Raw genomic sequence first — 72,089 nt, forward strand, 5'->3', positions numbered from 1 at the left:
ATTGCATTTAGCTATAACCGTATCTCTATACTAGGGGCGGTAGATTAAGTAAATATGCCGACCATGAAATAAGCCGAAACCAACAATTAAGAGGCATGCTGAAAATTAAAAAAAAATGCAAACAGGATATGAAAGTTTTTGGCACAAATAAAATGCCTTCCAACGAAGTTGTAAAAGAACTGGAAGAGGATATTTTTACACTTTTAGTAGAGATGAAGTTCGGTTTAGCAAAGGACAAGTTGAACGAGTTGCGCGAGGAAGACTGAATGGAAGAAATGTGCAGATCTATGAAATGCAAAATGCGGATTCATGGCGAACTGTAGTGGAGTGGGGAAAATAAGGAGAAATTATATTGCAAAGCTCGAAAATAGTGCCGAAAAAACTAAAATATGGAACCTTTTTTAAAAAACTTAGACAACTATATATCTTTAAACTGAGGGACATAATTCATAAGGTTGGCACCCATTGCTGCAAATTACGAAAGGGGATTCCTAATTTGTACCAATTGCAGGCATTTAGGAAATTAAGTATAATATGTTTATTTTCGTAAGAATTTCCATTCTTTAAATCAGAAAGCTAGAACATTCTACAACTTGCGAGAACAGCGTTGTTCAAATAATTTTGTAACTTCCTGTTTAGGCTATAAGAAGTAAAATTTCAGGAGTGATGCACTTTAGGCAACTCTCCCGTATGTTTCAAATGGGTCAATTAATATCTCGATGCCTAATGAATACCCACCTTTTAACCATCTTCCCAAACTGACATGAAAACCTTGGGTATGAATCTGTTCTCTCAGATTTTCACTACGTCAGAACATGCGACAACTAAATTTTAAAATTTATTGTGCTGCTGAAGTTGCTTGGAGAAACAAATAACGCCATATATATATATATATATATATATATATATATATATATATATATATATATATAGTCGTATTTCTGTACGGAAGCAATATCGATGTGAGTGAAAGATATAGCGCAAAACATTTTAGTCTGTCATTTTAGTCTGTCCTGTTTCAGAGTCGTCTTAGGAGAGCAACAGGAACTGTCATTTGGACTCAGGTGATTCATGTGAAAAAGTATCCGACGTGAGTTTGGCCGCACGACGGGAATTAAGAGACTTTAACGCGAAATGGTCTTCGATCTAGACGCATGGGACATTACATTTCGGAAATCGTTAGGGAATTCAATATTCCGAGATACACAGAGTCAGGAGCGTTCCAAAATTCAGACATTGCCTCTCACCACGGACAACGCAGTGGTCGACGGCCTTCACTTATCGACCGAAAGCAGCGACTTTCGCTTAGAGTTGTCAGTGCTAAAAGACAAGCAGCATTGCATGAAATAACCACAGAAATCAATGTGGGACGATCGCCGAACGTATCTGTTAAGTGAGTGTGGCGAAATTTGGCGGTACTGTGTAAGAAGTGATGATAGAGTTAGAGTGTAGTGCATACTCCACTAAGCCAGAGACTCAGGTTTTCAACAAGGTACTGTGTAAGCTGGTGGTGGCTCCATGATTGCAAAAGCTGTGTTTACGAAGGGGTACCCGCAAGAAAAACCAGAATTATTTTGAAAAGCTATATATTTTTAAATTATTTACAAACAAACATTATTCCCTTCAAAATACTCTCAATTACAACTAATACATGTAACCCACCGGTGCTTCCACTGTTTGAAACAATTTTTGTAATCATCTTTACAAATGGCTGACAGTTCCTCCCACGTTTTTTTCTTGACTTCTTCAATGTTGTCAAATCGGTGTCCATTTAAAAATAGGAAAAAGTCGCACGGAGCCAGGTTGGGTAGGTAAGATGCGTGGGGCAGCGAAACCATGCAATTTTTAGCCAAAAACTGTCCAACAGAGATGGCTGTGTGTGCAGATGTGTTGTCGTGATGGAAGAACCACTCTACCTCTACTATTTTGGCAAATCGAGTCTTGTTTGAAGAACACTGTTGCACAATCTTCTTAAAACAGCATTTTCTCTTTACACTAGGAACAGAAGGAAGATTAATGCAAATGAGAAAGTTAATGTATGGTGTAAGATTAATGGAGATCTTGCAAATTATGTTGATGTACAAGGAGATGTTATTGTATATTATCATTCTTAATAAAGTTCCTTAATCCGAAAAAACGCTCTAATCAGCTCTCGAATTTTATCAATATTTTGTTCGATTCGGGAAGCTGAGGAAGTCCAGAACGAGATTTGTCATCAATCGACATTTCGCCATTCTTAAATCGAGAAAACCACTCGCACACCTGAGTTTTTCTCATAGTGTCATCTTGACAAGCTATTTTCAACGTTAAAACAGTTTCAGTAGCATTTTTACCGAGTACAAATCAAAATTTCAGAGCCGAACGCTGTTGACTTAAACTTGTCATCAAAACAACGAAACAAGAACAAAACTTCTGCCGGCCGAGTTGGCCGAGCGGTTCTAGGCGCTACAGTCTGGAACCGCGCGACTGCTACGGTCGCGGGTTCGAATCCGGCCTCGGGCATGGATGTGTGTGATGTCCTTAGGTTAGTTAGGTTTAAGTAGTTCTAAGTTCTAGGGGACTGATGACCTCAGAAGTTAAGTCCCATAGTGCTCAGAGCCATTTAAACCAAAACTTCTGCTAGCAAAAACAGTCACTACAGATGAACAGAACAAGCCAGGTCGACAACACAGGCAGCACTGACCCGGCAATGTGTTGCGCTATAAGGCCTAGCGGCAGAAAAGTGTACTACACAAGATCGGCCCATGGCAATGTTATTATGGTTTTTTTGGGTGCTCCTTCACACGTGGATTGGACTGGGTCTTCTGGTCCAACTGAACCGATCAGTGAATGGAAAAACTTATTTTCGGCTACTTGGAGACCATTTGCAGTCATTCACCGACCTCATTTTCCTAAACAACGATGGATCTTTTATTGATGACAATGCGCCATTGTAACTGGGCCATAATTGTTGCTGTTTGGTTTGAAGAAGATTCTGGACAATTCGAGTGAATGATTCCCCTAGATGAATCGCATCGAACATTTATGGGACATAATCGAGAGGTCAGTTCGCGTACAAAATCCGGCACCGGAAACACTTTGGCAGTTATGGACAGTTACAGAGGCTCAGTATTTGTACAGCTGACTTTCAACGACTTGTTAACTCCACGTCACTTCGAGTTGCTGCACTAAACCGGGAAAAAGGACGTTCCAAACTCTATCAGGAAGTGTCCCATGACTTTTGTCACCTCTGTGAAATAGTATCAAGCTGTAAATGATTATTCCGACAAGTTACCTATATTGCATTAGATATGTATTGAATTTTGGGTTTCTGCACTAAACACCACTCCTCTACAAGTCTCCTTTCATTTAGTTACAATTTCCTGGCGTTTTAACACAATAGCATCATCCGCAAACGGCCTCACGGAGATGCCAAGACCAATTTTGTTCCACTAAAATGCCCTATTTCTTTAGTATAGCATTTTCACGAGAGACATTCATCCGCTGTAAGCAATTCGCTCCATGGGTATTACATCTCGTGATATACAGGGTCTAATGTGTGTTGTTGTTGTTGTGGTCTTCAGTCCTGAGACTGGTTTGATGCAGCTCTCCATGCTACTCTATCCTGTGCAAGCTTTTTCATCTCCCAGTACCTACTGCAACCTACATCCTTCTGAATCTGCTTAGTGTATTCATCTCTTGGTCTCCCTCTACGATTTTTACCCTCCACGCTGCCCTCCAATACTAAATTGGTGATCCCTTGATGCCTCAGAACATGTCCTACCAACCGATCCCTTCTTCTGGTCAAGTTGTGCCACAAACTTCTCTTCTCCCCAATCCTATTCAATACTTCCTCATTAGTTATGTGATCTACCCATCTAATCTTCAGCATTCTTCTGTAGCACCACATTTCGAAAGCTTCTATTCTCTTCTTGTCCAAACTATTTATCGTCCATGTTTCACTTCCATACATGGCTACACTCCATACGAATACTTTCAGAAATGACTTCCTGACACTTAAATCTATACTGGATGTTAACAAATTTCTCTTCTTCAGAAACGCTTTCCTTGCCATTGCCAGCCTACATTTTATATCCTCTCTACTTCGACCATCATCAGTTATTTTGCTCCCCAAATAGCAAAACTCCTTTACTACTTTAAGTGCCTCATTTCCTAATCTAATTCCCTCAGCATCACCCGAATTAATTAGACTACATTCCATTATCCTTGTTTTGCTTTTGTTGATGTTCATCTTATATCCTCCTTTCAAGACACTGTCCATTCCATTCAACTGCTCTTCCAAGTCCTTTGCTGTCTCTGACAGAATTACAATGTCATCGGCGAACCTCAAAGTTTTTATTTCTTCTCCATGAATTTTAATACCTACTCCGAATTTTTCTTTTGTTTCCTTTACTGCTTGCTCAATATACAGATTGAACAACATCGGGGAGAGGCTACAACCCTGTCTTACTCCCTTCCCAACCACTGCTTCCCTTTCATGTCCCTCGACTCTTATAACTGCCATCTGGTTTCTGTACAAATTGTAAATAGCCTTTCGCTCCCTGTAGTTTACCCCTGCCACCTTCAGAATTTGAAAGAGAGTATTCCAGTCAACATTGTCAAAAGCTTTCTCTAAGTCTACAAATGCTAGAAACGTAGGTTTGCCTTTCCTTAATCTTTCTTCTAAGATAAGTCGTAAGGTCAGTATTGCCTCACGTGTTCCAGTGTTTCTACGGAATCCAAACTGATCTTCCCCGAGGTTGGCTTCTACTAGTTTTTCCATTCGTCTGTAAAGAATTCGTGTTAGTATTTTGCAGCTGTGACTTATTAAGCTGATAGTTCGGTAATTTTCACATCTGTCAACACCTGCTTTCTTTGGGATTGGAATTATTATATTCTTCTTGAAGTCTGAGGGTATTTCGCCTGTTTCATACATTTTGCTCACCAGATGGTAGAGTTTTGTCAGGACTGGCTCTCCCACGGCCGTCAGTAGTTCCAATGGAATATTGTCTACTCCGGGAGCCTTGTTTCGTCTCAGGTCTTTCAGTGCTCTGTCAAACTCTTCACGCAGTATCATATCTCCCATTTCATCTTCATCTACATCCTCTTCCATTTCCATAATATTGTCCTCAAGTACATCGCCCTTGTATAGACCCTCTATATACTCCTTCCACCTTTCTGCTTTCCCTTCTTTGCTTAGAACTGGGTTTCCATCTGAGCTCTTGATATTCATACAAGTCGTTCTCTTATCTCCAAAGGTCTCTTTAATTTTCCTGTAGGCGGTATCTATCTTACCCCTAGTGAGATAGGCCTCTACATCCTTACATTTGTCCTCTAGCCATCCCTGCTTAGCCATTTTGCACTTCCTGTCGATCTCATTTTTGAGACGTTTGTATTCCTTTTTGCCTGTTTCACTTACTGCATTTTTATATTTTCTCCTTTCATCAATTAAATTCAATATTTCTTCTGTTACCCAAGGATTTCTACTAGCCCTCGTCTTTTTACCTACTTGATCCTCTGCTGCCTTCACTACTTCATCCCTCAAAGCTACCCATTCTTCTTCTACTGTATTTATTTCCCCCATTCCTGTCAATTGCTCCCTTATGCTCTCCCTGAATCTCTGTACAACCTCTGGTTCTTTTAGTTTATCCAGGTCCCATCTCCTTAAATTCCCACCTTTTTGCAGTTTCTTCAGTTTTAATCTACAGGTCATAACCAATAGATTGTGGTCAGAGTCCACATCTGCCCCTGGAAATGTCTTACAATTTAAAACCTGGTTCCTAAATCTCTGTCTTACCATTATATAATCTATCTGATACCTTTTAGTATCTCCAGGGTTCTTCCATGTATACAACCTTCTTTCATGATTCTTAAACCAAGTGTTAGTTATGATTATGTTGTGCTCTGTGCAAAATTCTACCAGGCGGCTTCCTCTTTCATTTCTGTCCCCCAATCCATATTCACCTACTATGTTTCCTTCTCTCCCTTTTCCTACACTCGAATTCCAGTCACCCATGACTATTAAATTTTCGTCTCCCTTCACAATCTGAATAATTTCTTTTATTTCATCATACATTTCTTCAATTTCTTCGTCATCTGCAGAGCTAGTTGGCATATAAACTTGTACTACTGTAGTAGGCGTGGGCTTCGTATCTATCTTGGCCACAATAATGCGTTCACTATGCTGTTTGTAGTAGCTTACCCGCATTCCTATTTTCCTATTCATTATTAAACCTACTCCTGCATTACCCCTATTTGATTTTGTGTTTATAACCCTGTAGTCACCTGACCAGAAGTCTTGTTCCTCCTGCCACCGAACTTCACTAATTCCCACTATATCTAACTTCAACCTATCCATTTCCCTTTTTAAATTTTCTAACCTACCTGCCCGATTAAGGGATCTGACATTCCACGCTCCGATCCGTAGAACGCCAGTTTTCTTTCTCCTGATAACGACATCCTCTTGAGTAGTCCCCGCCCGGAGATCCGAATGGGGGACTATTTTACCTCCGGAATATTTTACCCAAGAGGACGCCATCATCATGTAATCATACAGTAAAGCTGCATGCCCTCGGGAAAAATTACGGCTGTAGTTTCCCCTTGCTTTCAGCCGTTCGCAGTACCAGCACAGCAAGGCCGTTTTGGTTATTGTTACAAGGCCAGATCAGTCAATCATCCAGACTGTTGCCCTTGCGACTACTGAAAAGGCTGCTGCACCTCTTCAGGAACCACACGTTTGTCTGGCCTCTCAACAGATACCCCTCCGTTGTGGTTGCACCTACGGTACGGCTATCTGTATCGCTGAGGCACGCAAGCCTCCCCACCAACGGCAAGGTCCATGGTTCATGGGGGGGAGGCTAATGTGTGTATGTGCGGATATTTGTATTGATGTCTGTGAACAGTGTAGTGGTCTACATTACATCGGTATTTGATTCATTTGCAGACTAGTAAGTATGACTATTAGGAGTAGTATGTTTTTAGGTTGGGTAGTAGCCAGGAGGACGTTTTGCACAGAGCATAACGTACTTATAGGTAATACATGGTTTAAGAGTCATAAAAGAAGGTTGTATACGTGGAAGAGGCCTGGGGACACTGGAAGGTTTCAGATTGATTATATAATGGTAAGACAGAGATTTAGGAACCAGGTTTTAAGTTTTAAGACGTTTCCAGGTTCAGATGTGGACTCTAACCACATTATATTGGTTATGAACTGTAGATTAAAACTGAAGAAACTGCAAAAAGGTGGGAATTTCAGGAGATGGGACCTGGATAAACTGAGAGAAACAGAAGTTAAAGAGAGTTTCACAGAGGGCATTAGCGGAGGATTGACAAGAACGGGGGAAAGAAATACAGTAGAAGAAAGATAGGTAGTTGTGAGAGATGAAATAGTGAAGGCAGGAGAGGTTCAAATAGGTAATAAGATGAGGGCTAGTAGAAATCCTTGGGTAACGGAAGAGATACTGAATTTAATTGATGAAAGGAGAAAATATAAAAATGCAGTAAATGAAGCAGGTGAAAGGGAATACAAACGTCTCAAAAATGAGATCGACAGGAAGTACAAAATGGCTGAGCAGGGATGGCTAGAGGACAAATGTAAGGATGTAGAGGCAAATATCACTAGGGGTAAGATAGATATTGCCTACAGGAAAGTTAAAGAGACCTTTGGAGAAAAGAGAACCACCTGCATGAATATGATGAGCTAAGATGGAAAACCAGTTCTAAGCAAAGAAGGGAAGGCAGAAAGGTGGAAGGAGTATATAGAGGGTCTATACAAGAGCGCTGTACCTGAGGGCAATATTATGAAAATGGAAGAGGATTTAGATGAAGATGAAATGGGAGATATGATACTGCGTGAAGAGTTTGGCGGAGCATTAAAAGATCTGAATCGAAACAAGGCCCCAGGAGTATAAAACATTCCATTAAAGCTACTGATAGCCTCAGTAGAGCCAGCCATGACAAAACTCTACCATCTGGTGAACAAGATGTATGAGACAGGCGAAATTGTCTCAGATTTCAAGAAGAGTGTAATAATTCCAAACCCAAAGAAAGCAGGTGTTGGCAGATGTGAAAATTACCGAACTATCAGTTTAATAAGTCACGGCTGAAAAATACTAACACGATTTCTTGACAGACGAATGGAAAAACAGGTAGAAGCCGATCTTGGGGAAGATCAGTTTGGATTCCATAGAAATATTGGAACACGTGAGGTAAAACTGACCCTACGACTTATCTTAGAAGATAGATTAAGGAAAGGCAAACCTACGTTTCAAGCATTTGTAGACTTAGAGAAATCGTTTGATAATGTTGACTGGAATACACTATTTCAAATTCTGAATGTGGCAGGGGTAAAATACAGGGAGCGAAAGGCTATTTACAATTTGTAGAGAAACCAGATGGCAGTTATGAGAGTCGATGGGCATGAAAGGTAAATGGAGTGAGACAGGGTTGTGGGCTACCCCCCGATGTTATTCAATTTATATATTCAGCAAGCAGTAAAGGCAATAAAAGAAAAATTTGGAGAAGGAGAAGAAATAAAAACTTTGAGGTTTGCCGATGGCATTGTAGTTCTGTCAGAGACAGGAAAGGACCTGGGAGAGCAGATGAGCGGAATGGTCAGTGTCTAGAAAGAAGGATATAAGATGAACATCAACAAAAGCAAACCAGGATAATGGAATGTAGTCTAATTAAAACAGCTGATGCTGAGGCAATTAGATTAGAGAATGAGGCACTTAAAGTAGTAGATGAGTTTTGCTATTTGGGGAGCAAAATAATTGATGACGGCCGGAGCAGAGAGGATATAAAATGTAAACTGCCAATGGCAAGGAAAGCGTTTCTGATGAAGGGAAATTGGTTAACATCGAGTATAAATTTAAGAGTCAGGAAGTTTTTTCTGAAAGTATGTGTATTAAGTGTAGCCATTGTGACGTCTCTTGGCAAGACATTTACAAAATCGTTAGAATATATAAAACATAATAACAATAAACATTTATCTCTATTATTATTATTTCATTGCCGTATGAATTGTTGTAGATTATGTATAAAAGAAAATAACAATTTTTCATTTTTATGACTGTGCAATATTTATGTATTTATATTTCACAAATAACGTCTGTGGTTGGCGAATGTATGTATCGAAGCATAATAATTAGAAGTAATTACAAAGATGCATATTAAATTGTCTATAAATAGTGACGGTTAAAACATTACCGTCTCGGTCTTCTTGTAGCTGTTAAAGTTGTAAGAGCCTGTGACGCTCGCTTGAATGCTTAGCTAGCCTTCGTTTGTCCTTTGATCGAGGAAGACGCCTTTCAAGGTTGATATTTGTAATAGGTGTATACTTTCAATTTGCGTTGATTTTTTGAATATAGAAATTGTTAAAATTATTACCTGTAATAATTTATTGCTAGCGTGCCCAAGATTTCGTTCCACATTCTTAGCCGTTTTCAGTATATTAGGAATTTTTCATGACGCAGAGCCGTGCAGCGATCGCGGGAACCGCTGCCGTGGGAAATTCTAATTAAACCGAATGAAAGCAGTTTTTCCGCAATATAAGGGGGAGGTAAGGGTACATTAAAATTATCTCTTTCAGTTCCCTGGAGACTTCAGAAGGAAATTGTGAATTTTATTATGTCATTTTCAGGTGGACATGAGCAGCTGCTATTAAGTTATCAGTTTCGTAAATAATTCATGAGTGATAAAATTTTACTTGTGTGTGATCAAAGACTGCTGTGCAAAACCTGTTCTGGCTAGTAACATGAAAATCAAATTTCATTTTTTTTATTTTTTAGTTTCATGTTCTCATGTTAGTCGTGGCAGTTAACTGTGTTCGTATATTTAAAAAAATCCATTGCAGCTTTTACGTTTAGTGACCATAAAATACTCTAACTTCCGTACAGGTAATAAGAGTAATTTTCAGTGCATTCAAGAGATAAAAGTAGCGAAGGACATTTTTTTTTATTCCATAATTAGTTACAGTAATGATACTATGTTCCATATCTAACAAGCCAGATCAGTGTTATATAAAAATAGTTTGCAAGTTAAAGATCGTACGTCTACAGCAGGAAATATTTCACTGTTGTGGGTATCCCCACATAACAGGTCAAAGTGCATAAAGTTAAAATATCTTCAACTGCAGAAACTAATTGTGAGAATCGTATTTTATCTGTCGTGCTCTCAACAATTAGCAATATAAAATTAACTAAAATATTATGCCATATAAACTGCATATAAAGTAATAAAGATGTCACTAGTGATGTGTGTGTAGTTTAAAGATAGTTGTTTGTGACAGGACAGAGTTTGAATGTAGATAGAATTTTTCATTGTGTAGTGTGTTGTGTACAAGTTCATGTATTTTGTGGCAACGAGTAAGACGATAGATACTGTACCCAACTTCGAACCCATAAATATGATCAAACTGCGTAGGCAACGCACAGGCAACATGGATACTGAGGAACATCAATTAACCAGTGCCGTAAATGTAGAAGCGAGTGCTTTAGACAGAACAAGCAACCTGTGAAACTGTGGGGGCGGGTATTCAGGAAGTGTTACCACCGTCCACCAGTGCCCAAGCAGATGTAGAAAGAGAAGTACAACCACCAGCAGAGCAGGAACCAGATATTGGTAATCTGCCTGGTGGAAATTCGATTCAGGCTATGTTAGAGCGCCTGCTAAATTATCAGGTGAAGTTAGTGCAACAGCAAGCTGAGCCGTACCGCCAGCAAGCTGAGCGGGACCGCCAGCAAGCAGCGTGACCAACAACTAGCACAGTCCTTAGAATCCGTGCAAAAGGAGATAGCAAATATGAAACAAACCTATGAGTCAATACCTAAAGCTGTACAGGACTTGACTGCGCAAGTAAATAATCTGCAGTTAGCGAATACTACTATTGTAGATGAAATGGGCATTTTAGCTAAGCGAATCGAAAAATTAGAACTACATTCTACACAGCTTGTCGAACACAAACTGAACGAACAAGCTACTAAAATTGAGGCTGAGTTTAATTCCTGGTTAGAATCGAAAGATAATGAAATCGAGAAAAGGCTTGATTCAAAGGTAAAAGCAGCTTTTGACGATAAGGACTCTGAATCTTTTAGCGCTGTAATAAACAGTCAGGTACAGAGTGATGTTCAGACTATCATACAAATACTAAGTGATGATATTCCGCATTGGCAGATGAACAGCCAAGCGGATATCAGACTTGGAAAAAGGTTTAGTCGATAATAGCAAATGTGCTGAAAATGAAAGTGTGTCGCCAGTAACCAATGTTTTTGGTAACGCACAGACATGCGCGACCCTATAATGAAGAGTCTTCTTGCGACAATGCGAATAGCCTCTGGCAGATGGAAGGTACGTGAGATCGGTCACTGGAATGCCTTCTCTGGCGTACATGGCTACGCCGCGTCCCAGGTGGTCACCAGGAGAAGGATAAGTGTTATATCCCGCGACGTCTGGAAGTGTGGCCAAGTGTACTTCCTGTAGTAGTGCGATATCGACGTCCGACGCCCATATCATCTCTCGCAGCAGTTGAAGTTTCACGGGTGAGCAAATGGTGTTAGTGTTGATCGTTGCTATTCGGTAGGTTTGGAGCCGTACCCCGCCGTGGAGGGGTACTCTACCGGCGGAGAACGATGAGGGGCGAGGCAACGGCGAGTCGTGCCGTACGCCACCTGACGGCGTTATCAGCGGCGTAACGATGCTTCCGTCTGGGGTAACTCTGTCCCCAGAGTGTGGTCCGGGTCCTCATCGACGTCCTCACTCCGCACCATTGAAGGCGCTGTCGTTGTGATGGTCGTACGTCTCACGTCGGTCGTAGGGGCGGAGGACGTCTCGGCGGCAGTCGCAGCGGTGGAGTCCATTGGTTCAGGAGCACCTGTGCGAGCCAGTGGAGTAGGCATCGACACAGCCGCAGTCGGCGTCATGTTGTCGTCATTCGTGTCGTCGTGTAGGTTCGCCGAGGCGTCGTCGGGTCGGACGGCCTCTGCAGCATCAGGGGGAGGTGATCCGTCTCGTTCCGAGACCGTATGGCGCCGCCTCTTGCGCCTCTTAGGTGAACGTTGTTTGCGGGTTCGTCCCTCCGTGTCGGAAGACGGAAGAGAGTCGCGTCGCTCGGAGAGGAAGGCCGTCGCGGGAACGTCAATATGGTCGGGCGGGTGGGGGTCGGAAGTCGTCGCTGTTGGTAGTGGCGCCGGAGTAGCGTCAGGCTTTGAGCGCGACGTGTCGGCCCCGGCGGTATCCGTAGCAGCTGGAAGGGTCACCGGTACGTGGGCCGACGGGCGGCGGCCGTTGGGAGGAGAAGAGAGCGCCGATGCGTAGGTGACCGGTAAAACCGTCGTCGGAGCCGGAGGTGTCACGGTAGCGGCTGGCAATTGGGTGATTCGTCGCTGAAGACACTCAGATCTGAGGTGGCCTTCTTTGCTGCACCCGGAACAGGTCTTGGATTGGCCGTCGTATATGACAATCGCGCGGCACCCGCTAATTTGCGGGTAAGATGGCACGTGGCGATGGAGATCGATGGTGATCTGCCGTACACCGTTAAGAACGGGGTACGTTTGGAATTGCGCCCAGCGTTCGGCAGTGTGGCCATGTACAGTGCCATATGGGCGGAAAGCCGCGATAACGTCTTCCGCCGGGAGCTCGAACGGGAGTTCGAAAACTCGTATGGTGCGCATTCCTAAGCCGGCATGGTCGACGGTGACCGCTCCGACATTGCCGTCGGCTTGGCAAAAGCGTAAGCCATGGTTGGTGTCACGAAGTATTCTTTCACATACCGCGTCATTGACGACTTTGACGTACACCGTACTGCTTAATATGGACAAATGGATGACCAAGATATCGGAAGCTGGGATCTTAGCAACGTCGCGTAGGAAGCGTTCCACTTCCAAGGCCTTTGGTCGTGCGTAGTCGTTTCAGAAGGTGAATCGTAATGTTGATTTTCTAAAACGGTTCGCCATGGTTCTAGTGCACGTAAGCGACACGTAAGTGACGGCCGCTGAAATGTAAACAACAGCGAGCGCGCGCACTCCGCAGGCGGAAACAGTAACACGTCCGCACTGCACGGCGGCGAAAGCCGGACTGCCCCTAGACTGATTAATCATCAATGTAAATATTACACGTCGAGGCGGGCTCTAGATAATAATTCTTAGGTATCGATGCCCTGTACTGTTTTTGTCAGTACTGTGCGAATACAGATTTAAGCTGCGAGCATTCCGTGATGAAAGTAAGAGACTATGTATGGTACAAGGATGTAGACAGTGTGTCATATTGAAGTTAGGAGGTTTGGCAGCGTAGCAGCTAGGAACCGCTGTTTACGAAGCGCTTGAGAAAGAGACACTGTTCATATAACCGGTACTCGGATGTGTTCAAAAATGGCTCTAAGCACTATGGGACTTAACATCTGAGGTCGTCAGTCCCCTAGACTTAGAACTACTTAAACCTAACTAACGTAAAGACATCACACACATCCATGCCCGAGGCATGAGTCGAACCTGCGACTGTAGCGGTCGCGCGGTTCCAGACTGTAGCACCTAGAACCGCTAAGCCACTCCGGCCGGCGTGTTACTTGTTGAACCGATAGCAATGGCACATACGTTCGAAGAATCGTGATACGGTTCACGTTCTCTAATGAGTGCGCAAGACGAAAGAATTCAAAATCGAACGTTTCTAGAGGGGTGAGATGCATTTTAATCACACGGAGCTCATTGGAAATCATTTATCAATCGGGAGCAGCACTGTTTATGTCTACATAGTCGGTAACACAGCAAGTGATCGAATTATAGAAGCTGATAAAGGAAGATACCAGTTTCGACACTCTGATGGTCATGTTAGCTACGTGTCAGTGGCTCATGCGGACGTGGGCTTCTGCTCAATTCGAATATTCGAGTAGCCCTTCAGTCACTGATAACTGAATCACTCCAGCCACAATTCAGAGTAGTTACTCATACAGCCGAATGTTGGACAAGTTTTAGCACAGCAATGTTCGACAGCCGCGAATCGCCCTTATAAACATTTACCCTCATATTTAAATGTAGACCATTTTAGAGCCATTTTCATATACAATGAGGTGACAAAAGTCATGGGATACCAGCTAATATGATGTCGGGCCTCCTTTTGCCCGGCGTAGTCCAGCAACTCGACTCGGTATGGACTCATCAAGCCGGTGGAAGGTCCCTGCAGAAATATCCAATCATTCTGCCTCTAAATCCGAATGTATTGCGAAAGTATTGCCGGTGCAGGATGTTTTGCACGAACTGAGCCTTCGGTTATGTCCCATAAATGTTCGATGGGATTCATGTCAGGCGATCTAGGTGACCAAATCATTCGCTCGAATCGTCCAGAATGTTCTTCGAACCAATCGGGCACAATGTTGTTTTCCGGTGACAAGACCTCATTGTTTGGGAACTTGGAAGTCCATAAATGGCTGCAAATGGTCTCCAGATAACCGAACATTATCATTTCCCGTCCATGATCGGTTCAGTTGGACCAGAGGACCCGGCCGCTTCATGTAAACGCAGCTAACATCTCTATGGAGCCATTACCAGGTTGCTCAGTGCCTTGTTGACACACTGGGTCCAAGGCTTCGTGGGTCTGCACCACACTCGAACCCTGCCGTCAGCTCTTACCAACTGAAATCGGGACTCATCCGACCAGCCCACGGTTTTCTAGTCGCCTAGGGTCCAACCAATATTGTCACGATTCCATGAGAGGCGCTACAGGCGATGTCGTGCTGTTAGCAAAGGTACTCGCGTCGCTCGTCTGCTGCCATAGCCCTTCAACGCCAAAGTTCGCCACGCTGTCCTAACGGATACGTTCGTCGTTTGTCTCACATTGATTTCTGCGACTATAGTACCCAGTATTGCGTGTCTGTTGGCACTGAAAATTCTACGCAAAGATCGCTGCTCTCGGTCGTCAAGTGAAGGCCATGGTCGCTGCGTTGTCCATGTTAAAATGAAAAGCCTGAAGCTTGGTATTTTCGGCACATACTGAGTCTATGAATCTCGGAATATTGAATTCCCTACCGATTTCCCAAATGGAATTGCGAGGTGCCCGGATGGAGAAGAGTTTGAACCCCTTTAATTCTGACCAATTTTGCATGAGAACGAGACTTGCACTCGACTCCTTTATCGTAACAAACAACAGGAAATGGGATTCTGCATATATCTGCGAAATGATATGCGGATTAAATATTACAATGGGATTTACTATACATCAGGACATAAAGGCACATAATTAGCGACACAAACAGTAGGTTATAGAATAGGGTGCAGCAAAACGAGCGCGCGTGCTGCTGAGGGCTTCAGTATACAAATGATAGGTCCTACAGTGCCGGAGCCCCAAAATACTTTACCAATCCTTAAATCTGTCGCAGGTCGTCGGTAGGCAGCGTTCTGATGATGCAGGCGCCGGCTTCTGATGTGTAGCAACTCTGTTTCAACCCCTGGCCTCGAAGGCTGTCCGAGAATTCTAAGTTCTGCCGAAAAAGTGCGACTAAGTCACAAGACCGTCTGACTCCCACGAAGATCAGATCCAGAGTCCCTTCTGTGCTGCAATGCAAGAGCGAAGTCAACTTTGCTCAACTCCCTACTCTCCTCGAAAACCGCGGATCTGCATTCATTGCTGATTCCAAAATTCCTCCACACTGTCTCAGAACATGAAACACGTATGTAACGTAGCAGCGATGGCGAGACATTGCAGCATCTCTGACCAGAGAGTATGCGCTTGACCGCGCGAGTGTTGCGAGCAGTACGCTAGTAGTCGTCATGCAGAGCGGTCGGTCAGTAGTAGCAGCCCAGTGCGGTTGTGTGATGTAGGCGGTCGGCAACACTGGTCAAGATGCTGAATGAGGTATACTGTTAATTAATATAATCATTAGATAATGTAAAAAATTTATTTATTGTAATTATTCTCCAACAAGTGCCCCAATAATAATTTTTATTTCAAAAGCATTTTTTCAAAAATTTAATTTTTATTGAACTAAAGATTTCGTTGCACTTCCCACTTCACTCCATTTTTTTTAAAGAATAATTTCAGTAAAATCACAAAAAAAGGAATATTTTTATTGGCAATGCAGTTCCTCCAAGCCGTGCGCAAAGATAAGAGCAGAAATTTGACATCCAGTTATTCTGAGGTAAGACTTTAATTCTGATTGTTTTACACAGGGCCAAAGACCGATATTTCGGTTTAATTGAATTTTCTTATCACTGAATAGACTTTAATTTTTTTTGAAGAATTTATATTTGAGTCAGATTGCGAATTTCACATTTTTGTTGCCATTGTCAATACATTTCATTGTGGGCAGGTTACGCTTAGAGCAATGTCCATTAGCATTCCTAAATAATATTGTCATTTCATTTCTTTTTAATTTCGGTGGGAAGGTTACACTCGGCTCCCATTTGTATTAAGTATTGTCATTTTCTTTTAAAATTACTGTGGGGAGGTTACACTTGGCGACACCCAGTCCAGGATCGTATTTCGTTGAGAGTCTTTTGAACAACAGTCAGATATCTGCTCTTATTTGCTTAGATATGATTAGGATTTGGCGCTACGCTTTTACTAATTTTGTGACGTTCTTTCTACAGGTCAACGGCAATTCGTTGCTCTGTTGTATTTGTGTGTTGTTTTTGCATTGTGCTTATTGTTTTGTGAATATTTGTGACTACTGTAAAAATGCCGCGAAAGACTGTGAATAGTGTATCGCGAGGTATTATGAATGAAATTACCGACTCAAACAATTTTACCGATAGGACATGTGACACGCAGTGTAATGATGACAATCCTGCGTTCACTAACAATCAGTGCATTCCAACCACTAGTGATGACTTTTACCCTGATAATGAACAAACGAACTCAATTGTCTCGTCTGTTAATTGGACGACAATTGATGACGCAGAACGCTCTATTGTAATGAGCGCTGCCGAGCTTAACACACCCGATTTGGAAAATTCAAGTAACGTACAGACAAATTTGTCTAGTGAAAATGAACAGTGTACTGAAAGTAGGACGGATTTATTTAATTCCGAAATAATGTCTGACAGTGTACATCCGACTGACAAACTTTTTTCTAAATCTCAGAATGACCAAATGGTTACGCAAAACGAGACAATTCCGGATCGACCATTGAATAGCACAGAGAATAGAAATGCTAATTTTGAATCGGATCCAATTATGGCATTTTTGCGGCAAAATTTCAAACAGTTTAATGAAAAATTTAATAAAAATGACGAAAATCTCAGACAACTCAGTGAACAGGTCAAACAACAGAACGAAAAACTTGACAATAATGCCGAAGATCTCAAACAACTTAGGGAAGATAACAAACAAGATAACGAAAAACTCAAACAATACTTAAATGAAAAATTAGACGACAATTCCAGACAGTTAAATGAAAAATTAGACGGCAATTCCAGACAGCTTAGTGAACAAATTAGAGCCGTTGCCGCGTAGTGCCATGACACTAAGGAACAGTTGCGCGTGGAAATTGAGGCTTGTTCACGAAAAAATAGCGAAGAAATAAAGTCTGTTGCGCAAGAATTAAGGGAAATGCAAACAGCCGCAACAGAAACACTCAGAGACGAAATTAGCGGAGTCGCTAAACAATGCTCTGAAAAAGCTACACAATTACGGGACGAGTTTAAAGCAATGACAGCAGAACTTTCGCGCACAATGGATGAAAAGATCGACGCGAAATTCGAACAACAGAATACTCAGATTGACGAACGCTTTAATCTTCACATACAAAACAGTGATACGCGTTTACGCAAATGTATTCAGGATCAAAATAAAGTCAAACGTCAGGTCATGGAAACAATCACTGCACAAAGACAAGAAGACAAACGTAAAATGTTCGCGAAAGCGAAGACGTATGTAGACAATAATATTACTACAGTGTCCGACAAAATTAATACCATAGAACAGTTGAACGCGGAATTACGGGATGAAATTTCTGATCTTAAATCAAAAACAGATACACACACAGTAAATATCCAGACAGTGACAGACAGATTCGAACAATTAGAGCTAACACAAGAATGCGATGTCATCAAAGCTGATGTCAAAAAACTGAGCGAAACTAAGCGTAAGTTGCAAAAACAGATTAATGCGTCCGATTCTAAAACCGATGAACAGGCAAAAATACTGACTGAAAAATATGATGAATTAGCCAGTCGTATTGATGCTATTGAAAGTAATAATGATAATAAATCAGACGATACTTCACCGGTTTCATTTAACCAAACACCTGAATTTCAAAATTTACAGCAGACAATTAATGAGATCGATTCATCTAACAACACGTTGCGTAGGAAGTTGTCAAATTTGCAACAAGAAGTAACAGAGATGAAAAGCATTTCAGTTAATAATAACATACAACAGACGCCACTTTATGAACATTTGTCTGACTCACGCAGCGTGTATAATGTGAGCAATTTACAGCAACTACGCGACTTAAAATCCGAAAAGCCACGCGACTTAAAATCTGAAAAGCTACGTAACTTGAAGTACGAAATGACACAGACAAACAAATTCTCACACAAACCCGAACGTGTTCTCAAGTTCAGTGACGAGAACGTTGATAATAAGCAATTTGCATTTGTAAGAAAATCTAAGGAAATTAATAATGACAGCGTACAGGTACACGATTTGCACTGTATACGACAATTTATCTTTGTACATTCACCGCTATTGCCTGTAATGCAAAAGCTAGCTTTGAAACAGATGCGACAATTTATTTTTGTATTTACAACAGCATTGCCTATAATGCAGAAATTTGAATTAGCACGGATACAACAATTTGCCTTTGGAATTTTAATGCCATTGCCTGCAACGCAAAAGCTAAAATTTATTTGCAGTGCGTAATTGACCTCAGGGGATTCATTACGCTTTAATGAATATGTGCCGTAGCGAGCATAGGGCCCCGAGCTGTAGTAGTGCTGTTTCATCTTTAGTTTTCTGCACTGCTGCCTTTTCTTCTACTATCCTTTATATCTATCAAAACTGCTCTTTAACTATTGCTCTACCTAGCATTAAGAAACGTGTAAAGAAAACCCGATGTGACAAAGTTTTACTGAAAGTGACAACATTCTTTAGGCACTCCAGAACCGCCGTAATTTTAATTACAGATAAAATCGTAATCATCAGTATGTGTAAAATTAACAGTAAACGCATTTTTTGGTAACAATAGATGTTTTTCGCTACAATAGCATAAAAGTCAACCGCTTAGCATACCTAACCAACAATGCAGTCTACAAGGTCAACCAAACTTTAATGTTTCGCCGCGTGCACGTATAGTCCCAGCCCCAACAAATAGTAACGCATGGCAGCAAAGAAATAACTACGTACAGACAACACACCATTTCAATTCCTATCGCAATGCGCCGTATAGAAATTACTATCATGACAGACGTAAAAAAAACGATGAGCACAATTATCAGCGTACGTTTAATAACAGTCGGTCCTACCAGCAACAAAATGATCAGCAACAGCATATTCTTATGAATGAAACAGACAATAGGTGTCATCCATAGCGTAACATGTCAGTAAGAAATAACAGAACAGTTCATATAGTGGATATGCCACAACATTCTCCCGTAAATAACACATACGATAGATTTTAACCAGATACAGCACAGATTGCATATTACAGTAGCGCAAACATTACTTTTGACACGCAGAATTTTGCTCACGAGAATGTTATTTGAAACATGCTCTGTTGAATGCACCACTTTTATCGCACCCAGATCTTACTAGAAATTTTTCCATTGCCACCGACAGTTCCAATACCGCTTTAGGCGTACACATTTTCCAGGAAATTGAAGAAGATGGTTCTACAGTAATTAAAAACATCGCATTTGCAAGCCGCATTCTGTCACCTGCTGAGCGCAATTACTCCGTTACAGAATTGGAAACATTATGTGTTGTATGGGCTTTCACGAGATTTAGGCATTTTCTTTATGGCAGACATACCACCGTTTACACAGACCATAGAGCTATACAATTTTTGCTTTCAGCTAAATTTACTCACGACAGGTTAAGTAGATGGAAACTATATTTACAAGAATTTAATTTTACGATTGTCCACATTCCCGGCACACAAAATGTTATAGCAGACGCACTATCGCGTTCTCTCGGCAACAATCAGCAAGACGTAGCAACCAACTTCTGCAAAACAAATTTCAGTGTCATGTACATTCGGCAAGTTGCATTTGAAAACTTTATTTCATCGTCATTACAGGACATAGCACAAGAAATTAAACACCTTTGGCTAGATAAGAAAAATGTTACGATTAGGAACCACTACACTGTACGCAATGACATTCTGTTTCGCCGCTCTCATCCTGACAGCAACAATTGGTTATTATGCATTCCTGACGAACTGGTTAACAAATTAATCTGGTACACTCATTTAAGTTACGCACATTACGGAGCACGAAAATGTTTTCTTATGCTGAGACAGAACTGTTATTTTACCGACATGGAGAAACGTATACGACGAGTTTTAGCGTCTTGTAAAATTTGCCAGAAAGCTAAATCAGACACCACTTCACATATTCCTCCATTATATCCCATTATACCTGTTAAATTAAGACACATGGCTGCAGTAGACATTTTTGGTCCGACTCCCAGAACTAACAGAGGTTTTTGCTACATATTTGTCGCTGTTGAGCTCACTTCAAAATTTGTTACTTTCACTCCATTACGCAAAGCTACTGCTAAAACTGTTTCGAAAGCATTTGTAAAACATTTTCTATTTCATGTAGGGCATGTAATGAAAGTAATTTCTGACAATGGATCTCAATTTCGTAGTAGCGTATGGACACGCATGTTACGAGCCAGAAACATTTCTCCGATCTATATATCCAAGTACCACGCTTCTTCGAACCCCTGTGAAAGATTAATGAAAGAAATTGGTAAGCTGTGCCGAATATACTGCCACAAAAGACATATTGATTGGGATACACACATACTCTCATTCCAAGATGTAATTAATTCCATTCCAAATGAATCCACTATGCTATCTCCGTCTGTTATACTGAAAAACGTTGAACCACCAAACAAAATTAAAGAATTAGTAAAATTACCCAAATGTCGGCGCCTACGACACCACGAAATAATTAACATTGCGCTGAACAACATCAAACGTGCCGCAGAGCGCCGGAGAAGACAGCAAAAACAGGTTTGTACACGCCGAGACTTTCACATTGGACAGAAGATATTAGTACGTACACACTATTTACCCAGTAAATTAAAAGGTAAGTGCAGTAAATTTGAACTTCTATACGCAGGTCCATATCGGATTCGCAGCATTCCTCACCCTAATGTTGTACACGTCGAAACTTTGAGAACCAGAAAATCGAAAGGCAATCACCATATCTCAAACATTAAACCGTTTATTGAGTGAAACCACTGTATGATTCAACACACTATGATGCCATTTACTAATGCAATTATTTCACGTGACTAATTACTGATGATTATCGTATTTTTTCTTGGCAAGTGCCCGGCAAGGTAAGGTTAGCAGGTCGCTTTTCTTGTCGTTACACATTAGACCGTGCATATTTTTCCAGACGAACTTACGTATTTTATGAATAATTATGCAATTTTATGTAATGACGTATTAATTTTATCAAATTCTCTCTCCATTAAAGTCTTTAATTCTCGCCTCGATTAACTACACTACATACAAGCTGAACACAACGAACGTCACATTTGTCTTTTTATGTACGATTGTATTCCAGTTTTGTTTGTATGCATTGTGAAATAGCTAAGATATAACACACACCAGTTGACTTTGATATTATTTTGCCCTATGACATCTCAACATCGTGACTGTTTTACATTTTTTGCTGCTGCATTGTGATATTCTCTGTACATCTTTAGCTTTGAACACTGTCAATGTCTTTGGCATATTACGTTTTCTGTCATGTTATGCTGTATGGTTAATTGTGTCACCATAAACCAGTCATTATTTAGTGGGTATATGATTTAAATGCAAGACATTAATCTTTGTTCATCAATTTCAGAAAGAAATGATGCATGTAAGAAATAAATTCAACAGAAATGGGAATTTCACCTACGGAATAAACGAAAGGAGATGCAATAACTTTATGAGGAAGAGTAAATGGATCAGGATTAACAAACATTAACAAGAATATACTATACTCATCGTAGAATAGCAGTCTTAACTAATTTTTTCTTTCAGAATACAAGGTGATTGATGCAGGCTGTCAGACAAAACTACACATCTTAGTTTTAGTGATGAAATATGCTAGAGATAAGGAATAGTTATGTAATGAGTAATGAAGTGATTTTTGCAGATGATAATGAATGCTGACGAATAATGATGAAGAATATGCTGTTATGAATAATGAAGTTTTTCTTTACAGGTGATGATAATAGTGAAGTTATGATGATATGGATAATGAAGTTTTCTTTACAGATGAGGATAATGGTGAAGTTATATTTAGGCTATGTAGTTATTTAAGTATTTGTTGCAGTTTGCTTTGACAGCAGGTGTTATATTGCATAGTAGGATGACGGAAAGTTTTGGAAAGGACAGCTATGGAACACATTTTATACACATTTCACTACCTGTTAATTCGAAGTTCACTACTTTTCAGCATAGTGTGCGTTTCTTCTTTCAGGTCAATAAACCATTTTGTATTTTTTTTCAGGAGAAGCTTTTCATGATACCTACTAAACCTGTTACTTATTATACCTGTTCTAGCACTTGCATTTTTTTTATTACCCATTTGTGTTTATCATTTATAAATGTGATCACATATACTGCCTTGTTGCATAACCTTGCTACAGCTGACTCATGACGAATGACGTTACCTATCCTCATTTGCAGCCATAGGTCAAAAACAAATAGTGTTATGCCTCAGCAATCAATTATCGATCCCAACGCAATGCATTGCTAACAAAAAAAAAAAAAAATGTATTACCAGTCCCACATAATGTCACTAGTTTATGATAATTCTGAATAATACTGATTAGCTCTGAATAGTATGTCGCTTGAGTAATGACTTCTTAATGAGACAAAAAAAAAGTATATATTTAAGATAATGCTTTGTCACTAGCTAATAACTGCCACTGTTTATTGTAATGAGACTACTTATAATGCCCATGATTATTAATGCTATGACTGTAATTAACTGATTTTTAATAATGACTTCGTAATGATCTGAATAATACTGAATGATGAACTATGTTTTATTCTATTCAATACTTGCTGGCCACTGAGTGCCAATAATTAATGTCACTTGATGAATTGTTATTAATTATGCCATTAATTAGCTCTTGTTTTCCATGTTGAGTTTTCATGTTTTGGTTAATGGCCAATGAGTGCCAATAATTTGTATCACTCAATGTATTATGTTAATGCTAGGCCAATAATTGACTCTCCTTTTCAATTAAGACTTCTGATGAACATTATTCTGTCATACTAAATATACTTTGTAACTGGCCAAGGACTACCACTGTTTATTGTAATACGATTACCCATGATGCCAGCTAATGATTCTTACTAGATTGGAATGACACATAATTAATTAACTATGCTACTGTTTAATAATGCTTTGTAATTAGAAGACTAATGATTCTTACTATATTGAAATGACAAATGATGCTATGCTTTGTAATTAGAAGGATAATGAATCTTAATTACTGTTTAATAATGCTTTGTAATTAGGAGAAGGCTAATGATTCTTACTATATTAGAATGACAAATGATTAATTAACTGTAATTAGGAAAAAGTTAAGGATTATTACTATTGAAATGACAAATGATTAATTAATGATGCCATACTTTGTTATTGGAAATGAATGTGACTGTTTAATAATGCTTTGTAATTAGGAGAAGACTAATGATTCTTACTATTGGAATGACAAATGATTAATTAACGACAAATGATTAATTAACTGTAATTAGGAGAAGGTTAATGATTCTTAATTATACTTTGCAACTGGAAAGGAATGTGACTGTTCAATAATGCTTTATAATTAGGAAAAGGCTAATGATTAATACTATTGGAATGACAAATGATTAATTAACCATGCTATACTTTGTAACTAGGAAAAGAAGACTACTGATTCTATGTAAAACAATTAATGAACATTTTTCTGTAATACTACATACTTGGTACAGAAATGTTCAATAACTGGGCTATGAATGCCACAAACTACTAATTAAGTCTGTAATTGTCAATATTATGTGACTTGATGTCCTTCACCTCATGAGCTAACTACCCTAAATTACTGCAATGTCCATTTGTCCTGTTTATCCTAGTGATCATGGAGCACTATATTTGGTTTTTGCACTAATTCTACGTTGGTGTGCCTTGTAAGAGCGTGGTGTTGACACGACATGCTGTCCACCACCGTGAGCAATGAAGACGTTATTATGGTCCCACTGTTTGGTGTACCTAATGTGCTGCCAAAATGAAAATATGGAACATTACTACGACAGTTGAGTGTCTTGGCTACACTGATACATTCTGATGGGAAAAGAACTTCAAGTTGTGTCACTTGGTGTTGTACTTCTGTGGAAAGATATGGACTTTCAGAGCAGCTGTGTGCAATCTAAAGTGCTACAACAATGATGCAATCCTCCCTTTCCTATCCTAATTCTTGTCACATAATGAAAATCATTTTTTGGTAACATCATTTATGTTCATGGCTATACAATTTTTTCGATTCGCTGAACTCCAGTGCGAGTACACTTATGGCACTGGTCGACATGATGTTTTGCTATTATGTTTATTTGTTGTGAAAATGCTCAAGACATTTTTTCAGTGCGTGTGCACTTTGGACATGATTTTTTTTTTGCCATTATGTTTATTTGTTGTGAAAATGCTAAAGGCATTTCTTCAGTGCGTGTGCACTTTGGACATGATTTTTTGCCATTATGATTATTTATTGCGAAAATGCTAAAGACATTTTTCGATTTGTTCTGAAGTACAGTATATGTACACTCTTGTCTTTTATATTGTATATACATTTTTTATTTTAATGATATGTTCTGAACTACAGTGCATGTGCACTTATGATAGGTGTTAATATGTTTTCTACTGAACTTCAGTGCCTGTGCAATTTTCTCATTTTTCAATATGATTTGTACTATTCTGTATATTCAATACTTCAATGCAGATGCACTTATGTCATTTGTTACTAATTGTATATACATTTCATCATTTACTGATATGTTCTCAACTGCAGTGCATGTGCACTCATGCCACTTGTCAACATAATATTTTTTGCCATTCTGTTTATTCATTCTGTTTATGCTAAAGAATTTTTTCAGTGCCTGTGCACTTTGTTTTCTGTCAAATAATTTGTATATACATTTTTCTGATTTGCTACTATGTTTTGTACTCATATCTTGTCTTTGTCTTATATATTTTGTACTTAGTGCGTGTGCACAACATTTAATTCATGTACTACATCTAACTATTCTGTAAATTGTAGAAGTTTATTAATTAAAGAAAAATTTTGCCGCGATTGGCAAGTCCAAATGACTCACCATCGCTGCCAAATTTTTGCCCCCCCAGTGGAGGGTTATGAAACACGTATGTAACGTAGCAGCGATGGCGAGACATTGCAGCATCTCTGACCAGAGAGTATGCGCTTGACCGCGCGAGTGTTGCGAGCAGTACGCTAGTAGTCGTCATGCAGAGCGGTCGGTCAGTAGTAGCAGCCCAGTGCGGTTGTGTGATGTAGGCGGTCGGCAACACTGGTCAAGATGCTGAATGAGGTATACTGTTAATTAATATAATCATTAGATAATGTAAAAATTTATTTATTGTAATTATTCTCCAACAAGTGCCCCAATAATAATTTTTATTTCAAAAGCATTTTTTCAAAAATTTAATTTTTATTGAACTAAAGATTTCGTTGCACTTCCCACTTCACTCCATTTTTTTTTAAAGAATAATTTCAGTAAAATCACAAAAAAAGGAATATTTTTATTGGCAATGCAGTTCCTCCAAGCCGTGCGCAAAGATAAGAGCAGAAATTTGACATCCAGTTATTCTGAGGTAAGACTTTAATTCTGATTGTTTTACACAGGGCCAAAGACCGATATTTCGGTTTAATTGAATTTTCTTATCACTGAATAGACTTTAATTTTTTTTGAAGAATTTATATTTGAGTCAGATTGCGAATTTCACATTTTTGTTGCCATTGTCAATACATTTCATTGTGGGCAGGTTACGCTTAGAGCAATGTCCATTAGCATTCCTAAATAATATTGTCATTTCATTTCTTTTTAATTTCGGTGGGAAGGTTACACTCGGCTCCCATTTGTATTAAGTATTGTCATTTTCTTTTAAAATTACTGTGGGGAGGTTACAAACATCATTCGAGCAAACAGCGACTGTTCCATCCAATTTAGAGCAGGGCTTTATGATGCCAACTAGCCTCAAATTAAGTTGACCAATCATGCCTCTGCTATTCAGCTGAGGGCACTGAACTTGCTGTTTGACCAGCTACGATAATAGCCTGCCTAGTCCACCGGCCATCCGGCGCCAGACAGTCACACCCAGAAGGGCACGGTCCACAAGTATTTTCAGAATCAAGAGGACAATGTAGTCAGTTGGTGCCAGGAATCTTCGTTCCGGATGCGCCAGAACGGTAAACACATAAACTGGAGCGACACTCAGACGTCTCACAGGCAGTTGTTCCGCAAGGCGCTTAAGCCCACTGTACGAATCCCTCAGAATTCGGGGAAGCGCAGCCCCCAACCGGAAATGCAGTGTGCCGCGTCCTCCGATGTTCGCCTTGCACAGGCCACCCAGGGAAGTAAGCCAACATGCATAGGAATCAAGTGAAAAGTACTTTTTGAGCTCTCGGTACAAATACTCTCATAACAATAATCTTATTCCGTCTGTTACCATCGCATAATGACACAGAACGTTTATAAAACTGATGAAAATGAGAGGCGACTTGCAAAAGAGGGCATGGAACCTCTCAGAATGTCCCTTGTGTCTATCTCCAGCTAGCATACAGCTTTCAAAGTCTGTTAATCCCCGTCACGCGGCCATGGTCATTCCGGAAACCTTTTCACATGAATCACCTGAGTACAAAAGGCAGCTCCCTCAATGCACTGCACTTTTATACCTTGTGCACGCGATACTACCGCCATTTGCATATGTGCGTAGCGCTATCTCATGACTTTTGTCGCCAAACCTGGACGTGCCCTGGATGTGATGGTGAAGGACATACTCGATCTGAGTGGATGAAGATGGGAATCGTACAACTACCCAGTGGAGACTTTCCAGGTCAAGCCACCCCCACGTCACTACCGCTGACATACGTGTTGGTGCACCACGGAGAGGTGACAGTGAGGTCGGAACACACAAAACAAGGCATGTAAACTGAAGTGGAAGGGCTGACGGGCTCTGTGGCAGCGGTGAACAGCAGGAGCTACAGTACTCAACAGCACTGGAAGTCAAGATCGCAAGAAGCGCCGCCTCGACTCTGGAGAATCACCCCCTCCTCATCCCGAGCCATCTGATGTCTCTAAAACTACGGATTTATCTGATGTGAACCAATAGCTGCGGGATGCAGCTGAACAAGTGCATTCGGATAATGAAAAGATGCTGTGTCGCTCCGATGATCCATACCCTCAGGCGCCTATTGACCCTTTAGCAGCGGAGAATGATGCTCCGGAAAGTTCACGAACACTATATACCAATACAGCCCCCCGTCATAGGGGAGACACTCGCTAATACTGACTGGGTGAACAGGCGAAGATATCACCGACGTAACTCCTTCCCTTGGTAGAGACTCGCAGCCTCCACAATTCAGGACACTAATGCTGCGGGAAGACGTAGGATGAGCAACATTGCGAGGACTTTGCAGATTATCGCCAGTTCAACATCGGGCGAGGATGACGGATACTCAGACCCACGCAAAAAAATAAATGTAAATGTCGTGTGACTAGGGCCTCCCGTCAGGTAGACCATTCGTCGGGTGCAAGTCTCTCGATATGACGCCATTTCGGGACTTGCGCGTCGATGGGGATGAAATGGTGATGATTAGGACAACACAACACCCAGCCGGGAATCGAACCCGGGCCCTTAGGATTGAAATTCTATCGCGCTGACCACTCAGCTACCGGAGCCGGCGGGACCCATGCATACAAATAGTGACAATCGGCGTTAATACTATTAGATCGCCTGAGAAACAACAGCTTTTTTATGACATGATGTTTGCGTCACATTTGGATATACTGGTAGTATAGGAAATCTGTGTTACTGCGTGACACGAAGTACATGACTACATTGCCACCTTGCTTATATATCTTCGGCATGGGGACTGGAGATAACACTTCATGGGACCCGTATTATCAACGTATACGCTACTTCCGGTACAGAAGGCAGACGAGCACACAAGAAATATTATTTGGAAGAGATTGTGCCCGTATTTACCGGCGGATTAGATCATTTAATGGTGGGTGAAGACTTCAACTGTGTATTAGCTCCAAAGGATGAAACTCCACATTACAATACCTGTTGTGAATTGCAAATGCTATGCCGGGAAGTGGAATTAGCCGACACGTGGGACAGGATCCATGGGAATCGCTAGGGATATACGATTTTTAGCAGTCACTCATTGAGCCAACTTGATGAGATATATGTTTCTGCTGCTTTACGGGATAAGTTGGTAGATGCTGAACGATGGCCTGCTGCCTTCACTGCCCATTTAGCTTATCGGTGTACCATATCCCTACCTCAAAAAATTTGTGGAGTAATTGCGGCTCATGGAAGCTATGTAGATTCATTAATGTTGACAGATCCTGAATGTCGTCAGCGAGTCGAGGGGGAATGGTCAACGTGTCAGCGCCGTTTCCAGCTCACACCTCGGTTCTTCACTGATGGTTAGCGCGTGCTAAACCGAAGACACGAAGTGTTCTTCAGAATACGTTCGGTTTAAGACGAGATGGGTAAGGGCTGCTCTTGACTATTATTACACGATGCTTTGTGAGTTATCATTTCGTGATCCGTCTCCGAAACATTCACCGTGTTAACCCTACGGATCACGTCACTTCGATTCGGAGGTATTCCGATCCGGGCATGATGTCTAGACATCGCTGGGGAGCGCACCCAGATGAATCATGTGTCACGAGAGCACAAAGGCTACTGCCAATCAGTTGTCACAATATTCTCGATTCAGAGGGTCGTCAACGGATGACACAAAAGGACATTGTGGCTCGCTTTTTGGAGCATTTCCGCTACCTCTTTGCCTCGCACCGGTGAACCGCTTTGCGGGAAAGGACATATTGTTACAGTTGCCAGCGAGGTTGTCCGAGATGGATCAGGCTGCACTATTGGAGCCCATCACAGAAGATGAAATAATTGGGCGCTCAAGAAAGGAGCGGCAAACAAATCCCCACGGCCAGATGCGATAAAGTTAGAAATTTATCGAGAATTCACAGATATAATGATGCGACAATGAGTATCGATGTAGAATGAGCTGATGCGACCCGACATGCGCGTGCCGCCGACTATTGTGACGGGTTTTAAACTTCCCATTCCAAAGTCCGACGGTAGCTGCAGTGCGAATCAATATCGGCCGCTAACCACGCTAAACAACGACTACAAAATCTTTGCACTACTGCTATTATCTCGTCTTAAATTGCTGATAACGGGGACTGTCTGCTCTGATCAGGCTTGACTAGCGGTGCGAAGCAACATCCACTCAGCTATGGTCACGTCATAGTCCTTACGGGCCCATGTCCAGTAGCGAACAGCTCTTATATCGGTGGACTGCGTTAGACAAATCGATGATATCTTATGGTCTGTTATGAGCCGAATGGCGGTTCAACCGGACCTTATCTAACAGTTATGAGACTGATCCGAGAGGCTACATAAAAAAAAGATGGAAAGCGGTCTTCAAGCGGGTTCTGTTCGCATTAACAGCTCGATCCGACAAGGGAGGCCGCTTTCAGTAATGCTTTCTGCGATAGCACTCTAGCCGCTGATGCATGTTATGGGACTCTCTTTCATTGGAATAACGCTACACGAGACCTGATTCATTTGTACTGAATAGCCGGAGGACGTGATACTCTTCGTCTGCTCTGGACATGAAGTGCGTCAGGTTGTCGGGCATCTGGCGGCAGATAGTGTCGTTGACATGTCGAGAACTCTACCCAATGCACGAGGTCTGAAAGACGTGCCGGTACCGTTTGAGGCGGTGCAACCGTTGCAATGCGTAGGAATCTTATTTAATCCTTCAGCGGCGGCGAGTTATTGGGGGCTACTTCAGAATATTCGATGTCCATACGCAACAACTCGTTGAAGGCAGTCAACATGGTCCAATGAGTAGCGTACATCAACGTTTACCTTGCGTCACGATTGCCACATTTAGCGCAGATCCTACTGTGACTGAAGGGCATCGCGGACCGCCTCATGGTTGCCTTTGTGTATGGTGTCGGTACAGGGATTTTATTTAAGGTTACGTTCGCACGTTAATCCTACCGTTTCGGAACGGCGGTCTCAACTTCACGAACGTGCGCATCAAAGCTTTGGCACCTTATCTGTGAGCCATGGTCCAGAATTAGCAACAGCGGGAACACGTCATAACACCAGCTCTGATAGAAGAACTTTTTCCGCCGTCGTTCGAATCTCCGATAGAGTTGGGCAGCATCTCGCCTTCTCTTGTGCACATAGCCTCATTTTTTAGTGGATTATAGTTATGTTCGTCCAGAAGTACTTCCATGAGAACACCCACGACTCAGGATATCTGTCGATGAGTCACCACGGGCGCAACGTTGTGGAAATCGAACATCCAACGAGAGCTTGGTAGTGCATACTCCACTGTCAATAGCAGCACGATCGACGTGGTATATCCTCACCAACGGTAAAATTATCAAACGGCACCAGTTGGACGCCATTCATGTGGTTGATTCTCCCCTTTGTATAACCTGTGAATTGTTGGATACGGAAGAAGATGGTTTAATGTGTTACGCGGCGAGGGACGTTTGGATGCTGACGCATGGAATCCTGACCTTCCTTTGTCGCACCACCGATACATGGATCACATCGGATACAATTCTTTAGCCGGACACGACGTTCTACCACACGTAAGACTATGCGCTCAACTGGATCGCTGGACCCACGACGTAATACATGTTTTCAGGCGATGTATTGTCCGTGATAGGTTATTGGATATACCTACAAGAACGACATGAACACAAACGTTGTTATACAAAATTCAGAACTTACACTACTGGCAATTAAATGGTTCAAATGGCTGTGAGCACTATGGGACTTAACTTCTGAGGTCATCAGTCCCCTAGAACTTAGAACTGCTTAAACCTAACTAACCTAAAGACATCACACACATCCATGCCCGAGGCAGGATTCGAACCTGCGACCGTAGCGGTCGCGCGATTCCAGACTGTAGCGCCTAGAACCGCTCGGCCACACGGGCCGGCTGGTCATTAAAATTGATACACCAAGAAGAAATGCAGGTGATAAACGGGTATTCATTGGCCAAATACATTATACTACAACTGACATGTGATTACATTTTCACGCAATTTGGGTGCATAGATCCTGACAAATCAGTACCCAGAACAACCACCACTGGCCGTAATAATGGCCTAGATACGCCTGGGCATTGAGTCAAACAGAGCTTGGATGGCGTGTACAGGTACAGCTGCCCATGCAGCTTCAACACGATACAACAGTTCATCAAGAGTAGTGAGTGGCGTATTGTGATGAGCCAGTTACTCGGCCACCATTGACCAGACATTTTCAATTTGTGAGAGATCTGGAGAATGTGCTGGCCAGGGCAGCGGTCGAACGTTTTCTGTATCCAGAAAGGCCCGTACAGGATCTGCAACATGCGGTCGTCCATTATCCTGCTGAAATGTCGGGTTTCGCAGAGATCGAATGAAGGGTAGAGCCACGGGTCTTAACACATCTGAAATGTAACATCCACTGTTCAAACTGCCGTCAGTGCGAACAAGAGTTGACCGAGACGTATAACCACACCATCACGCCGGGTGATACGCCAGTATGGCGATTACGAATACACGCTTCCAATGTGTGTTCACCGCGATGTCGCCAAACACGGATGCGACCATCATGATGCTGTACACAGAACCTAGATTCATCCGAAAAAATGACGTTTTGCCATTCTTGCACCCAGGTTCATCGTTGAGTACACAATCGCAGGCGCTCCTGTCTGTGATGCAGCGTCAGGGGTAACCGGAGCCATGGTCTCCGAGCTGATAGTCCATGCTGCTGCAAACGTCGTCAAACTGTTCGTGCAGATGGTTGTTGTCTTGCAAACGTCCCGATATGATTATCAGGGATCGAGACGTTGCTGCACGATCCGTTACAGCCATGCGGATAAGATGCCTGTCATTTCGACCACTAGTGATACGAGGCCGTTGGGATCCAGTACAGCGTTCCGTATTGACCTCCTGAACCCACCGATTCCATATTCTGCTAACAGTCATTGGATCTCGACCAACGCGAGCAGCAATGTCGCGATACGATAAACCGCAATCGGGATAGGCTACAATCCGATCTTTATCAGAGTCGGAAACGTGATGGTACGCATTTCTCCTCCTTACACGAGGCATCACAAAAACGTTTCACCAGGCTGATCAACTGCTGTTTGTGTATGAGAAATCGGTTGTAAACTTTCCTCACGTCAGCACGTTGTAGGTGTCGCCACCGGCGCAAATCTTGTGTGAATGCTCTGAAAAGTTAATCATTTGCACATCACAGCATCTTCATCCTGTCGGTTAAATTTCGCGTGGTGTAGTAATTTTAATGGCCAGTAGTGTACTTTGCCAACTATTTAGGAAGCATATTTCACCATCTTCCCGACAGCTGGGGTGTCCCGGGAATGAGACAACTAGTGGGACCGAACATTTAAAGAGGATGATGTACTCGTTAGACGTGACCTGATAACGTATGTGAGTCATATGAACGATGTTAACCGCTAGAACAACTCACGTAATGTTCTGATAAATAGTCGTCACTGAAAATACGGATGCGACTCCAGTGGTAGGGATGAATTATGTTTATCCAACTTTATGACATATGATCGCTTACTGCTGGGGATGTGGTGCGGATGACTGCTTTCTTTTGACTTTCGCCCGTGGCAAGGATTGTCACTTTTCTTTCCTTTACCTTATGTATATACACGGCGAAGAAAAAATGCCGCACTCCAGGTCAGCATGCGATTCCTCGTCGCTGTTTAAGACAAAAATATATTTAACAAAGCCTAGTCCCGCTAAAAGGCTTAATAAAATTGCGATTAAAAAAACAAGGCTCTGGCGACGCTGCAACAGCGTGCAGCGTGGACAAGAATAGGTAGCATGAACTGGGCAATCTGCCAGAGCTGTCCCCATCGGCCTTCTTGGACGCCTCACTGACAAAGTCCTCGATCCCATTACCCATTGAAAATAAACACCTACCCGTCCAACCCCTCCCCCCACCCCCCCCCCACCCCCCCCAAAAAAAAGGGAGACGAAGCAACGCCATGGGGAATGAATATGCAGGCTCGCCGATGGTAGTGTCGCGTGCGGGCTCTTTTTCATTCAAAGCAATAAACTGTATCTAGTTCACACCGCCACAATGTGGTATCTTGTGAATTTCTTTCTGTTACTGGGTAAGTAGACTATATTTTTTTGTAGGTAACGCCACGTAGCACTCTGTATGAAATGACTGTGCTGTGTGCAGTCTGTGGCTGGTTGGACTCATTGTTGGAATATTCGCTTGTGTTGTGTAGGGCAGTTGGATGTGAACAGCGCGTAGCGTTGCGCAGCTGGAAGTGAGCCGCTAGCAGTGGTCGACGTGGGGGGAGAGACGCCAGAGTTTTGAGCGGAAGATTTGGACGTGTGTCTATCAGAAAGAGTAAATTTGTAATACTGGATATCATGAACTGTTATGTATAAGATGACTTTTGAACACTGTTAAGGTAAAAACATTGTGTCTCCTCTATCAAAACCTTTCATTTGCTAACTATGCCTATCAGTAGTTAGTGCCTTCAGTAGTTAGAATCTTTTATTTAGCTGGCAGTATTGGCGCTCGCTGTATTGCAGTAGTTCGAGTAACGAAGATTTTTGTGAGGTAAGTGATTCACGAAAGGTATAGGTTATTGTCAGTCAGGGCCATTCTTTTGTAGGGATTATTGAAAGTCAGATTACGTTGCGCTAAAAAATATTGAGTGTCAGTTTAGTGATCATCAGAATAAGTAGAGAGAAAAATGATTGAGTACGTTGAGTTTTACTCTGCTGTCTTTGTATCAAGTAACGTAGAAGTTTATCAGCACAATCATATTAACAGAATCTTCCGTCGGTTCTTGGTAGAACAACATTATGATAATAAATGAAAAGCACCAGTTTGCTTTTGTTCTACAATATTGTAGAACAAAAGCAAACTGGTGCTTTTCATTTATTATTACCAGCACAATAGTTGATCATTTTTCTTAGGGTACGTTTCAACTGTTACTTACCATTATTAAGAAACTAAGACATGAACTTCTTACATACGTTTCGTCTATGACACAAATAAAGCCAATAAAAATAATAGTGGATACAATAAAATCGTCTGTATGCAACGAGCTCCAAAAAACACAATAGGTAGGCTAGTCCAGACTTATCTTCACAGAGCCGATACTTACATGTACGAGCAACGTTCACTTTAGAGAAGATGTTCAAGGCGAGCACCTTACATTTTCAGACACTTCATCGTTCGCTGGATCAGACTTTGCTGCGTCCTACGCAACAACACACCTGTAGGCGCCATTGCCGATGGGGCATGCACGCGAGCTATTTGGATGTACTATATACTTGTTTCTTTAAGTGTTCCCAAAAATAAAAATTAGTGGATTAAGGTCCTTGAACGTGGAGGCCGGAACATTGAACCTCCATGACCAATCCATTTCGCTGTAAACGCACCATTTAAGTAGTTACTCTCGTTCATTCAAAAATGTGGGAATGTACCAACAAGCAGAACTTTTTGTTAGGCGTCAGGCAAAGTGTTAGAAAGAAACATACACTACAGTGACACATTCAACTTGTTCGACAATAGGTAAGGGCCCAAAAGATCTCCTCCCAAAATTCCAGCACACAGGTTCATCAAAAAGCGTTCGAAAGCGACGTTCACGTTGACACGTAGATTGTGTTTCGACCCATTAAGGCTATTGTGGAGGCAGAAAATCACGTTTTTTATAAAATGTTCGTTATCTTGCACTTGGTGCAAAACTCATTCACAAAACCGTAATCGTCGAATGCGGTTTTCTGGCCGCTGGTGTTGAATTAACGTGTAATAATATGGATACAGTTCTCCATCGTGCAACACGTCAAAAACAAGTCTTTCAGATATCTGAACTGCCATGCAATAAAACGGGTACTTCGCCAATATACTTAGTGAACGGTTTCATGAATCGCGTCTGCTGTTTGTGGAATACGACTTGTCCTTGGTCAATCTCTGTCCGTTACCTATGAAACGAAGGTTAACGGTTTCCCGAAGGCGTTGACCCAACATTCTTACCGGCTTTGGGCCTTTGAGGGTACTGTACAGCACACGCACGAGTAGCAGCAGCAGCAGCAGTTTGGTTATTGGACCCAACGAGCATTAAAAGCATATCGTGGTGTTCATCGTCTATGTACTCCATCGGGAAGCCGCCCTACATGGACTTGACAGGACTAGTTATGGTTGTGCACTGAGCAGTTAGTAGTCACATGCGTGCAGTTTACTTAATTCCACTATCATGTGATAGATTATTTTCGTGTGACAAAATCACGTCCTGCTTACAAACAACGAAACTTAGGGAACGGACGTCTAAAAGATATAAAAAAGCATATGACTAGGATTCGAACCATAGTGCCATGGTGTATGTGGATTTGATGCCCCAGTAGTCTATTTTTTTTCTTTTTTTCATTTTTTTCGGTACTGTTCGTTCGTTTAGCCTGGGCGGACGTCACATGACAGCCATTCAAGATAATTATTGATTCCTTTACTCAGCTACGACGTCTGGTATGGTAGGGCGGAGTACTTTGTGATGCGCTGCGTGATGTGACAAGTGTTGCCAGCTCCTTGTTTTCATTCATGTGTTTTAAAAGTGCGCCCGATTTGATTTTGGTAGATAAACTTTTGTCTTGAATCTGGATGAGGATCCCCATGCCGACCTATAATTGCGGCACTCTTTTCTTCACCCTATATATGCACATCGTGGTGAGACGTAGATCACCTTGTAACACCCCGGGCAGCAAAAAGTCTACACGCATGGCGACCGAACTAAATGGACTTCTGTGACGGCTAACAAAGTCTACAGAATCCACAAAGCAAAAAGTACTTACCAAGGACCGAGTGACGTGGCGCAGTAGTTAGCACACTGGTCTCGCATTCGGGAGGACGACGGTTCAAACCTGCGTCCGGCCATCCTGATTTAGGTTTTCCGTGATTTCCCTAAATCGCTTCAGGCAAATGCCAGGATGGTCCTTTTGAGAGGGCACGGCTGACATCCTTCCCTAATACGATGGGAGCGATGACCTCACTGTTTGTTCCCCTCCCCCAAATCGACCAACCAACCAACTTACCAAGGCTCTTTGCAGAGCCCACTGAAATAAGATATCGGACCTGAAGTTCGTATTACCTGAAGTTCGTATTTTGCTACTTAAAATCGAGGGAATGAGCGAAGACAAAGGAAACCATTTGTGTAGAATAGCCAGAGAGAATAAAATCTATATTATCACACTTCAAGATGCCCACGTAGCAAAGTAAGAATAACTGTCAACTAGAACGAAGGTCAACGGCTGCAAAACTGTAGCGAATTTAACTTCAGATAAACATGGCTCCATCGTTTATGTCCTAAACGACGTCAATCAGTATAAAGTAATTAACATCAGCCGACAAAAAGATATCGAGACTCTTTCTGTAGAACTATCGGACCTCTACGTCATGTTCATCTATAAACCACCAAATGTAAACTGGCCAAGCCCACAACTGTCCCAGTCTATAGGAGAGATTTCAACTGCCACCACACAGATTGAGTGTACGTGCAATAGGATCACAGCGATGAAATGGTGAAATAGTGAGAGGCTGGATGGTTCAAATGGTTCAAATGGCTCTGAGCACTATGGGACTTAACATCGGAGGTCATCAGTCCCCTAGAACTTAGAACTACTTAAACCTAACTAACCTAAGGACATCACACACATCCATGCCCGAGGCAAGATTCGAACCTGCGACCGTAACGGTCGCAACATCGAATTGAAATTATTTATTAGTTACAGTAAATTGTTGACACATGAAGATAAGCCATTAATTAGGAATTCTGATGTGAAGAAAAGATCATATTCCATACTTGATTCTTATTCCCAAATGCTGCCTCCCTCAACATTTCAACAAGAGCGTTTCATTGTTGCAATACACTATGAATACAGTTCGGAAGTGCTAACCATCTTGTTTTGCTGGGGCTTGATATTTTTAATTGGGAAGAATGAATGAACTTTTGAAATTCTTCTGACATTCTCTGGCGTTTTGAAGAGCGAGAAAAGTAGCTGTAAATGTTCTGTATCAGAGCTTCGGTAAATCTAGAGATTCCTTGTGAATCAGCTACAGCAACTAAATGCGCTGAACGACAAAAAACAACTTCAAAATTATGTCGGAATATTGAGTTATGACATAGATCTTCAATGATTCATTATTACCTACCATAACTTATGCATCATCACAGCAAAACCCGACGACGTTATCAAGGCAAAACCCAACAACTTTATCGACAGATATCTCTAACCACACTTTACAATTTTTGAAAAGGTTGTACAGACAGCACGACTTACCTTTATCTCCATGTGAGGTAATTACATCAAGAATTTGTGTTTTGTCTTCAGAACTGTTTATATATCTCACTAACATGGGCATTAGTCTCTCATCTATAGGACTCGCATTCGGGAGGACGACGGTTCATTCCCGCGTCCGGCCATCCTGATTTAGGTTTTCCGTGATTTCCCTAAATCACTCCAGGCAAATGCCGGGATGGTTCCTCTGAAAGGGCTCGGCCGCCTTCCTTCCCCATCCTTCCCTAATCCGATGAGACCGATGGCCTCGCTGTCTGGTCTCCTTCCCCAAAAAACCCAACCCCCCTCTCGTCTATAAGGACGGAAAATGCACTGTTTCTTAGATCGTTACTTAACTTGTCCTTAATATCTGCCAAGATACTTTCTTAACAATGCCTGTGGATTTTATGTGACTCTGACTTTGGAGGCGAAAGGTGGAATTCGAAGCAAAACGATTGAGAACTTTTGGAGAGTTTTGCTAAAAATTGTTTCCCCTTTATATATTGCAACTAAAGTATAATATTTCTGTACGAAGTTTTAGAGACTTAGTACAAATTTTGAGTAAATTGGTGAAGAACGTTTAGAGATTTTCGCTAACAAGATTTTCCCTTTATGTATTACGTATTTACTACATATATTTAAAAAGTATGTGGCCTACAGCTGTCCGAAAGTTTACTGGAGTATAGTGTAAAAATGGGAATAAACGAGTCAAAAGCTTTGACAGATATTTGCTGGCAATGGTTTCCTTCAATGTATTTATTATATGTACAACATACAATAAAAATATGTAGCCTATGTCCGTCTGAACGTTTATTAGAGTATTGTCTAAAAATTTGAAATAAACCGATTTTTGGTAACAACGTAAAACTACATCACCGTTACATTTTCTTCACTAAGATTTTTATACAGAAATGCCATCCAGATTTACGTCTTTTCCGGTGGATTTTCCAAAAGTTTTCTTTCATACAAACCTTGTCCTGACAATTACAAACACACACAAACACAAACACACATACACACACACACACACACACACACACACACACACACACACACACACACACACACACACACACACACACACAACCAATCAGCCAAATCGGTCGATCTTCATATATGCGGCAACTGATTCTTATTTATATAGATTCGTAGCTCTAGCTTTAAAGTTCAGATTCACAAAACACAACTTTAATAATAACAATATAATAGCACTAAAAGCCACTGTCATTTTCTATCTCGTATGAGTTAAATACAAACATTTTCTTATGTGAGAATACCTTTTGTACTCTCCGTAGCTTTATGTTCCTCTTGTGTCTAGCTTACACTGTGGGTCACTAAGCCACTTCGTTTTGCTCCTAGTACTTTATTACAGGTTTTATATTTCGCTTCAGTCTTGTCATCAGCAAATGGCTCTAACCACTTCTTAAAAAGTTTTCATTTAACCATTTTTTGGAGAAGAATCGTTTTTTTTCCTTTCCTTGCTCTCCTGATGCAAGCTCACCCCTCTGTTTAATTTTCTTCTTTGATGCTGAACAGCCAGCTTTAGCACTCATTTATTTAGTAGCCTTACGCCTCTTACGTTACTATATCCAAATCACACACTTCCGATTCAGGCAGCTTGTTGTAACGCACTGATTTAATACTATCTTATTATCATCATGTGTGTCGATTGAAGCGTATTTCATTGTACTGGTTATTACTGTCGATTGTCAACTGTCGGCTACCTCCTTCAGTGTATTTGATATCTTAAAGGTTATCGTCTCGGATACCATCAGATCATTCATATCCGAAAGAATATGAAAGCGTGCACGTTAAATTGTACGAACCCCTACAGTATATATTAAATCTGCGTTAGTCTGTAAATTAGTGATGTTTTAAAATTAACCCAATACTGAGTTAAATCGTTTTTTTTACTTTGGAATGGAAATTTACGCGGGTTTTAGACTTAGGCAAAGGAAGTTAAATTACGCCTCATTTTTAACAATTTTACAATTCCGCCGCTAGGCCGCGACGGTCAAAAAACTCCTCTTCGTATAGTGGAATCCCGCTACGGTTAGCAACACTGATTATAGGAATGATGAGTGTGTTATATAGAACTTGTATTTTGTCTCATTGGTGTATGTAAAGATATCTCGTAGCGGTGGTGTGAACCACCACCTGGTCGGCCGAGAGCCAGGACTGGGGCCCATGGCAAGATTTGTGATTGGCCTCTGTCCCCAAATGCAGCAACCAAATTTTGTTGCTATTTCTGAAGATGGTCTGACATGATTTAAAAATAAGGCAAATTCGACGATACTGGAGATGCACGAAAGATACTCATTGGGACGAAATATAGAATAAATATAATTTCTTATTAAACAATAAGCATATTTTCATAAATGGAATCGGTCCGTGCACGGCAGTACACGGTACCAGTACGTTCCAAAAAGCCACACTCGAAAATGCGATTTTCCAGGGGGTCAAATCTCAGGTTCTATTGATCTTGGGGATAAGGGGTCAACTGTTTTGGATAGCCCTCGACCTGGCGACCATTTGTATACCTAGCAGAAGAATTGTCATACTGCAGATATTCTGCAATACAGGGTCAAAATTAAACATTACATACTGTCTTCAGCCCAGGTAAAGTAATAAAATCTGTTGGATCTTTTGCTTTAGGTGTGGTCTGTGGTGGACCTTAGATGGCTTACAAAATCACCAGTTGTTACTGAGCGTTTCTTAATAAAACCCCTAAAGACCCCGATTTTTAGGTAAGAAAAGTACCAGTTGTGGGGATGGCCAATTCTACAATTTATATTCATTACCCAAAGTGGTACTACACTCACAGAGAAATGGGTTAAAAAGGGTCTTAACATGCACAAAAAGAACTTAAAATGATTGCCAAACATTATGTCTAATTTGCAAGACTGCAAATTCAGTGAAATATTTCTAAATACACTTTTGCTCTTTTATGATACAAATAACAAGTCGAGCAATTTCTATAAATTGCAATCGATGAGCAAAGTAATGAGAAAAAAGCAAAACAAACGATTTTGAGTTAACCTTATTTTAAGCGCTCTTATTTGTTGTTTGTGTGTGTCGAAGTATATAAATATGTCGAAGTATATAAATAATCTGCCAAAAGTTTACTGATGTATAGAATTCGTTTTACATAAGCTGCATACGCTGTTGTAGCAGGGAAAAGAGGGAAACCAGTGGAAAAGTGCTCCTGCCAAAGCACAAAAGGGCGAATATGTTCATCTTGAAGAGAATCTGACAGAAAAGTGAGACCAGCTGCCTCAATCACCATTCTGCATTCCTCACCATAAGTTTTGGAATGGGAATACATACCCGCTTTTTTGTACGGAGAGACAGTGACGGTGGAAGAATGAGGAGACAGTGCCAGTGGGAGAGAAAGAGAGAAGAGGCTGTGATGGTGGGAGAAAGAAAGTGGCAAAGAATGATAAAGAGAGATGAATGAAGACAATGGCAGTGGCAACCAAAGAGAGTGGAGACGTAAATGGTCGGTGAAAGAAAGTGTCAAGAGAGATATGCATGGAGGCAAAAGCATTGGGAGCAAAAGAGAGAGGAGACAGTGGAAATGAGAGATGAATGGATCCCATTAGGCTTGGGGAGGATGTCTGGTCCTCCCAGACCGGCGAACTTTAATGCGTAGCTATAGGGGTGGGTGCATTTTGGACCGAAATTAAACACGTGGGTATAGGGGAAAAGTTAAGTTAGAGCCCTCCCACCTACACCACCCTCAGAATGTTTGTGCTGCTGAGGTATAGAGGAGACAGCGGCTGTGGCAAAGAAAAAGAGGCAATATGTAAGTGAGGGAGCAGGCAGTGGCAATGGAATCTACTGTGAATCAATGGAGAAAAATGTGACAGCGGGGGGAAGGGGGGGGGGGGAATGGTAAACATTGGCAAAGAGAGGTAGATGCTGGGTTTGAAGGCCTCACTAAAAGGAGGGAGTGAGTAAAAGAATTTAGAATGTTCTGTATTAGTGTATTGATTCGCATGACAAAATTTTTGGTGAGGAAGGCAGGAAAGGACTGAGGCAGCTGGTTCCCCACTTTTCCGTCAGAGTCTTTTCTTTCTTGTGTTCCGACAGTGAAGTTTTTCCTCTTGTTTATACAACGGTACTATACGTTGTTCGAGATGCTGCCGGCTAAATTGGAGCAAATTAACAGTTGTTCATGATGCTGTAGGTTGAGTCACAGCCGGTGGTGTTATACAACTGTCCATCATCGAGCCACTACTAACAGTATTAACTTCGTTTGCATGTTAGATGCAGTGTTATCCTGTAATACAGAACATGAGAACATTAGAGGAAATTATAGCGCCTGTGACATGTCATTGCATGTTGTTTAGGAAGCGGATGCCCCGAAGAAATAGCGCGAAGTCTTCCGACACACAGCGGATCGTGTATACAGGGTGTTACAAAAAAGTACGGCCAAACTTTCAGGAAACATTCCTCACACACAAAGAAAGAAAATATGTTATGTGGACATGTGTCCGGAAACGCTTACTTTCCATGTTACTTCTCTTCAAATCACATTAATCATGGAATGGAAACACACAGCAACAGAACGTACCAGCGTGACTTTAAACACTGTGTTACAGAAAATGTTCAAAATGTCCTCCCTTAGCGAGGATACATGCATCCACCCTCCGTCGCATGGAATCCCTGATGCGCTGATGCAGCCCTGGGGAATGGCGTATTGTATCACAGCCGTCCACAATACGAGCACGAAGACTCTCTACATTTGGTACCGGGGTTGCGTAGACAAGAGCTTTCAAATGCCCCCGTAAATGAAAGTCAAGAGGGTTGAGGTCAGGAGAGCGTGGAGGCCATGGAATTGGTCCGCCTCTACCAATCCATCGGTTACCGAATCTGTTGTTGAGAAGCGTACGAACACTTCGACTGAAATGTGTAGGAGCTCCATCGTGCATGAACCATATCTTGTGTCGTACTTGTAAAGGCACATGTTCCAGCAGCACAGGTACAGTATCCCGTATGAAATCATGATAACGTGCTCCATTGAGCTGTACATACTGACGAAACTAAAATTAGCTCTAACATGGAAATTAAGCGTTTCCGGACACATGTCCACATAACATCTTTTCTTTATTTGTGTGTGAGGAATGTTTCCTGAAAGTTTGGCAGTACCTTTTTGTAACACCCTGTATACAGGTGTATCAAAGTAAGGATTCCTAATTTTCTGATGTCGTAGGGGACAGGAATGTAAACATTACTTATCAATAATACAGAGTTTTCTGTACAAAAGCCAGTGCTCAACACCGAATGTAGATACTTTTGCTTCAGCGTTATTCTTATGTACGAAACAATTAACTACTGAAGTTTGTTCGCTGCTTTTAGTCACAGAATAACTTCTATGAAATTTTTGTACGTAGTTTAGGATATTAAAAGACGTAAAATTGTTTTTCCACGAGAGTGGGAATTAACTGGCTTCCTAATTACGGAACTGACACTGAAAGTTAAATTTGCTGCCTCCAGAACGTAATTTTTTTCGAGCTCATTCTCTGCATTCTCATTTATGATTTCCATATACATTATCAGACAGAACTAGAGAAAATTTCAGTAGGTAGAAATTTAAATAGCATTTTTCATCGAATTTAATTATAATAGTTTCGCAGAAATAAAGCAGTTAGTATCACATCTACGTGATGTGCCCTTGCTAAGACCATGCTTTAAATTTCACACTCGTTTTCCAGTGAAGTCCTTCCAGCACTTATCACAATATAATTTTGTTCATCCCAGTGCAAGTTCAAAACGACGCATTACTGGACGTTTTTGTACTGAGAAAAATGTTTAATTTCATGCCATGTATTATTTCAGAAAACTAGTCGTTTAATCTCTTAGACTTTCCGTCGCGATTCGTTGTCATCTCCTTGAAGTCGGGTGTTCTGCCGGTGGTCCACATCTTCCAATCACGATATTTCGACATCGTAACTCGAGTTCTTCATCAGGTGTTCCCTGTATCCCGGGGAACGTCTGATAAAGCCGTAGAATTTCGGCGTCGAAATATCGTGTTGGAAAGACGTGGACCACGGGCAGAACACCCAATCTCCACTAGATGACAAACTAGTATAGCTATTATGATACATCTTTTATAATGTTCCATTACAATCAAAACTATTTGGAATGTTGCAAAACACAACTATGTGCAACGGTACGTCACATAAATATTGACATTTTTATCGATTGTAAAACGCAGTTAAAGTATTTTATGAATATAATTAGTGTAAAAGATACAGTTAATGTTCTTGAAACAACTGATATGCAGCGATAATTTAGGAGTAGCATCTTTATTTAATGTCTATGAAAATAAAAAAGGATCGAAAGAGACGCGATTGTACGGCCGAGGAGGAAGGACGTATTTTATGGTACACATACTGTTTTGTTTCGCTATACGGAAGGCAGCCATTGAGCGGCTACACATTTTATGTAAGTTATTCTGTATTATTCTAAAATAAACTTGTTATTACTTTTACAAAATGAATTTCTCTGTAATAGTTGTCACCTCAAATGCTCGCAGTGGCTAAGTATTTTTAATAAGCATTTTTTCAGTAATTTGCGCTGCGAGAAGCTCATCTTCCGATGCAGCCTATGGTCGGCCATTACGCGCCGAAGTACTAATTTATTTTTCAAAATGTTAACAGTAAATGTAAATGCAAGAGATTTCGTTATAATAACCTTTCTAAATTGCAACAGATAATTAATTTACATTAAAGTTCTTTTTATAAATTATACAGATTCCATGAGATCAGTAAGTTTTATCTTGGCCGCTCCACGGCAACATTCGAAATTCTCTTGAGCCTTGCTTTGCAATCAATAGATAGAAATTAACAAAATTACATTCAATTCAGTTAATGGCAACTATATTTTAGTCATCACATGCAAAATCTAATGTTGGTACATGAATAACAGCGGCCCTTCAAGGACCCGTTTCATATTTACTATTGCACGTAAGTAAAAGTGATAAGAAAAGATAATATCCCTGAGAGAAAGAATCATGCTCTAAAAAAAGAAAAATTCATGTTGATAAATTAAAAATAAAAATATATAAAATATATATGTAATTATTTGTTGCATATAACGTAACAAATGACACAGACGTCACACATATCTCCAGTGTCCCATTGCGACACTGAAAAAACTGACACACCACTCAGATGAATCATGACTGAGTATGAAAAGGTTACACATATCGGGAAAGAATACTTGTGCCGTGACACATTCATGGACTAACAGACGGAAAGAATACTAAGAAACTGGTTTGCACAGGAGTGACGAAGACAAATATCAGTAGCCCACGACCACCACAACCAGGGAACTGGATGATAGCGTAATCGTGACCTACACGGCAATACAGAAAACTGATACGACTAACAAACTAACAAGATCGGCTTCATGTGTAACTCAATAATCATTTTTAAATTATGTACGCTCCAATTAATTCTATTTTTTAAACTGGTTAGTTTACTTTTGCTTCATTTTAAAATAAAAGGCTAAGTATTGTACTGAACTATACATTGACGAAAGATCTGCTACCAGTAATTCTACAATATGAAGTGCTCCATCCCCACTTACTCCCTGGCGTGCACACACATTTCAGTAAATAGACATCAGCACACTCGCATGTCAGCTGCCACGAGTCGTGTACGGGGAGCATATTATAACATAATGGCTTGTAACACTGGCGTGAGAGCTTTTCGTTCAGAAAATGTTTGAGTTATATCATCTAAGTGTATTTGCTATGCCAGATTGTTTCCAAGTTTCCCAAATCTCTGAGCTTTGTTGATGCATAGTTGAACCGAGACAGTTTTAACACGGGTCAGAGTGCTGAATGATCTTTCTGCTTCAGCCACAGTCAGTAAAAGATGCGCATAGCTACACATACATTCTGGAACAAGTTTAAAATTTTAAGCTCGTGCATTTTATTTAAGAGTTCTAATGGTTCCAATATACAGTGCCTCAGCGACGTGATCTCCAGTCATCTTGAAGTATATAATCCAAATGTATCATCTAAAATCTTAACCGTTTCAAATCGTGTTTTCAAGTTAACACTAGGCTGTCAATAACGACATAAAATACACTTATCTTGAATACATCTGTCATTTCATCCCTGGCTTAAACATGAAATACTTCCCTCTTCTTAGTGTGAATCTCCGGAATTAAGGATCGATACTGACTGCGCTGGTAACAACTTCAGATCAAGGAGAATGACATCCCAATTTTGCGAAAATATTTTAAGTCATTTAACAAGCTCTCAAAATGTCTCATTTCGACATCAACGGTAGTAAAAAGCAATGGTAGTATTTCGAGCTTGTAGTAATTTTCTTCTATAGTACACTGCTGGCCACCGTAAATGCAACACCCTGAAGGAAGCATCCGAATCGAGTCAAATTTACACCATGAGTTTGCAGCGATGAGATATGCAACTGATTAGAATTTCAGCGCAGACGCACATCACGCGCGCCTGTGGCGCCACCTCATAGCGCCATTTAAGGCTTGGCGATTTCGACGAGTGTACGTTCGGCACGTGTTTTTACCTTGTGGTTGTTTCACAAGACGATCAGTTATGCCTCGTAGACAACAGCGAACATCTTTTGATCAAGTATCCGAGTTCGACAGAGGAAGGATAGTGGCTTACCGAGATTGTGGATTATCATACAGAGAAATCGCTAGTCGTGTTGGACGAAACCAAACAACTGTAATGCGGATATGTGACCGTTGGATGCAGGAGGGTACGACGGACCGACGTGGTCGATCGCATTCACCTCGGTGCACCATTGCACGTGCTGATAGGCAAATTGTGAGCATGGCAGTGACGGATCGCTCAGTGACATCCGAACCATAGCACAGCACATTGCGTCTGTAACGCATCATCCAGTGTCTGCGCGTACCATTCGACGCCGTTTACAGCAGAGTGGTCTGTCCGCAAGACGTCCATTTGCTTCGTCTACCATTGACGCAGAACCACAGACGTCTCCGTCGCCAATGGTGTATGACAGACGGATGTGGACGGCAGAATGGAATGACGTTGTCTTTACTGACGAGGCACGCTTCTGTCTGCAGCACCACGATGGTCGGATTCGAGTGTGGAGACACCGTGGAGAGAGGATGCTGGACAGCTGCATTATGCACCGCCACACTGGTCTTGCACCGGGTATTATGGTATGGGGCGGTATTGGATATGACTCTCGCACGCCTCTAGTACGCATTGCCGGTACTTTAAATAGCCGGCGCTACATATCCGAGGTGCTGGAGCCTGTTGTCCTTCCTTACCTTCAGGGCTCGGCCACAGCCATATTTCAACAGGATAATGCGCGACCACACGTGGCACGCATTGTCCAAAGGTTCTTCGTCAATATCCAGATTGAATTGCTTCCCTGGCCGGCTCGCTCTCCGGATCTTTCGCCGATAGAAAACATGTGGTCCATGGTTGCTCAACGAGTGACCCAGATTACATCCCCAGCTGCCACACCAGATGACCTTTGGCAACGTGTGGAAGCTGCTTGGGCTGCTGTACCCCAGGAACACATCCAACGTCTCTTTGACTCAATGCCGAGACGTGTGGCAGCGGTGATCTCCAACAATGGCGGATACTCTGGCTACTGATTCTGGCAGGAACCACATGTCACAGACGTCTGTAAACGTAATCATTTGATACTTGGTCAACATGTTATCTACAAAATAAATTTTGTTGTGCTACCTCTTGTCTTTCTTGGTGTTGCATTTACGGTGGCCAGCAGTGTAATTTGGTAAATTCGTGCCATGCTAAAACAATTGAATGATATCACCATAATTTAAAACACCCCGTATCGCAGAATGTGTTTCAGCTAACAAATTTAACTTACTGAGAGTCTCAACAGCAATGGCAATCTCATCCAAGTGAGCTGCAAGTGGTACTGCGGCAGCACTCCAACGGGTATCAGACATGGAATGGAAAGAACTTCTAACACTATTTCAGAATTTTCCATCGCTGTGGACTGATACTAAATGGGTTATGAAGAAAAAGTATCTGCTTCTTGACAACTCTCGGCTGCTGATGCTCAGCGTAATGCTATAACAAACACATACGCTATCTAATCAAAAGTATCCGGATATCCCCAAAAACATACTTTTTTCGTATTAGGTGCATTGTGCTGCCGCCTACTGCCAAGTACTCCATCTCAGCGACCTCAGTAGTCATTAGACATCGTGAGAGAGCAGAATGGGGCGCTCGGCGGAACTCATGGACTTCGAACGCGGTCAAGCGATTGGGTGTCACTTGTGTCACACGTCTGTACGCGAGATTTCCACACTCCTAAACATCCCTAGTTCCACTGTTTCCGATGTGATAGTGAAATGCAAACGTGAAGCGACGCGTACAGCACAAAAGCGTACAGGTCGACCTCATCTGTTGACTGGCAGCGACCGCTGACAATTGAAGAGGGTCGTAATGTGTAATAGGCAGACATCTATCCAGACCATCACACAGGAATTCCAAACTGCATCAGGATCCACTGCAAGTTATGCGGAAGGTGAAAAACTTGCATTTCATAGTCGAACGGCTGTTCATAAGCCACACATCACGCCGGTAAATGCCAAAAGATGTCTCACTTGGTGTAAGGAACCTAAACATTGGACGATTGAACACTGGAAAAACGTTTATTGGAGTGACGAATCACGGTACCCAATGTGGCGATCCGATGGCGAGGTGTGGGTATGGCGAATGTCCAATGAACGTTATCTGCCAGCGTGTGTAGAGCAACAGCAAAATTCGGAAGCGGTGGTTTTATGGTGTGATCGTGTTTTTCATGGAGGGGACTTGCACCCCTTGTTGGTTTGCGTGGCACTATGAGAGCACAGGCCTACATTGATGTTTTAAGCACCTTCTTGCTTCCCACAGTTGAAGAGCAATTCGGGGATGGCGACTGCATCTTTCAACACGATCGAGCACTTGTTCATAATGCACTGCCTGTGGTGGAGTGGTTACACGACAATAACATCCCTTTAATGGACTGGCCTGCACCGAGTCCTGACCTGAATCCTATAGAACACATTTGTGATGTTTTGGAACGCTGACTTCGTGCAAGACCTCACCGACCGACATTGATACCCCTCCTCAGTGCAGCAGTCCTTGAAGAATGGTCTTCCATTCCCCAAGAATCCTTCCAGCCCCTGACTGAACGTATGCCTGCGAGAGTGGAAGCTGTCATCAAGGCTAAGAGTGGACCAACACCATACTGAATTCCAGCATTACCGATGGGGGGCACCAAGAACTTGTAAGTCATTTTCAGCCAGGTTTTAGGATACTTTTGACCACATAGTGTACTAAAAATTTTGTAAGCGGATTTCAGTGAAGAAAATCTGACTGAGCTCCTTCATAATACCCTGTAATATTAATTCTGTTATTATAAACTTGTCCGCGTCATTCACTGATAGGAATTGGATGTCGGTAGAATTGTGTATGTATTAGCAACTCTCGTTTTCTGATTATAATTTACAAATTCCAAAATCTATTCATTTGTTTCATACTTATGAATTTCCTTCTTGAATTAAATATAACGCAGGATGAACGTCGTTTGTTCAATACGACTTTAATCAGATGTTGATTAACATTAATTGAATAATACCTCTCATTTTCGGATCCAAGATAGCACCTCTGACGTGATGGGCACAACTAGAAATAAATTCATTCTGAATATTACTTGACACGTTAAGTATTTGTAAACGCTTTTCAGATTCATATCGGTCTCTGACCTGGCTAATGCATTTTGCTAGAACTGGAGCATAGTTACTCAAGAGCTCCAATATTCCTGGGAAATATTCATTATTTGGATCTCTAATTTTCTGAACAGTACGTTTGAAGGTCAAACCTTTTTGACCAAGAGGTATCAGGTCTTATGAGAGTACCAATGTAAGTTGGTATTCTACGGACGAACAACAGAAGAAAATTAACTTTTTGCTTCCGAGCATCAGCGCGGCCGATGTACATCTTTATGGTCATTTCATTTCTTAACTTTTACGATTTTTCTAGGACAACTACATAATAAATATGCAGTGCTTTATTTTGTGTTTATTCTTACACGCAAAATACTTTTTGCATACTTGTTTTTCGAGTAAAATCACCATCTGATGGAATCAGTAGTGCCTATCCTCGAATATTGTTAGCAAACCTACCAAAGTATAACGACGTTTCACAGCTGTTGCTGTGTACATTTGTTGGGGAAAAGTTTTGATAAGATTTCCAACAACATTTAAAGAAAGCTCATTTTCGAATCCATCACAAGGTGATTTTAGTGCACGATCCCAAAAGGAAATATTGTGCATTCAAGATTAAAGAAGAAATATAATTGTATACATCTGGCTGTATGACTCATAAAACTGAAGTGGAAAGTCAGAGAGCTAGATTGGTTATGCTGGTGCAATGGTCTTTTCTTTATAATGTGATACCAAAATTATTTTACAATAGCAGTCTGATATTCGCCAATTACGCTGTGGAATCCGAACCCTTGTTGGGACTCCCATGAGGCTTGAGCCACCACCACCTAAAGAGAAGGCCGCGGCGCGCTCTTGTGACGTCACGCAAAGCGGGCCAGGGTTGGCTTGGCGCTGCGCGTAAGGATTCGAGACGCACGGCCTGCAAATCTTTGTCAAACGGTTTTACAGAACCTGTTCCGTAAAAAATAATTAATTTCTGAAATACTTCTAGATTTATATGGCAGCTTCATGATGAAGTGCCAATCATTTCGATAATGGTCATAACTATTGTGGTATTTCACAGATGAGTATCAAATTTGAGAATGTTGCCATCAAAAATAGGGGGCGCTATGAATTTGTGTTTGATCCATATTATACATTCTATTGCTGTGTGTGAAATACAGATGAGGTTTGGAAATTTTCGTAAAACTTTGTATCAATATCTGCTTCCAATCTCGAAAAAATTGAGCATCTGCAGCAACTTTACTTCCGATCGCAACGCGCGGGAATGAAATATTCATAACGCCTCTCATATCTCGCAAACCGCTGGAGATAACGAAACGAGATCTTGGCAAATGATACCACGCAAAGAGGAGAGTACTTTGCCGTTTGCCGTACGGTTAAAATACGTAACTTTATCAATCGCGATATAGCAGAAGCTATAGTTTATAATTCTTTTTACCGGTAACGTAATTGCTTAAGACTTATCAATAGCCAGTGAAAACGTACGAGTGCGGGATGTAAATAATATTGCGATATACATGATAAAACAAGGTACATTTGTGAAAAATGCACTGTGATTTTCTGGACCAGACGACTATTATTTACACTCACTTGAAAAATTCTGCACTAATACAGTGTATAATATTAAATTCCTCTATCTTCAGTATCCTAAATAAATATTCTGTAACTGTTTATAGAGCGCCCTCAGGAAAGCTGAGTACTTTCCCGAAGCAAACAATCACTTTTAACTCACCTTTCCTCAAAAAGAAAAACAATTATGCGTTGTTATTGTAATGTAAATTTTCTTTCCTGTAAAAATATGGCAGATTTTGAGCATGTAAGGAGCCGCGGGCAGGTGTTGACTTTCTCACAAAAGTTGCAAAGAACTTTACAAGCCTGATTGACAATACTCTGCAGATAAAAGAATTAGCAACATATGTTTAAGTGAAATTTTAGATGTATTCCTGACCATAATGGTCAGCTGTTCAAAATGTATGCTGTAAGCCCTGCAAACAACAGTAGTTTTATCAACAGGACCTTTATATAAGTCAACAGTGAAAATCTACAAACCTACAGCAGACATTTGCAGCAGTTGGAATGAGACAATGTGTCACGCTAAAAATGTCAATAATAAATTAACCTACTTCTAGATTAATTTGTTCCATTGTTTGAAGCTGTATTTTGTAATAGAATTTCATTAAGTGTCTACCTATGTGACGGCAGGAGACAGTGACTCATTAAGGGAATCAAGCTATACTGTATTTAAAAAAAAAGGGGGGGGGGGAATGCTGTATACAATACTAAGAATTGTATTAAACTCCAGAACAAGGGATACTACAATTCACATTTGCACTTTAGTAACTCCAGGGATAGATCAGAAATCACTGCTGGTGACTACAGCAAGTTAAATTCTTTGTAATATGTAGACAGATTAATGTAACATGAGAACGGTAGTACTCAGCATGCTTAAAATAATGTAATTATTAATAGTTTATGTTAATGTAGGATTATAAAACACTAGAAGTAATGAACTATAATTTATTTAAGTCAGTCATATGTACATCTACTTCCTGAAAATGCTGTTACAAAATCCAGGGCACAACATGGTTCCATTACAGAAATAGATCACGATTTCCATCTTAAAAGGCAGCAAGCCTTTTCTACTTTCATAATGATTGATTAGTTGTACACATTTGATATATTGTATTTTGTGAAAAATGACAGTTGCAAAACATGTCAGATGCATATAACAGGTTACATTACCAGTCTTACTGTCTATAAAATTTAATAATTCTGACTAACAATGACTTATGTTGCTGACAAAAGTATTAACTCAGACAGATTAAGAGAGCAACAAACATTTGTTGGAATGTATGTACCATGATACAAAGGTGTACTGGGATGAGGCCCTGCTGAAGGACATTCAACGAAGTGAAAATGTAGCTAGTCGTTGGAAACTAATAAGTAATGGTAATACTGAGTACGACAACATATCAGACCAACCTCACATTACAGTTTAATACCTGATCCACAACTGAAAGAACTCTTTTATATTGTTACTGCACAGCTATGCAACATTTGTTGAAAACCCTGCCATAAGCTAGAAGTAGGCCAATTTCCTTGTAATGAACTTAAGTGTAAACAAAAAAAGGACAACATAAATCAAAACTGTAACAATTTTACACTGATTCCAAATTAAACTGAATGGTGTAGGATATAATGTCCTACACATTCAAATAAAATGCAGCAACATGACACTCCTTAATGTTTGTAAGGATACTCTCCCTCTATATAGGTGGGAAGAACTTTTCGTTAATTACTATATAAACACCACCTTTCACATTATTCCTTTCAGAATAAACTGTTTCAATTAAACTGACTGTGTGGAACACCGAAGCTATATTTTAATGCTGTGAAGTGATTTTCTGTAACACAAGATTCTACAGCTACTGGCAGAAACAGTTCAAGAACACACTTTTCACTCACTACCAAAGTGTGTGCTGTTATGAAATTTTCTAGCATATTAAACACATGCGCGGTCCAAGTCTGACACACAGCGTCACACTACCAAGGGGTTTCATAAGTAAAAAAAAAAAAAAAAAAAAAAAAAAAAAAAAAAAAAAAAAAAAAACCACACACACACACACACACACACACACACACACACACACACACACACACACACAGTAAGATTAGTAACAAATAAAGGGTCACAGTCTGGATGAGATGCAAATTTGGGAATGGAGACCAACTACTATGTCTGATATTAAACTATTCCAAACTGAGTGGAATAAGCAACTACTAGAATGTAATTATGTCTCAGTAAAATAATATATGCAAAGCAGTAGCTAACTGTTACCCATATGCAACAATACTGACAGCTTGTATCAAAATTTAGATAAACAGCTGTTATGAGAAGTAACTACATTAAGAAACACCCTGGTGCCATTCTGATTCAGGAAAATGGGAGAAATCCATTTTTGGCTTTCCCTTTTGTAGTATTGTAATATTCTACTGTAAGTTTTATATGTCTGCATGCCAAAATAATAGCCTCTAATTACATACATAGTTATAATGAATTACATGAGGTTTAATACAGAATTACTTTAACAGATTTCTTCTTGTTGGGCAGCACAGGCTCAACAAATTGAAAGGAAGATGTAAATATTTCTGCACAGAATAGCTGAAAGACATAAAAACTTTACTAGGAAAAATTGGCCCAGTTTCAACCTTAGGCCAGTATCAGGTGCACACATGTATGTGTACACAAACTGATAAAATTTTACAATGATGAGATTGAAACTAGCCATTAGTGCAGGACAAAGTATTTACTTCAGCTGAACAGTGTGCATGGAAACATTTGTGACCTTCTGACATTTGAAACTGGTGGAAGTAAATTTTCCAAAACTTACAGGCTATATGGACCAAATGACTATTAGTGTGCATTCAGTTGAAGGTACTACACCAATATGGGTTATGGAACCTGCCTCTGCTTTCAGTGGACCAAATACAGTGTAACTGAAAGTGTGAGACATAATAGAAATTTCGTGTGACACATGATAAATGTCCTAACATGTAAACTGTAGGCAAATTAAAATGTGCTAAGCTTCCGTTTCTTAAAAGAAGCAGTAAAGGTGTCATTCTTTTTCTTAATGTAATTATTTAATAATGCGTTGGTGGATGCTTTGACTAACAATTTCAGTATTTTATCTGCCGAATGACCATTACTGCAAATAAAGTCTGTTAAGAAGAAACTTTTCTTCTGAACAGCATTTATGGTTATATTTTGAACAAGCACCCTTTGACTGTTGCATGACAAAAAATTTTTTTCATTAGGGGCAGATATTAATTTCTGTACAGTAATGTAATTGTAAATAACAACATTCACAACATCAGGCTGAGGGAAAAACAGACCACCCCTGTCCAAATTTTTGATTAAACTAAGGTGTTGTTCACCATGCAGACACATTTCTTTGTCTAAGAGAAGGTATTTGCTGCACACCTCACACTGCTGTTTCTTCAGTACACTGCGAACACAATACCCTGCTAAATATGTTAATATTGGAAGGTATGTTTCTGCCTGCCTGAAATCTTCCTCCAAATACATAATGTCAACCATAAACTCAGAGTCTGTTTGTATAGTCTCTTTTGCGTCATCATTACAATTAAAGATGAACCCTTCTGCAACAGGCAGTTTACCAAAAGTACTTGAATTCAACATGAGTGGTAACATGTTCTGCATCCTCATCTTTGCTTCCACTTCAAAAATCTGTCTCACAGATATGAGATACTGAGAGCCAGCCATTGATCGGTAACTGCTAAACCTTGCTTCCAGAGAATCAGTTTGAATTTTTCCAGGCAAAAAATAAGTGAAACCGAGCTCTTTAGTACAGTACCTTGCCATCTCAATCAAACCATAGGTTGTGTGTGTCAGAGCTATATGTGTATCTTTTGAAAGGGTATTATTTTTCAGGCCTAAGTCCTTCCACTTATCGAGCCACACAAGAAACTTCTCCAAAAAAACTAATTTTTCATCATTATTACTTAAAGACAGAGGGCACTGGAAGAGATCATTTAGTCGAACACCTTTGTGAACTGTCTTAACATTTACAATTTTCCACCATGTAAGTATAATTTTAATAAATTCTGCAGTGGTCTGGTAATGTAACAAGTTTTTCTGTTCTCCTACAGTTGAAATGGCTTCAGCTGTATGTTCATTGAATACCTGTAAAACAAGGCTCACATTCTGTTTCTCAAGTGAAGATGGATAAAGAGACTTCAAAGAAAGACCATAAGAGTGCTTAAGTAGACCATTACATTCAATCTTATGAAGCTGCCTCAGTGCTTCAAAAGATGCCATTAACACCTGACTATCATCACTGCTTCCATCAAATTGTGGATATTTGAGCAAAACTTGAGAGTCCTTTTGATTAACCCAATTATTATGTATACACCTTAGGATGTGGACAGAATCAATTATAAAAAATAGTGGCTGAGTTGGATTAGCTGGATGTGGGTAAACTATACTGAGTTTTGGAGGTGAGCTAAAAAGTGCCATAGATTTCCTATTTATAGCATTGTTGTCACTAACTACACAAATAACTTTGAAACCAATGTCATGAAGGCCACATAATATTTTCTTCACATACAAAAATAACTGTTCAGCTATTAGGTTTCTAACTGGAAGGACATGCACTACTTCTTTAAAAGAAGACAGCAATGATTGTATCATAAAGACATATGCTGTAGTAGCAGCCTTGTCACTATCAAATGCTGCCCCCACAATGTTTCCTCCCTTGTAATCAAAATAAGGTTTAATATGAATTTCATCCATCATTAAAGAAATGGTACAATCACTTTCCTGCAAAGATTTAAATCTTTCCTTAATATACAGGAGCATAGCACCTTCATTTTGTTCATTATGAGGACCATTAGTATATGAGGAACATATTTTCTGTAAAGTTCTTGGATGAGGAAGAATAAGATTGCCAGATGACCTCAAAAATTTATAGGCATGAGGGGAGATAGAATGCAGGATACAACAAAATACAGAAAAGTGAGGATTAAACCTATAGTTTTCCTCACAGCTACATAGCAACTTAACTTGCTCACTTAAGAATTGAATTTGTTTCTGTTTTTCTTCATCTACAGAACTGCACATGTCATTTAAAATGTCCTGTATAAGAAGGCACTGGCTTTTTAATGAATTTTCTTTTGCACTGACTAATTCCTTCACTTTGTCTAATACTGTAAACAAATCATTCATATTTGAAAGTTTGTGTGGTATTTTTCTACTGCCTATCTTTCTTATCTCAGTGTTACTTCGATAGGCAGACAACTGCAAATCATTTGTCACTACAACAGATACAGACACAGATGGAGCAGGCAATACAGTAAGCAATAGAAATAGGACACAGTCACTTCTCCTAACAATGGTCCATTCACTAGGAATGGTTTCTCTTTCTAGGCACTGCAGAAATGCTTCAAAAGTAGAAAATAACTTCCTCGAATCATACTCTGTTTTGGTTACTATACTGTCTTTAATTGCTTGTAGAAGATGTTCATTGTCCAATCTAGCTCTCCTTTCCTCTGCACTTTCTCGAGAGCTGGTAGATGGAGTAGACAAATAGCTTGGGCAGCCTGGTAACACTGATGGGACAGCACCCTCTCTAAGCCTTGGTCTTGAAAGCTTGACAGTAAGCTTTGTGCCTTTCACTTCATCATAACATTCCGTATGCCGGCAGATGTCAGATTCGGTGAAATGAAGTTCACAAACCTAAAACAAAGTAGTGTGAGTCAGTACAATATACAGCATGATCTAGAGTTGTGTGTCTGTATGTGAAAGTAAAAAACACTGGATTCTCATTCATTTTCCACCAATATAAGCTTGACAGGTCACACCTTAGTGGAAGTACACAAATTATTTAGGCCTAACAGCAATATACCATGTTCTACAACAACATGCATATTCCATTTTAATATTCTTTTTTTAATTAGTACTATAAGCACTAGGAGCATACCTCACAAGGCATCAGTAAATGATGAATATACCTGTGAACTGCTTGTTTTACAGCAGTGCTGTGATATTTACGGAACTATAAGAGTGAAGTTCATATTATGGATTAAGTGGCACCAAATTTCAGTAATCTGTTGGATTCTGCATGTTAACATAGCAATTATTTTATAATTTTGACTTTACAGTTTCTTCATTGTCGTGGTATAAGAGATATCAACAGCTGCAGAATACTATTTCACTGTGGGTGTTTTTATGCCAGCACATATTAAAACTGTGTCATTGCAGGTAACACTGAATGAGGATCTTGATATATGCCTAGCACAAATTTCATGTTTGGATAGAACAACAACTCCAAAGCAAACGCATGCCAAACACAAAATAAAGTTGAACAGATGCCAACATAAATGACACACCTTAGTAAGACAGTCATGACCATCCAACTGGAAGTATGTTAAGACGATATCAACTAAACATTCCGTCCCAAGCTGTGCTGTATGAACTAAATGACACTTGTCATTTCAATTAACCATCTGAAACATTTAAAATACCGGACGGATTAAGTAACTGGATGCGTTATTAACGAGAATGTCGTTATATGAGGCGGCTCAAGTGATACAGAACGCCATTGAAATCTGTTTGTGAAGACACCTATTCTGCATCGTAACCTGAAGTTAGGTTAGGTTGAAAGATAATTATTTGTTCGTGGGTTGGCGAATGTCTAACAGGAAAAACTAACACACAGAAAAACAACACATATATGCTTCATACAGAGAGATCGCTTTTTAAACATGAAAACAGCAGTTTCAACATTCGTTAGCACTCATGCTAACTAATGCGAGAGTGAAAAACAACACCCACTCACAAATAGAGAATAAAACGTATCGGTAATGCGTAACAAAATACGAACTGCAGAGAAACTTAAACACGAATAAAAAGTAACACGAGTCACAAATTTATATTTCGTTTTCAAAACCAAAATAAAGCCACTTGAAAACGAATACTAGGCCTATTTACTGCTAGCTTTTGCTCACAATTTTAGTCAAATGTATCCAAAATGCAAGATATTCTACCAGAAAAAAAATAATAATTGTACTAGGAATATAGTTTTTACATACCTTCGTGTGCTCAGTGGGTTGGAAATTGTCCCGATGAATCGCTGAAAGCCATTTCCAACGCAGATTCGCATCTTTCGGAAAGGAAAACAACATTACTTTCGGTCCAGTTCCGTAATTCCCACGACACCTTGGCACACAACATTTGTAAACCATGTTCACAGCAGCTTCACTACACGTAAACTCTGTAATCGCTAGTTTAAAGCACGAATACAGCACTCGATCCAACAAACGTGTAGATAAACGCTTCGAAACACAACATGGTGGCCCGCTTGGAGTGACGTCACGACCTGCTATGAATTTCGCGCCGCGGCCTTGTCTCTAGGTGGTGGTGCTTGAGCCCCGGTGAGTTTGCCCCCCTACCCCCTCTCGTCAGCCCTGTAGGCTACAGATGTGGCTGTGTCTGGCACGCAATAAAGAAACCAGCCGCTGTAACACCAGAGAGAAATGAATCTGGACCAGAATATTATATATTATTCTTTCTCTTCTTTCTGCCATGCGGCGTTTCACGAATCTAAGTTTCCCTCTCCTTCTATCCTACCAGTCGTCTTCTTGCATGGCCGTGTCCTGCATCGTATGCCCCACTCCCGCGTTCCAATGTAGCCGCGGTCTTCCTCTTTTTCTGTTTCGTAGACATCTCCAGTGCCGTATTTTAGAGGGTCATCTTTCTTCAGGCACTGTCGTACCATTTCCATACCATGTTAGCCTTTTATTTTCAATTCTGCCTACAGTATCTGTCGTAGCTCCCATCTGTTATAGCAGCACTCCATTTCTTATTTTGTCTCTTCTTGTTACTTCGTAACTTCGTCTTCAAAACTCCATTTACATTTCCTTTAATTTCTTCTCATCGGCCCTGGAGACTTAACACAACACAGCACCATACAGAGCAATACTCTCAACTATGGTTTCGTGTATCCTCGTTTTCAAATTCTTTGACATCGTTTTATTCCAGACAATGGAATGTAACTGCTTAATTGCCACCTTTCCCTGTCCTATTCTGTGCTTTATTTCCTCGTTGCTTCCATCTTTATCCGAAATAACTGTCCCTAAATATTTATATAAACGGCTATACTTTACTATAGAGCCATTACCCATAGCAAGATCCCTTTGTATATCTCCGACAACCAAGTGTTCAGTATTTGTAAAGTTATTTTCATGTCCCACTGCTCATATTCTTCTTTAAACTTCCTTAACTTCTATGACACATCCTTTCCTTTCTTCGCGAATACTAAAAAATCATGTATTAACTTGGCCCCAATTAGTACGTTAACCATTATGAAATAATATTATTATGGCAGTGATATGTTGCTGCGTCAAGCAGTTACTTGCCGACTAAGTTCACAAAGTTTAGCCCCCGTGATGTGTTGGGTTAACAATGCATACCAAAAATAAAAATATTAATGAGGAACCCAACAAGTTCTGTCTTCTAAGAAGTCCTACATTAAGTAGCACATCTGCCCCGAAATTCCATAAACTCGTATAGCGTTATCTAAGCGACGACGCGGACCCTGTATCGAATGACTCCAACATTCAAAGAATACGGTAAAAAGTTTTTGCGCCGTTACCCATCGTCATCTGAATCTCATGGACTAGCAAAAGGCCATAGTTTCACAAGAACAACGTTCAGTGGTACACAGGGAATTTTCACTCTCCAAAACGTCATAGTACGAGGGGCGTCAACAAGTGATGTAACAGATTCTATTTCTCAGCAAATTTCGCTTGAAAAAACGCGGAATTTTTTGTGGAACATAGTGAAAAATTCCCACTTCAGCGCCTGTAGTCTGATGAAGTTCCGATAGGCGGCGGCGGTGTAAGTTGCCTTGAAAATGACGTCTGTAACGGATGTACTTTCCAAGCAGAGGGCTGTCATTGAGTTATCGCAAATATTCATAAGCGCTTGCAAAATGTCTATGGGAATCTGGCAGTGCATAAAAGAACTGTGAGTCATTGGGCGGGTAGTCTGTCATCATAGCTACAATCTCGCGCAAACCTATCCGATCTCCTGCGTGCCGGCCTGCCGCACTCAGCTGTGACTCCTGCAATGTTAGAACGTGCGGACACTCTCATTCGAGGTGATGGGTCACAATGGAACACCTCAGTTCCAAATGCACATCTCTGACACACTCGTCCAACAGTGGGATACTCAAAAGGGCGTCCATGCTGGGTTCCTCCCGCCTAACAGAAGACTACCCTACAACCCGAATCCTGCATCTTGCGACTTTCATCTGTTTGGTCCATTGAATTGGATGATGAGGACATTATTGATGCAGAAAGACGTTGGCTCTGACGTCGACCAGTACAGTGGTACAATGCGGACATAAAAGACCTCCCAGTAAGATGGGATAACGCCATCGCACGGAACAGAAATTGTGTTAATAATAGTAGTAGTAGCTTTATTCATCCGTAGATCTCTTTTTACAGGGATATAGGACATGTCAAAGTATTTACAAATTTACATCAATTTAAAATCAGCTAATTCGTATACACATATATTTACAGACTTCTAGTTAGAGACAATCATTAGATTTACTCCTGGTATACAATACTTTTTTTTACAAGTAACAATGCCACATTGTTCACTCATATCTATCAGTCACTGCACACACTATACATACATTGTTTCATAACACTTCAATCACTACACGCACACACACACACACACACACACACACACACACACACACACACACACTCTCTCTCTCTCTCTCTCTCTCTCTCTCTCTCTCACACACACACACACACACACTGGTGATGTCTGGGCCATTTTCTGTACCGCAACTTCCCATTTGCTATCCTGAAAAACTGAGTGAGGATCCCTTCATAGTGAGTGACATGTTGAGCTCAGAAAGAGGAGGAGGTGTTAGTATTGTGCTATGCATAGCTTGGGGGTAAGTATTTCTAGAAAGGAAAAAAACAAAGGAAGAAAATATAAAGTGAAGGTGTTATATGGAATGTTGGATGTTTTATAATCATTATTATTGTTATATATTTGTATAAAATTTTTTATCAAACCGCTACTCTGTTTTAGCTAAGTAATCCTTCAATGTATAAAATGTATTGCATAATAGGTACTTTTTAGCTGCCTTTTTAAATACGTGTATTTTGGCAATTGCTTTAATCTCTTTTGGTAATTTATTGTACAGTTTTATTCCTTGGTAGAAAATGCTGTTTTGAGTTTTATGTTATTTTTTCTTGGTAAATGTAAGTTGAGTCTATCTCTTGTTGCATGGTCATGGACAGAGCTGTTTGTGCAGTAATTATGTATGTTATTTTTGATGTGTATAACTGACTGGTAAATGTATTCACATGGAGCAGTTAAAATCCACGGTGCTCTGAACAGATCTTTACAATGAGCTCGACTAGTATTTTTGGTTATTATTCTTATGGCTCTTTTCTGGAGTTTGAAAATTGTGTTCATATTTTGTGCATTTGTTCCCCAAAAAAGAATTCCATAGCTAAGAATTGAGTGTACATATGAATAATATGTAACTAAAAAAAACTGCCTCTTACACAATGATGATAGGATTCTAAGGGCATAACATGCTGATGACATTCTGTTTGCAAGTACCTTTGTGTATTCACACCACTTCAACTGAGAATCAATATTCATTCCTAGAAATTTTGCACTTGTTACACAGTCTATAGAGGTGCCATCTACATTTGATTTAACATTGTAATTTTTCCACTTCAAACTGAAATTCATGGCTTTAGTTTTCTTTATGTTCAATGCCACTTTATTACTTATTGACGAATCATAAACTTCCTTGAGAGTTTCATTTGCTTTCTCGACAAGAAGTTCTCTTGTTTCCTCGGTGACTATAATATTGCTGTCATCAGCGAAGAGGATTTTTTCACCATGAGTAGCACTACAGAGAAAGTCATTGATGTATATCAGGAACAGTATTGGTCCTAATATGCTACCTTGCGGAACCCCTATATTAATGTTGAAAAAGAGGGTTTTTTATTCAGAAAAGTGGGGAATAATGTAGTGTATTGGAATCGTGAACAATACCAACCGACTTTCAGCAAAAGAAAAGAAGAAAAAATATGGCATTACTTACTGAATGCGCCTCGTATGTTCCTATAAATCAAGTTCCATAATTATACCACGCGTTTACGTCAGCGATATAGGCTTATATGGATGTGCAATGTCTGACTATTCTTCTTGTAAGTGGGAATGGCTTGTAAATTTTTCCTATCACTTGGGGAGCTTCGTTGCCCCAGTTAGCTGCGATGGACTCCTGACTTAAATGGAGCCAGTTTACTCGCATGGTCAATACAAAATGAGCCGCCAATGGCACGGGACGGGATGTCCCTTTTGAAGATTTGCCGTCAACCCCCACCCCCAAGGAATGTTACGGCTAGATTATGGGTCCGGCGCAAGGATAAACACTACATCTGAGAAGCTTGTTACATGGGTGCATTTTACGTGGCAGCACGTTGCGGGTTGAACGAATTTTTCTCTAGATGTTTGTCAGTGCAAGTCGCAGGAGTCATGGCTTGTCGGGGTTCACACAAGAATTCGGTGTTCCGAGATCGACAGTGCTTGGTTAGAAGCAGACCGCCACGAATTCCTCTCCTGTGCCAATCTCTTAATCTCAGACTATCATACGCATCCTCAGTTATTTGTTGGATATCTTTCAATCTCTGTCTTCCTCTACAGTTTTTACCCTCTACAGCTACCTCTAGCACCTGGAAGTTTACGCTGATGTCTTTACACATTTCCTGTCGTTCTATTTGTCAGTTATTTCCATACGTTCTTTTCTTCAGGAGGACCTCCCCATTTTCTGCCTCCCCATTTTCAACATTCTTCTGTAGCGCTACATCTCAAACCCTTCGATTGTCTTCTGCTCCAGTTTTTCTACTGTCCATGATTCAGTATCACACAATGTGTGCTCCAAACGTACATTCTCAGAAATTTCTTCGTCAAATTAAGACCTATCTTCGATATCGGTAGACGTATTTTGGCCGGTAACGCTCTCTTTTCCTGTGCTAGTTTGATTTTCATGTCCTCCTTGCGTCGTCTCTCATGGGTAATTTCACTTCCAAGGTAGCAGATATCCTTCTACTTTGTGAGCACCAGTTTTCATGTTAGGTTTCTCGCTATTCGTGTTTCTACAACTTCTCTTTACATTCGTTTTCCTTCAGTTTGCTTTCAGTACATTCAACAGCTCCTGTAATTCTTTTCACTTTCAATGAAGATAGCAATGTCATCAACGAATCCTATCATGGGTATCCTTTCGCCTTGAATTTTAATCCCACTCTTGAACGTTTCTTTTATTTCCTAGTTGCTTCTTCGATGTATTGATTGAAGAGGATGGACAACAGACTGTATCCCTGTGTTACCACCTTTTTAATCCGAGCAATTCGTTCTTGGTCTTCCAGACTTATTTTTTCCTCTTGCTTCTTGTGCTTGTTGTATATTTCTCGTCATTTCTATAGCTTACTCCCATTATTCTGAAAATTTGGAACATCGTGCACCATTTTACATTTTCGAGTGCTTTTTCCAGTTTGACAAATCCTATGAACGTGTCTTGATTTTTCTTCAGCCTTGCTTCCATTATCAAGCTCGACGCTAGAACGGCCCTGTGATGCCTATACCTTTATTAAAGCCAAACTGATCGTCATATAACAGGTCCTGAATTTTCTTTTACGTTTTCTGTATATTTTTCTTGTCAGCATTCATGTGCCATGCATGAGCTGTTAAGCTCATTGTGCAATAATTCTCGCATTTATCTGCTCTTGCTATTTTCGTAAATGAATCAATGATATTTTTTGGAAAATCTGATGGTATATCATCAATATCATGTATTCCACACCATCTAGGAAAGTCGTTCGGTTGCCACTTGCAAGAAACCACCACTTGTATTAAACCTTGAGAAATGTCTCAGTTTAGCCAGTGGAAGCGTAAAGCATGGTATAAGAGGCGAACCGTATGACTGGCCGTGCTTTTCCATCAGAGTTCTGCGGAGGTGAAGATAATCCTTTCTCGGAATATCTTAATTAGCCGTTGTATATGATTACCTGTTTTACGGAGAAGCTCTCGAAATTACGTCTCTCGCAGAAGCAGTATCTGCGCCATCAGTCTCTCTGTAAAGTGCAATACTACATCTTGTGATTCCAAGTGATGAAGTGGGAACTGTATTATTCGCAATAACGTTCAAAAGGGATGCCATTATTAGAAAATATTTATTAAGAGGATTACTTGCTTGACGCCATAGTAACTGTGTTTTCCCCACACACCTCACTGCTGACATAACGGGCGTTCACATGTCTAGCCACAGCGCCTCATACCCCCCACTGCGTGCATTCTGCAGATCGCTTTACTCACTCACTGCTACATGGTACCTGCAGCTGCGACACAAAATTGTAAAACAGGAAAATAAAAAAAGAAGTGTGGCTTGACCAGAATGAGTACCTTACACATCTCCCCCAATAGCTTTAGAAATGTTACCTATCGCTTCTGCCTTATTTATTCTCAAGTTGTCCAAAGCTCTTTTAAATTCTAATACTTAATCCACTTTCTTCCACTTTGACTCCAATTTTTCTTCTACCACATCTTCAGACAAGACCTCTTGAGAGAGAACAAGTTACTCTCTGACCTATTTTTCGTATACGAAGAATTAATAAAGAGTTCGTTACACTGTAACCTCCAAGCAAGAATATAAAAGTCAATGTTAAGTGAAATGTTATATTCCCACAAAACTGCATAATTAAAAATGAGCCATGCGTAACCTACTTGCAAAATTAAAGAATAATAATGGCCCAAATGTAATCTCCCCACAAAATTACGGGATGATGATTGCTCATTAAACGCACAATAATATTAATTAAATAATGAAGCATCAACTGAATGTAACATGCGAACAGCAGTAATGTAACCCGATAAATCTTATAAGGGCAGCAACGCTGACCTTCGTCCCTGTGAAATAATTAAACCTGAACAGAGAAACCAAAATTCTTACCTCAGTAAACTGCATCAATATCTGCTCTTATTTTTCGGCACAGCTCCGTGCAATGCTGGTCCATGTTTAATTTTAATTCTTGGAGGGAATGCATAGGAAGTATTACTTGACTTGAAATGAATCTTTTTGTTTAAAACAGTTACTTTATAAGAAAATTATTATTGGGGCAATTCTTGAACAAATTAATTACAATTAACATATGTCATTAGCTGAGCGCAATGCTGCTTCATTACCTTCTAAAACAATATACCTCGTCCTGAATCGTGACCAGAGATGGAAGGAGAGCACGCCGCCGACGCATGCCGACGCCCGCTCAGTACAACCGTCCATTCGCTACAACTACTGCCGACTGACTGCCACTCGCGACTGACTACTCGCAACTGAACCATTCTCTCTGCCGACTCCACACACACTGAACTCTCGCGCGGTCAAGCGCAGACTAGCAACGATAAATAACTCTCTAGTCAGAGATTCTGTCATGCCTCGCCATCGCTTTTAATGAATACGTACGCGTTTCATAACCCTCCACTGGGGGGCAAAAAATTTGGCAGCGATGGTGAGTCATTTGGACTTGCCATGAGCAACAAATTTTTCTTAACTAATTGACTTTACAAACAGAGAATATACAGATGTAGAACATGAAGTAAATATAGTGCACATGCACCAAGTACAAAACATATTAGGCAATAACAAAATGTGAGTACAAAACATATTAACAAATGACATAAGTGCACATGCACTGAAAAATTCTTAAAATTTTTCACAACAAATAGACATAATGAGTACAAATCATATTGACAAGTGACATAAGTGCACATGTACTGAAGTAGTGAACATATCAGCAAATCAAAAAAAAAAAAATGTACATACAATGAGTAGAAATCATGTTAGAAAAATGACAAAAGTGCACACGCACTATAATTCAGAACATATCAGCAAATCAAAAAATGTATTGGTCATGAATACAAATCATATTAGCAAAAAAATGATTTTCACTATGTTACAAGAATTAGCATAGGAAAGGGAAGGATTGCATCATGGTTGTAGCACTTTAGGTTGCACGCAGCTGCACTAAAAGTCCATATCTTTCTACTGGAGCACAACACCAAGTGAAACAATCTGAAGTTCTTTTCCCAGAAGTATTTATCAGCGTAGCCAAGACACTGAAATGTCGTTGTAATATTCCATGTTATCATTTTGGCAGTACATTAGGTACACCAAACAGTGGGACCATAATAACATCTCCCTCGCTTACAGTGGTGGACAGCATGTCGTGTCAACACCATGTTCTTGTAAGGTACACCAACGTAGAATTAGTGCATAAACCAAATATAGTGCTCCATGAGCAAGAGGATATACAGGACAAACGGATATTGCAGTAATTCAAGGTAGTTAGGTCAGAAGGTGAAGGACGTTAAGTCACATACTAGTCTTCACTGAGAATTACATTAGTAGTTTGCGGCATTCATTGCCCAGTTATTGAACATTTCTGTACCATGTATGTAGTATTACAGAATAATGTTCATAGATTGGCATTTTACAGAGAACATTGGCACTCATTGCCTAATTATAAATCATCAGAAGTCATTACATAATTATATTCATTTGGTGTTTTACAGAGAACATTGGCACTCATTTCCTAATTACAAATCATCAGAAGTCATTACTGAAAACAGGAGGTAGTCATTAACATAGTATTACAGAATAATGTTCATAATTAATCATTGGTCATCACAATACAGTAATCAGTAGCATTCATTTCCCAGTTACAAAGCATAAAACAGGAGGTAGTCAATAACATAGTATTACAGAATAATGTTCATAATTAATCATTGGTCATCTCAATACAGTAATCAGTAGCATTCATTTCTCAGTTACATAGCATAAAACAGGAGGTAGTCAATAACATAGTATTACAGAATAATGTTCATAATTAATCATTGGTCATCTCAATACAGTAATCACTAGCATTCATTTCCCAGTTACAAAGCATTATTATTATACTGTAACCATTACTCAAAGTCTGTGGTTGGAAAACATCATTTAGTATTACTCATAACTCTTTTAAATTGGTAGCATTATTTGGGACTGGTAATACTTTCCTTTTTTTGTGTTAGCAATGCATTGCATTGGGTAATTACAGGGGAAAGAAAAAAAATTGCTTTTGGGTTGTTGCTGTAAATGAAAATGTGTAACGTCCTTCGTCATGAGTCAGCTGTAGCAAGATTATGAAACAAGTAGAGTATATGTAATCACCTTCATAAATGACATAGACTTAATGAACAACTGCTTATAGCACATTAATTTCATAAATAATTTCTCCTGCAAAATATACAAAAATGGATTATTAAACTGAAAAAAGAAACGCATTTTATGTTGAAAAGTAGTGAACTTCGAATTAACAGGTAGTGAAATGTGCATAAAATTGTGTTCCATAGCTGTCCCTTCCAAAACCTTCAGTCATCATACTATGCAATATAATACCTACTGTCAAAACGAACTGCAACAAATACTTATATAATTACATAGCATAAATACATAACCTCAACAATATCCTCATCTGTAAAGAAAAAACTTCATTATCCATCACTTCATTATCTATATTATCATAACTCCATTATTATCATCACCTGTAAAGAAAAACTTCATTATCCATAGTAGCATATTCTTCATCATTATTCATCAGCATTCATTATCATCTGCAAAAAATCACTTCATTACTCATTATACAACTATTCCTTATTTCTGTCATATTTCATCACTAAAACTAAGATGTGTAGTTCTGTCTGACAGCCTGCATCAATCGCCTCGTATTCTGAAAGAAAAATTAGTTAAGACTGCTGTTCTACGATGTGTATAGTATATTCTTGTTAATGCTTGTTAATTCTGATCCATTTACTCTTCATCACGAAGTATTGCATTCTCTTTCGTTCATTCCGAAGGTGAAATTCCCATTTTGTTTAATTTATTTCTTTCACGCATCATTTCTTTCTGAAATTGATGAACAAAGATTAATGTCTTGCATTTACATAATATACTCACTAAATAATGACTGGTTTATGGTAACATAATTAAGCATACAGCATAACATGACAGAAAACGTAATATGTAAAAAAAATAGATAGTGTTCAGAGGCAAAAATGTACCCAGTGTATCACAATGTAGCAGTAATGTAGTCATGATGTTGAGATATCATAAGGCAAAATGTCAAAGTCAACTGGTGTTTGCTATATATTAACTATTTCATAGTGCATACAAACAAAATATGAAAACAATCGTACAAACATAAAAAAAAAAGATGACAAGAAATGTGACCTTCTTTGTGTTCAGCTTGTATGTTGTGTAGTTAATAGAGGCGAGAATTGAAGACTTTAATAGAGAAAAAATTTGATAAATTAATATATCACTAGATAGATTTGCATAATTATTTGTAACATATGTAATTTTATCTGGAAAATGTGCACTGTCTAATGTGTAACGACAAGAAAAGCGACCTGCTAACCTTACCTTGCCGGGAACTTGCCAAGAAAAAATACGATAATCATCAGTAAGTAGTCGCATAAATATAATTGCATAAGTGGTCATAAAATGTGTAAATTCATCTGGGAAAATATGCACGGTCTGATGTGTAACGACAAGAAAAGCGACCTGCTAGCCTTACCTTGCCAAGAAAAAATACGATAATCATCAGTAAGTAGTCATGTGAATATAATTGCATAAGTTATCATAAAATTAGCAAATAGCATTATAGCATGTTAACTCATAAAGTATCTTCATTCAATAAAAGGTTTGACGTTCGACACGTGATGGTTTCCTTTCGATTTTCTGGTTCTCAAAGTTTCGACGTGTAGAACATTAGGGTGAGGAATGCTGCGAATTCGATATGGACCTGCGTTTAGAAGCTCAAATTTACTGCATCTACTCTTTCCTTTGTTGGATAAATAGTGTGTACGTACTAATATCTTCTGTCCAACGTGAAAGTCACGGCGTGTACAAACCTGTTTTTGCTGTCTTCTCCGGCGCTCTGCGGCACGTTTGATGTTGTTCAGCGCAATGTCAATTATTTCATGGTGTCGTAGTCGACGAGATGTAGGAAATGTTACTAATTCTTTAATTTTGTTAGGTGGTTCAGCATTTTTCAGTATAACAGACGGAGATAGCATAGTGGATTTATTTGGTATGGAATTAATTACATCCTGGAATGTGTGTGTGTGTGTGTCCCAATCAATGTGTCTTTTGTGGCAGTATATTCTACACAGTTTACCAATTTCTTTCATTAATCGTTCACAAGGGTTCGAAGAAGCATGGTACCTGGATATATAGATCTGAGAAATGTTTCTAGCTCGTAACATACGTGTCCATATAGCAGATCGAAATTGTGATCCATTGTCGGAAATTACTTTCATCACATGCCCTACATGAAATAGAAAATGTTTTATAAATGCTTTCGAAACAGTTTCAGCAGTAGCTTTGCGTAACGGAGTGAAGGTAACAAATTTTGAAGTGAGTTCAACAGCGACAAAGATGTAGCAAAAACCTCTATTAGTTCTGGGAATCGGACCAAAAATATCTACAGCGGCTATGTGTCTCAATTTAACAGGTACAATGGGATGTAACGGAGGAATATGTGAAGTCGTATCTGACTTAGCTTTCTGGCAGATTTTACAAATGTAATGTATTGCGAATACATAGAAAGAAGGATCCTTTATTGTATGATTATATGATAGCGGAACAAACACTGGTAGCAGTTACTTCTGTAAAATATCTGGGAGTATGCGTGCGGAACGATTTGAAGTGGAATGATCATATAAAATTAATTGTTGGTAAGGCGGGTACCAGGTTGAGATTCATTGGGAGAGTCCTTAGAAAATGTAGTCCATCAACAAAGGAGGTGGCTTACAAAACACTCGTTCGACCTATACTTGAGTATTGCTCATCAGTGTGGGATCCGTACCAGATCGGGTTGACGGAGGAGATAGAGAAGATCCAAAGAAGAGCGGCGCGTTTCGTCACAGGGTTATTTGGTAACCGTGATAGCGTTACGGAGATGTTTAATAAACTCAAGTGGCAGACTCTGCAAGAGAGGCGCTCTGCATCGCGGTGTAGCTTGCTCGCCAGGTTTCGAGAGGGTGCGTTTCTGGATGAGGTATCGAATATATTGCTTCGCCCTACTTATACCTCCCGAGGAGATCACGAATGTAAAATTAGAGAGATCAGAGCGCGCACGGAGGCTTTCAGACAGTCGTTCTTCCCGCGAACCATACGCGACTGGAACAGGAAAGGGAGGTAATGACAGTGGCACGTAAAGTGCCCTCCGCCACACACCGTTGGGTGGCTTGCGGAGTATAAATGTAGGTGTAGATGTAGATGTACATGACGCTAAAACTCGTCGAATACGTTTCTCCATGTTGGTAAAATAACAGTTCTGTCTCAGTATAAGAAAACATTTTCTGGCTCCGTAATGTGCGTAACTTAAATGAGTATACCAGATTAATTTGTTAACAAGTTCGTCAGGAATGCATAATAACCAATTGTTGCTCTCAGGATGAGAGCGGCGAAGCAGAATGTCATTGCGTACAGTGTAATGGTTTCTAATCATAACATTATTCCTATCTTGCCAGAGGTGTTTCATCTCTTTCCATACGTTGTCCTTATTTTGCTCTTGTGCTATGTCCTGTAATGTCGACGAAATAAAATTCTCAAATGCAACTTGTTGAATGTACATGACGCTGAAATTTGCTTTGCAGAAGTTGGTTGCGATGTCTTGCTGATTGTTGCCGAGAGAACGAGATAGTGCGTCTGCTATAACATTTTGTGTGCCGGGAATGTGAACTATTGTAAAATTAAATTCCTGTAAATAAAGCTTCCATCTACTTAATCTGTCGTGAGTAAATTTACCCGAAAGTAAAAATTGTATTGCTCTATGGTCTGTGTAAACGGTGGTGTGTCTTCCATAAAGAAAATGCCGAAATCTCGTAAAAGCCCAAACAACACATAACGTTTCCAGTTCTGTAACAGAATAATTTCGTTCAGCAAGTGACAGAAAGCGACTTGTAAATGCGATGCTTTTAATTATTGTAGAGCCATCTTCTTCAATTTCCTGGAAAATATGTACGCCTAAAGCGGTGTTAGAACTGTCGGTGGCAATGGAAAAATTTCTGGTAACATCTGGGTGCGATAAAAATGGTGCATTCAACAAAGCATGTTTCAAGTTCATAAATTCAGAATGTGCTTGCTTATCCCAGGACCAAATAGTGTTTTTACCTGTCAATTGACATAATCTGGGGGTGTCTAAAGCAGAGTGATGAATAAATTTTCGAAAAAAGTTAATTAATCCCAAAAAGCTGCGTAATTGTTTTTTTGTCGTAGGAACAGTAATGTCACGTAAAGCTTGAAGTTTTTCTGGGTCAGGCGCAATTCCTTCTGCTGAAATTACATGTCCAAGAAATTTTATAGAAGTTTTGCCAAAGTGCGATTTACTGAGATTAACTGTGAGTCTTTGGGCATGAAAAGTTTGCAACAGTTGTTCTAGAATCAGATTTTGTTCAGTTCAGTTAGCTTCTGCAATAATAATGTCGTCTACGTACGTTGTGATTCTGTCTTTAAGTTCTGTCGGAAGTATTGTGTTCAAACCGCGAATAAAAGTTGCTGAAGAAATAGTTAAACCGAATGGTAATTTACAAAATTGGTAACAGTCACCAAAACAGAGAAAACCTGTGTACTTTCTGCAATTCGGATGGAGCTGAATTTGCCAAAATCCCGATTTCAGATCTAATGTAGAATAAATAGTAGTACCGTGAAATTTCTGTAGAAGTTCTTCTAGTGTCTGTGGTCGATCTGTTTCATTAATAATTATGTCATTGATGTGACGTGAATCAAGCACGAGGCGAAGTGAGCCATCCTTTTTCTTAACAATATGGAGCGGGTTTATGTACGGACTAACTGCTGGTTCAATAATTCCTTGTTAAGCATATCCTGCAATTCTTTCTTAACCTGTTCTCTATGAATATCCGGAATGG

At 40.2% G+C, this 72,089-nt stretch overlaps 1 protein-coding gene across 1 annotated transcript; it reads right to left on the minus strand.

The window, feature by feature from the left end:
- Positions 1–12,174: 12,174 nt before the first annotated feature.
- Positions 12,175–58,404, minus strand: LOC124796100. Its single transcript, XM_047260187.1, has 3 exons — positions 58,109–58,404; positions 56,090–56,753; positions 12,175–12,359 (listed from the first exon to the last, which is right to left on the minus strand). Exons 1-3 carry the CDS (start codon positions 58,259–58,261, stop codon positions 12,175–12,177), a joined length of 1,002 nt encoding a protein of 333 aa, XP_047116143.1. The 5' UTR covers positions 58,262–58,404.
- Positions 58,405–72,089: the final 13,685 nt, after the last annotated feature.

Source organism: Schistocerca piceifrons, chromosome 4, assembly GCF_021461385.2.
Source record: "Schistocerca piceifrons isolate TAMUIC-IGC-003096 chromosome 4, iqSchPice1.1, whole genome shotgun sequence".
NCBI classification, from domain to species: Eukaryota; Metazoa; Arthropoda; class Insecta; order Orthoptera; family Acrididae; genus Schistocerca; species Schistocerca piceifrons.

What these genes read in the sequence shown, in the direction of transcription:
- LOC124796100 (XM_047260187.1), bottom strand. Translation starts at nt 58,261, where the DNA reads ATGGTTTACAAATGTTGTGTGCCAAGGTGTCGTGGGAATTACGGAACT. An exon ending in AACCCACTGAGCACACGAAG is followed by an intron (nt 56,754 to 58,108) that starts GTATGTAAAAAC and finishes ACTTTGTTTTAG; the next exon opens with GTTTGTGAACTTCATTTCAC. An exon ending in GAAACAAATTCAATTCTTAA is followed by an intron (nt 12,360 to 56,089) that starts GTGAGCAAGTTA and finishes GAGTGTCTTCAG; the next exon opens with CGACGAATCACCCAATTGCC.